Below are 62,980 nucleotides of genomic sequence, written 5' to 3' on the forward strand. Positions count from 1 at the left end.
AGTACAACTTCTCCCCACATGTTGTCTGGCAACCCGGAACTCAAGAGCATAGCATTCATCATCTCCTTCAGAGTCCTGTTTTTCCTCTCTGCGATCCCATTCTGCTGTGGTGTGTACGGAGCTGAGACCTCATGAATAATGCCCTCAGTTTCACACACCCCCTTAAGGAAAGTGAGCCATACTCTCCTCCTCTGTTAGATCGAACCCTTTTAATTTTTTGATCTACTTGTTTTTCAACTTCTGCCTTGTACACAAGAAACTTGGATTCAGCTTCATCCTTTGACCTCAAAAGATAAATCCTGCAGTATCTGGAGTGATCATCAACGAAAGTAACATAGTATCTTTTGCCACCCCTGATTTCCAAGTTCTTAAAATCAGCTAAATCAGAGTGAATTAGCTCTAGTAGTGCAGTTTCTCTTTTTGTGACAGATTTGTAAGGTTTCTTCACAAACTTAGACTCTACACATACTTCACATTTTTCTAGTCCATCTAATGACATATTTGGGAGCAATTTAAACGTTTCATACGTTTTAGTTTGGCTGCACCAATATGACCCAATTTGGCATGCCATAAATCAAAGGACTCAACAATATAAGCAGAAGTAGAACTCTTATTAATAGAAGACTCAGTTACAATTTCAAGGACAAAGAGACCCCCACTAAGGTACCCTTTGCCAACATATTCCCCATTGCGGGTTAGTACAAGTTTATAAGCATCAAAGACTAACTTAACTCCTACTTTGTTAAGCAAAGCACCAGAAATAAGGTTCCTGCGAAGAGAAGGAACATACAATACATTGTGCAGAGCTAGAGTCTTGCCTGAAGTCAGCTTAAGTATCACCTTTCCTCTCCCTAGCACCTCAGAGCTGCTAGAGTTCCCCATGTAGACTTGCTCACCTTCCTTGGCTTCCTCCATAGTAGCGAACAGATCCTTGTTGGCACAAAAGTGTTTGGAGGCTCCTGTGTCAACAATCCATTCTGAGTTATTTTCTACTAAGTTGACCTCAAATACTACCGCAGCAATAACATCATCATCCTCATCCTCATCCTCAGCTAGATAAGCTTGATTCTTAAATTTTCCTTTCTTCCCACCATTAGTTTTCTGATCCATCTTGCCTTTAACCTTGCTGTTCACAGCGAAGTGCCCCAATTTGTCGCAGTTCCAGCATTTGGTCTTGGACTTGTCAATCTTGCTTCTAGGCTTGAGTTTACTATTGTAGTTTCCAGATTTTCCCTTGCCATCACGATTGTCAGGTTTCCTTTCATTGTCATAATTAAGTTCTACCAGATTTGCTTTCACAACAAATTCATTTTTCGGCTTGGGGGTTGAATCCTTAAGGCGATTTGCCTCTTCAATTTTCATATGACTCACCAACTCTTCGAGAGTTAGATCTCTTTTCTTATGCTTGAGGTGATTTCTATAATCAGACCAAGATTCAGGTAATTTCTCAATTAACACATTAGCCTGCAAGATCTCACACGTCTTCATACCCTAAGCAAGAATTTCAGCAACACAATTTTCATACACATGGACTTGCTCCATGATGGTTTTCCTATCAACCAACTTAAAATTCAACCAGTTTCCAGTCACATATTTCTTTTTCCCGGCATCATCAGCCCCATATTTCTTTTCCAAAGACACCCAAATCTCCTTGGCAGATTTGACTTTAATATACAAATCAAAGATGTTATTTTTCATGTGGTTCAGAAGATGACCCCTGACAAACTTGTTATCACGTTCAAATTTCTTGATTTCAGATTCATTAGCAATAACACTGGAAGTAGTTTGAATAGGGACAGATTCTTTATTCCCAGCGATAGGGGTACTAGGAATATCAATCATAGCATTGGTCTGAGTAATAGGTTTTGGGGCATCATCAAACAAGACATAATCAACTTCTACTTGTTCAAAAGCAATTAACATTCTTTGAGACCATCTCTTGTAATTAATTCCATCAAGAGACTCAACCTTAGTCAGATCTAGGTATAGACGAGTTTTAGAATTGCTAGTCATGATATCAACAGATCTAATGGTGGCGTTTTTCGCTTCTAAATTGTTGGAAAAATTACCTGTCGAAATAAAGGACAAAGACAAGAACACGTTACAATTGATCAAGATCCGACCTCCTTCTGTTGTGCCGTGGTTTGGAACCCACTGCCTGAGAAGCGAAAAACGCCACCACCGGTACAGATTTCCTAGTGACGCACGCCCAATTCATTTATTGAATATGAGTCAAACAATTTCATAACAAAATAGTGATGAGATTGAGGTGAAATTCTTTTTACGAAGTGAAATTATTCCAACAAAGGGTGACTCGATTTCTGAAGTGAATGGGGTGAAATGGTGAATTACGGAGTACTTATATGAGGGAAGTGTAGTGACTTGGCAATTCTGACCCGAAAATTGTAATACTTTGTATTTTTATGTATTTTTATAAAGTATTTAAGTATCTATAAAGTACAGTTTTAAGGGCTCAAGTATTTTAATTTATTATTTTAAAGGGTTAAAGTATTTTAACTATAAGGTTTTATAAAAGTAAAATATATTTTGGTCCAAACGATTACTTATTATTGGGAGGCCTTGATTAAAATATTGTATGTAAACTAGATTTACATAATCTTATTGGAATAACTCATTTCATAAGCCCAACCCTTTATTTGAACCCTTGTGGGTCAAATTTTTTATAACTTAAGCCCATATTTTTTTTATTAAGCCCAAACTTAAATCTTACTCTCTACTCTAAAAATACCTCTCAAAACCCCAAAATTTTCCCACACAAGGCTAAAAATCAGATTTGTATAATGTAAGTTTTCTTTTCCTTTTTCTTCTCTTTTTTTCTCTTTTTCTTTCTTTCCCTTATTTTCTTTATTTTTTTACCTTTCATTCATGCGTGGGATTTCACGCATGGTTCTCCATGCACCCACCTCACGCATGAGTCCCCAAACAGCCACCTCACGTCGGCCACCTTCAGCCGCGTCACCGCCGGTAGAGCACCAGCTAGCCGCCGTCCGGCTTTCGACCACCACCCACGGTGGTTCCTTCTCACTCCTCCTTGTTTTAAATTTAATTTTGGTATTATATATATTTTTGGGTATTGATTTTAATTGTCTAAACATGATTAGTATGTTTTATAATTATGTTTTGATGATTAAAGATTGTAAATTTTTAGATTATAAAGTATTTTATTTTCAGATTTTATAAAGTATTAAAAGGGTTTTAATTATTAAAGTGTTGAAATCTAGGGTTCTAACTTGCAATTGATTTGGGGGTTTTATATACCCATTGATTGTAAGTGATAATAAAGCTTAAAGATTGTATCTTTATGGAGTTTTAATGAGTTTTTGTCAATTCTATATTGCTGGAATTTTATCTTAAGTACTACCATTGTGTTTTTATAAAAAGGGTTTAATTACCAATAAGTAGAGAGGATTTTAATTGATTTTAATGAAAAATTTAGATTTATTTGAAGGGTTTAAACCTTAACAAAGTATGCTGGAATTTTTATATAAGCACTATAATTATGCTTTTACTTTAGGGTTTTAATTACGCACTTAAAGAAAGAGTCTTAAAGGTTTTAAACCAAAATTTCAGCTTATAAGAGAGGTTTTAAGATGTTAAAAAGTTGCTGGAAATTTGTGTAATCAAGGGATTAATTGAGTTTATATAATTGGTATTGTAGGAGACTTTAAGTTGAGTACTTTCTAGCACTTTGGCTAGTTGGAAAGACGAATTGAGGTACGTTCGCGTACTTGGTATTTATTTGATGATGTGGGAACATGCTAGGCTTTGAATAATTAATTCCAAATAGTATCATGATAGATTTTGATTGGAATTTGTTATTTGGTTGATGTTGGTGATTGAATTATGAAGCATGGATTATTTGTACTTGGATTAGTGATTGGAAATAATTAAATTGGCATGTTGTATATGAACCCCACTTTTATTATTGGCATGATTATGAGCGTGATTAATTAAACTAAATTTTTAATTTGGTTTGGAATATTGAAAAGGAATTTTATTATGGTTCATATAATTTTTAATGATGCTATAAGCATGAGGAAGGAGCTATTTAAGTGTCTATGTACATGAGGATTAAATTATATCGTGGTGCCTTAGTGCACTTAAGGTGTTTCTAACACCGAGGGATAGGAATTGTGGCGCATTATGCGTTTAAGGTGTCTTTGACACCGAGTTAGATTAAAAAGGATTCAACATTAAATATTATGTGGTCACTAATTATTCAAGAATTAAATAGGTATGTTTGATTGCATGAATAATTATAATGATTGATTGTGTTGTGGTTTGAGGGTCATCATCAAGTCTAATAATATGTAAACAATGTAAAGTGAAAGAGATTACGCACCAAAACTCTTGGAACGTATATACCTTAAGTATATACATATGGGGGGAGTTATGGGGTTTTATATTTAACCATAACTTCTACTACAGTATAGTTATGGGGAGTTATGCGCAGGAATTCCGCCACTTACGAGTGGTTCTTTTATACTGGCACGGTTAGCTCCCATGTTAGTACCCCTATATTAGGGCAGGTTAGGGGAGAAACTCGATCGATGCATAATCAAGCTAAATAAATAAATTAGTTATTTATTTGAGGTTCATGTTGTATGTTGTATGCTTGTAAACAGGTGCAACAAGGTAAGTTGTGTGATGATAGGGTGAAAGCATGTTAGGGTGTTTTACTATTTACGCTTATGTACTCAGCATTGCTAATTGTGTGTTTGTATGTTTGTTTGGCCTTTTCTTTACTTTGGACCTACGATGACCCATTTCCAATGGCGAGTAGTGGGGACAAGTAGAGAAGAGTTTTTCAGGTGATGAAACATATTCATGATGGGCATGAGTGAAGAGCGAATCATGCTTAGTTTCCATAACACTATGATGTGATTTATTGCTTTATTGATTGTATTATTATTATGCTTGTGAGACTAACGCAAAGGATTTAAGTTTTATTTGGTTTCAATAAGGGCCTACAATGGTTCCAAGCTGTAGGTTGTTTTCGTTGATTTAACTTTCGTTTGGTTGACTTTAAGTTAACTTGTTTTGAATGGTTTTAAAGATAGCCTTCCGCTGTGTGTCTTTGATAATTGCCTTAGCCGTTTTCACGATGGCAGTAATGTCTTAGATTTTCCTATTTTGTGTTTTAAAAAGAGAAAAATAGGTATTTTAAAGGAAAGGAATTTCTAGGGTGTTATAAAAGTTGACCCGAATATCATTGACCCAAAAAATGACCCGAACACGAATTCCTAAACCCAACCTGAAATACAGTTGATACAAATGTGATTCTACATTCGAAATGAACCGACTCGAAATTGACCTGAAACTTGAACTTGACCCGACCCGAAGTGACCCAAAATTCAAAGTGACCCGACTCAATTTTAACCTGAATCGACACGACCCGAAGTGACCCAACCCAAAGTGACAACACCCGAAGTGACCCGATTCCTGATGTGAATAGGGTGAAATGGTGAATTACGTAGTTTAGGGCTTCTTTCTTTCCTAAGTAATAGGTTCTCACGATTTTACTCTATTTTTCCAACTTTTTTTAAGTGAATTTATTTTGGTGACCCGACACAAACTTGATCCGACCCGATCTAAATCGACCCGAAATTGACTCGACCCGAAATTAACCCGAAAATTGGTCCTAAAAATTAACCCAACCCGAATTGAGCCGACCCGAACTTGACTCGAAGTGCTGACGTGAAACCCAGATTGTCCTAACCCGAATATTTGCTAACCCGAAATTGACTCGACCCATACCCAACCTAGACGGCCCGTTTGCCAATTCTAAGAGTAACCAAGCTTCCTAAAAGAAAAAGGTCATTTGGTTACACTATACTAAATCCTATGCAAATTTTAGCCTACTAAACATCAAGACATTGGCAACGATTGCAAATTCCACTTGTTAAAACCTTCACCTCACCTCCAACCTAATTTCGAATACGACAAAGGCACTGCTACACTGCATAGAGATTGCAGCAATCCAGTTTAACTTTATCCTCCTTCCAATCGTAATCTTTTTTATATTTCTTTTTTGTTCCCAGATACTAAACACATGTTTATGCCAAAAATCGCCTAAAGAGATAACTTTTGGTTGGAATGCCGATAGCTAGATCAAAAATATTATGAAATGCTAACAATGGAAATAATAAAAAGAAAATAGACACAGTATGGTGACACAGATTACCCCAATGAAGGTGGATAAACAACGTGGGTGGCTACTTGTCCACCAATTCACTACGATACATGCGTTATAGCCATTATTAATAAAAATACAATGATTATTAGGTCGTCTAATGCCATAGATCCCTAAACCTATAAAATAAACCAAGACACAAATTAGAAAAACTCCTTATGAATAGTGTCCTCCCCACATTACCCCTACAATTGCCTTAGGAATTCCTTATGAATAGTGTGTTCCCTGATTTTCCCTCAACATTTTTTGCATGTGCATCACACATGTATAATGAGCTGGGTATGCCTCTTCACCACAACCACAAATTCATCTCCTCTCTTACCTCACTTTCTCTCTCCTTTATTTTCAGATTTCCAATGTTGAATGTTGATAGATCGAGAAGCAAACCAACTACAGCCACAACTTCATCTCCCTCCTTCTCTTTCATCAACACCGTTGAAAATTTGAGTTCTCCGTGTTTTGCTCTTACTCCTTTATTGAAGCCCGCTGTTGAGGTAAGTTTTTTTTTTTCTTTAAAATGTCCAACTTTCACATTTGGGGGTTCAATTTCGACAAATTCAAATTTATCTCTGGGAGAAATGAATTTTGTTTATCTTGGGGCTAAAAATGTCTTTTTGCAACAACTTGGTATTTCACGGATTTAAGTCTAACTAACGGATTTCTAAATAACCGTTAAACCAAACCCTGGGAAGAGAGTGAATTGTTGCACATGTTAGTGAGAGAATTGATGAAGAGAATTCATCACGAGCGAACTTCCGATTAAGGGGCACATGCAGAAGTAGAGGGAAGCCTACTTATTTGACTAATGGTGCGAGCAATTTATGGCTAGCAATGCCGATATAGCTAATGTGGATTTGCGATTGAGCTATTGCGGTTGAGTTGCTGCAATTGAGGTAAAGAAATTAATGATTTACATAAATTCATTAATTTATTCAGATTTTGGTAAAGAAATCGATGTTTTACATAACCCTTTTTGGTGAATGGTTATTACTGAATTGTTGTTACTGAATTGCTGTTTGCAAAATCAATTGGATGTGGTTATTACTGAATTTTTGTTTGCGAAATCAATTGGATATGTGTTTGTGAAAACTTATTGTCAAATATTAATTGTTCTGAATTATGGAGCTGCATATCAAATATCAATTGCTCTGAATTCTGGAACCGCATATCCATCATCAAGTGTTGTCAATTATTAGTTGATATGACCTGTGATCTTGTATAAGTAAATTGAAGCATAATGTCTTTAATTTTTCGAATGGTAATTAGTCTGAACTAACACCTGTATGTTGGTTGTCGTCTCCCTTCTATTTTGTTTTGCATCATTTTTGTAGAATGTATTCATTTGTAATGATTTCAGGTTTGGTAAAATGTTGGATTTTTATTTAGCCAGATTTTGCTTATATTATGTGTCTTGACCTTATGCAGTATGGTGTGCAATTTCTAGGTGGTGGGGAACATCATCAATGGTAAATGAGTTATGTTTATGTTTATTGTCATTTTTTCATTCTTTGGCTTAATTTTGATGGTTAAGTGGGAATTTTGTGTGTTGATTTAAGGGTGTGATGTTGTGATGGTTACAGGCTAAGAAACGAATTTCTAGTTTTGAAAGAAAAGGTCTATCAACTCAACTGTTTTTGGTATGGAATTTCATAGGGTGTATTGCTTTGATGTCTAAAAACATTTTATGTAATGAATATGATACTAAATTGTTGAACTTGGTTTGAGGGATGATAGCGTTAATGTTGGTGGTAGAGTAAAGGCAAAGGGCGAGGTTATCAAGCAACAAGTGGAAGTGTTTGGTCGAGTATGTCATATACTTGATGTTTTTAAAAGTAAATTTATTTGTTGAATTGTGTTTTATTTCTCTTATGTGGGTTCTATAATTTGCAGCCACCAAATATGAAATGTTGTATTGAGACATTTTCCAAAATATGCCACACATTTGATGAGAGGAGAACTCGTTAGGTTAATGAAATGGGTTTTGGTGGGTTGTTGAATATTCCTATGGACATGCACTTACCTCGGCAGTTGGCCTGGGGTATTGGTTAATCAGTCGTATTGATCCGTTGAATAGTGTGTTTATTTCCCTAGATGGAAATCATTTTAGGTTTTCTGCCAATCAGGTGCATTGGGTTTTAGGGATTCCTCATGAGGGCTTAATTGAGTTGCAAGAAAAGGTGTAAACTATTCAGCATAAATATGGTCAACCCTCTATGACAAAGTCGCGTAAGCATGCTGGTCGTGGTATATATCTCTGGCGGCATTCCTGTTAATTCCAAAATTATGGAAAGGGTGGAGGGTCAATGGGTGGCACATGAAGAGGAGGAGTTTAAGATGTTGTTCTTATTGTTGTCACTAGAAATGGTTTTATGTCCTACCCAAGCACCAAGGTTGGCTTCTGATTTGATTCCCGTGCTTACTTGTGCTGTAAATGCTGCCTCGGACAATTAGTGTGCCTTAGTTTTGAATAAGTTGATGGAGAGTGTTAATTGTAATACTCGTGTATTTGGTGATTTTATAAAATATAAAATTATAGTTTTTATAAAATTTGAAAAACATATATATTGGATAATTTTATAAAACCCTATTTTAATTTCTATATACCTTTCACGACAAACGAGTGCAGCCAAAGAAACTTGCTTTTCTTATTTTAATTTCTATAATTTAGAATTGCTTTTGCGCATCATTATCATCATCACTTATTAGCATTATCATATACATGCTTTTGGTTAATCTAAAAACCAACATTTTATGGGATGATATAGCAATTATGCAGATGGTGATATTCTATTATTATTGTTGTTAGAGTGACCGTTTTTGCAAGGTAATCTAATCACATGCATCTTCTATTTGCTGGAGTTGTTTGATTATAAATAATTTTTGTTTTGTTTGTACTTTGTATTGTTATGTGCACAATTTTATAATTTTGTTATTTGTATGATCAAGATTCAATAACTGTATACTAAAAGACACACCAGCAATGACACGTGTCATCTCCTGGTGTGTCCTTAGTGTTTTTATTTTTATTTTTTTTAAAAAAAAAGGCTATTTAAGGAACAATTTCTTTTTTGAAAAAAAAAAATATTTAAGAAACAAAGCTTTTACATATATAAAGTAATAATTACATAAAAAGTATAATAAAAGATTTGAGCTATCTTTCTAAAAATAAAAGTATTATGGACAACTATAAACTTAAGCAAAAATTTTAAAAAAAAAACTATATAATAAAAGACACACTATAACGTACTAATCAAGTTATCTAATTATTCTATGTTTAAACTACATCAAAGTATGAATATTTTGGTTATATTTTAATTTTCAGATTTTATATATTGTGAAATTTGAGTTTTATGTTGTTTATTTGAAGGGTTTTAAGGTTTAAGGTGTAATACACTATTCTAATTATTGAATTATGAATGTAGATCTTCAAAAGTTTGGAATTTATAATTTAATTTATTTTTCAGATTATATATAATCTGATTTTTATTAGTTTTGAGCCAAAAATAAAGTTTTAGAATGCTTCTATATGATTTAAACAACTATTTATGCAAGATGCTAAGTATAAATTATTTGAATTGCAAAAACTATTGATAAAACGAATTTTCAGCATGTATTAGTAAGATAAACTTGCTGTAATTTTATATTATACACTATATTTTCATGATTTTAACACATAAACTTGTAGTTGGGATGTTGTACTACTAATTTTGACTAATGGGAACAATTTAAAGGCTTTATTTTGATGGTTTGAGAGGTTTTAAAGTACTTTAGTATTGCTGTAAATTTAATTGCTTGAGTATTGATTTATTTCTCATTGTTTGGTTTAGGAGAGGACTTTTTAGAAGGCGACTTCTAGTTTCTAAAGTGGCCAATCGAATTGTTTACTCAAGGTACGTACAAGTTACGAAACCTTGCTTTTAGGTGCATGTTTAAGGATGGATCGAGAACTTAGTATCATATATAGGGATGACTGGGTTAAATTGTTTGGTTATACATTGTGAATTTCATATGATGTGCACTATTCTATATTGCAAGTATTGTTTATGCTCTAATTATGCAAGGTGCACTTAGAGGCAAAGGTATGTGATTGGTGAAATGATTTATTTATTACTCATTCATATGATTAATGAAATAGGATGAGTAAAGGAAGAACTCAAGTCTTGTAAGACGAGGTTAAGGTTTTGGGGTGCCTTATGCACTCAAGGTATTTCTACACCGAGGTAGTAAAGGAATAAATAATAATAAATGTTGCTTGTCACTAATAAATCAAGAATTGAAATCGGAAAGTTGTTTTACTTGATTGAGCTGATAATGGATAGATGGATTAATTGTATTGTTTGCATAAGAGTCATCACCAAGTCTAAACCTGTAAATCACGTAAAGTGCAATATGGATGAGCAATAAAACTCTGGATTGGTGCACATCTGGAGTAATGACAATCAGGGGTTGGGGTACATGGGGTATTAGCCGTGTACTTTTCTCGAGGCCGTCTGATCTACGAGTCTCTTATTTCAAATATTTTTCAAAATTAGGAGTTAGATGAGATCTCATACTAACTACGATCACGGAGTCGCGCCCGTGGTCGTTGGATGTTTATTGATGTTTCCGAAAGGAGGCATGAGGTTTTTCTTAATTGATGTTCCAAATGGGACATGGGTTGGACAACCTTGTCTATTGCTTAATCCAATGAGTAAATTGAAATGAGTTAGCTACTATTGAAGTCTTATTAAAGTTGATAATTGAATCGTGTGTTGAATCTATATATTAATGATGCATGATAATTGATTATTAGTAGCATGTCATGGATTTTTATTTCATTTCGCAGTTTGTATGTACTCAGCTTTGCTGATTGCGTGCTTTTGTGTGTGTCTTTCTTTGGTCATGGCCTTCGCCTTTCAATGACCCTATGACGATCCAATTTTTACACTTATAATATTGCGGTGCATATTAACCACAGGTTCTTACACATGCAGCATCCGTATCAGGGTTGTGGGATTTTGAGTGGAGAGTTGGTTGTTATTCACAGTTTACCTCTTTCCTTGAGTTTGGATTTATTTTAACTTGCTTTTATTTTACACTAGTTCTTCTAGTTTGAATTTATTTAAACTCTATTTTTGTTGGGTTTTGAATAAGGGTCATGATGGTTCCAACTTGTAATACTTAATTTGGTTTTATCCGTTGATTTTGAAACTTGTTTATTTATAACTGATTTAGTTTTCCTCTGCTAATTTCTGATATAGCCTTAATGTTTGAACACGTGGCGGTAGCACGCCAGTAATTCTCTTGGATTTGTTCAGGTTAAACACAAATTATTCACAGGTTTTAAGAGAGAATTATTGGGGTGTTACACTATTTTCTTAATCAAATTTAATTAAATCATCAATTTGGACAAGTCCTACAAATTGAAGAACTAATACTCTGTACCAAATAAAAGAAACATAACTAACAATCAATGTACTCCCTCCGTCCCAAAAAGAACGACCCGTTTGGGTTGATTACGCGGGTATTAAGGAAGTTAAGTAAAAAGAAGTAAAAGTATATTGAAAAGATAAATTTACATGGGGTTTGTAAAAAAAATAGAGAGAGAAAGTAATAAAATAACATGGAAAATCAAATTTTTATATGGGGAAGCTAATTTTGCACAAATATTGTAGCAAATTGGTGGGTGTTTTAATACAAATGGGTCATTCTTTTTGGGACAAAGTTTTGGCCAAATGGGTCGTTCTTTTTGGGGCGGAGGGAGTATTAGGGATTAAATTAATATCCAATCAATTAAAAATTCTATGCATAGAGGAGAAGGATAACAATACTGACAAAGGAGGAAAAAGGCGTTAGCGTTGACAATCATGATCGCTGGTTTATAGGAAAACAAAACCTAATTATGATGCGATTGCAATGGTGGCACGAAGGCAGTGTAGGGGTGCTAAAGCGCAAACTAAGCTAGTTGCAGCGCCAAGATGATAGGGCGGCCTCTTGAATGGCACAAGCTAAGCTTTTCAATCTCAATATACAAGTATATAGCACGGGAGGAGAAACAAGAAAACCAAAGGGGGTGTTAGGCAAACAAAGTTTTGAGGTTGTTTTAAAGGTTTGATTCACTTTTAAAGTTTTTACCTTGTCAAACCTCTGGATTTGGTGTTTGGTAAACAAAGTTTTATAACAGAGTTTTGGAGCAAAAACTCTCTTTTTCAAAAAGCTCCTCTAAGCAGAGTTTTATTCAAATATGTTTTATTTTAGCAAGTTTATTCAAGCTAATTGTATTTTCAAGCTCCAATGGTTAAGCTCATTGATAGGAATTATTTAATATTGCAAGCAAGTCCCTAGCTACAACCATTGGAGTTACTTTAAGTTCTCCACATTAAATGAACAAAGAGCAGCTTGTCGAACTGTCTAGGATGGCTTGGGCCATATATTCGAACTTTAGGTATAAAGGCTAGTTTTCCATATAGATAACCAACCGATTCCACCTGAAGAGGACCACATAAGTGAATATAGTTGTAGACACCCAATTGTGTCTCCCCAAAATCAAACCCAGTGATGAATATCTTTCGCGTCGAATGATAATCGAATGAAGTGAAAGTGTAAAAAGACTAGTGATGCGGTAGTTTTTATTAAAAGTTCTTCTTTCTGTTTGCGAAAACCTGCTCTATTTATGAAAATAGCATGTCCAATTTAGTTTGGTCCATGATAAGGGTCCAATAATAATGTAGTTGGATTGGGCTCGAAAAGATCTTTTCAACGATACATTATAAGCCCAATTCCGATGAATAATGAGAAGTTATGGCCAAAATACTAAACTGGGCCCGATTTAGTTCTTATATGCGGCCCAATCATCTAGAGGAGGGCCTATTATTAATTACCATTCCTAAAGCAATTAGGATTGATTATAGTCTTCTAGAATTATCTAGAAGATTCTCTTAATTAAATCCTAATGGAATTAGGATTGATAATTATGTTTTAAGAGTTTTACTTGGAATAAAATAAGTGTTTTTACGGAAATACGATTTTAACCTTAAACACGGATTTTACGACTTAATTATATAAAGAAGTGGATTCCGCGTGGAAAACGTGTTATTTTCCAAAACAGTGTCTGGTGCTAGATCTGTGGCCTGGCACTGGTTTCGTCGCCTGGCGACGAGCCTGTCGCTTGGCGACATGATATGTTTTACTTTGTTTAAAAATCAATCTCTTTTCTATTGGTTTCCGGACTATTTTCCTATAAATAGGGTCCATGTACCTCCGATTTCAATCATCAATTCTCATCACAATCACCTAATTATCTCTCTTCTCTCTTGAGCAATATAGCTTTCTTTCTTTCTCTCTTTCTAAACCAACCCTTTTGTAAACACAATTCCGCATTCACGAGATCTAGACACACCTAGCCAAGTTCGAAGTTGCCTTCGCCCTAGACGTGAAAGGTTGATACGTTGTGAGGGTTTGAACCAAAATTCAGTCTAAACTTTTTTACCCTTTCTTTCAATTCTTTAATTTAATTCTTTGATTTATTTTATTGAAGTTTACTAACGCGTGTATTTTGTCATTAGAAAGAGGCACGAGGCTTCAAAGTAAGTAATTAGCTTATTCCTTATTATTTCGATGTAGAAAGCATGCTTAGATTTTATTACTTCCTAATATCATGTTAGGATGTTATTATTACTTCCTAGTATCATGTTTAGGGTGCTTCCTATGCTATCTAATATCATATCAATATCATGTTAGTATCATGCTAGGTTTAAAGCTTTGATTTTAATTATTTAGTGACATGCTAGGATTTGTTATTAATCTTGTTAGTATCATGCCTAGGATCTTGCTATTATTGTAAAGCTTTATTGAGATTATGATTATGATATTGATGTTGATTGTTATTATTATTATGTTACTTGATATGTATTATTGTTATTGCTTGATCACGCCTTTTATGCAGGTTTAAAGGGAATTTGTACTTGAAATCACGCCTAATAAGATAATTAATAATTTGGTTTAGGCTAATGAGATTTTAATTCAAGTGATCGTCAATAATAGTTTTATCTGTGCATTAATATTCAACCAACATAGACTAAACAGGTTTAGGGTTAACCTAATGATTGCATGATAGTCAGAAAGCGCACATGAATATGAGAAGAATAAAGTAGAGGCCTATTTTATAGGGCGGGTTCTTTCTCTTTTAGATTGGATCCGTACCCTCCCCGAACACCAGTCATGGTTCCAGACCAATTGGAGTAGATGATCTCATGGATCGTTAAGGGGTGCAACCTTCACCTTGTGAACGATTTACAAGTTCCTAAAACTTGTTGGCGACTCTTTTGCTCTCGCTTCCTTCCCTTTGGACGCCACCATGATTAAAAGTTTTGGATAATGCTTGAAATATTCCTTAAAATAGTACATTGTTACAACACTGTATACAGACTTTCTGAGGAGTCATATAGTCTTAAAGGCTAATCATCAATAGTATCTCTCATTCATTGGCCTCTTTAGTCTTGTCTTTGTTTTTTGAGGTAAGTGGGAGAAAAATATTCTAACAAATACCTGTAAGTTTGGATAACTGCAACCTAGTTCAACTCAACATGAACAAGTTCTGATAGGTTTATACTAATGAATATCGTGTAAATACAATGAAGCCAGAAGCTTTGGTTCTGGTAAGGATTTTTATGGATATAATTTCCATATGAGTAAAAGCATCGACATTGACAAAACATAACCACTAAATAGATTTTGAGATATACACATTATAAGGGAATGATAGCAATGAGAAAAATGTTACTATAATGTGGAATATGCCTATGACATATACTTGGAAAGTTGGAAGTCTATATTCGTGACATTTCTTTGACAATTATAAATAATTACTACAAGATTGAAAATTGAAATTATTACTTTCAACTCAATTATAATGTTGGAAAGTTCAATCAAATAGTGGATGATTCAAAGTTTACAATGTCCATATACATGGAAAAGAGATGTCATTCCAACCATGGGCGGACCCACGAAGGAACAAGGGGGGCTACTGTCCCCCCACTTTCGAAAAAAAAAAAGAGGAAAAAAAATTTCAGGAAAAAAAAAATTGGGAAAATAGTTATATACAATTGAGTGTAAAATATTAATAAGAAGTTTGCCTTAGCTAAGTTGGTAGTGGGCTAGAAACAATATGACAAGGGGCCTAATATGAGATCCCTACATCAGGGGTTTGAATCCCCCTTGTAACATTATTCTTTTTTTTAAAAAAAAAAAAAATTCCATATTTTTAAAACCCTATTTTACAAAGTTTAAGTAATGTTTTTGTGAATTCGTCAATTATCAATGTTTAATGGTTGTGAATTAGAGAGTTATTTGGTTAATTAGTTTGTGAAATGAATTGTTAGTGGATTGATTTGTGAATTGAGAATTATTAGGGTGAATTAGTTTCTAAATTGAAATATTGACTTGTTCTTCAATTAGGTTATTGAATATTGAATTGTTATTCAATCAAGTTATTAAATATTGATGCATATAATTTTTTAAATTAATAGGATATGGCATGCTCTTCAAAAAAGTCTAAAACAATGGAAAAACAATCCGATGACAAATATTTGCTAAGAAATTAAAATCACAAGATTATGTTGATGAACTAGTTGTTGATGAAGATAATATGATGGAACCACCAATTACTTGTGATGAACCCATTAAGGAAGAGGAAGAAGAAGAGGAAGAATTGGCTTATGATGTTGAACTTCTTCCTAATGATCCGGGATTAAGAATGGACTTTTAGTAGTATGTACCCGAATTGTATTTATAATATGGTCTTTTGGATTAAATATGTACTCAACTTTTTAAAATTGTGTACCTAAACTTTTTTTAATAAATTTAATTATCTAAATTGTCCCCCCACCGTCAAATTCCTAGGTCTGCCACTGATTCCAATTGAAACAGAAGTGTGGTTTAAAAAGAAAAAACCTTTAGTTATAATCGGAAATTCTAACTGAAAAGGATTAAAATGTAGTGGCTTGAACCCTATCAACAACAACAACAACAACAACAACAACAACAAATAATAAATAAAGAAGAAGAAGAAGAAAAAAAAAAATAGTGGCTTGAACACTTAAAAAAATCTGCTTAATAAATTGCGTCCTAACTATTTATTTCCTTTGTAACAAAAAACACAATTAATGAGGGCATTATTTGTGAGGTATATAATATTCATTCGTTGTATTTTTTTGGTCGAGAAAGTACAATAACAATTGAATTGTCTGGATGAGTTGCTCTCCTCAATCATTCTCTTATACTGTCCCTGTCTTGTAATTAGCCTTCTTTATAAGGTCCATCTTATATACTGGTATTATGGATTTTCCCAACTTTCCAAGGCGCCATGTGTTATCAATTAACATAACATAAGCATCATTAATGGTAGAATATTAAGGAAGGGGGAGGTCATTGTGCTAATAAAATGCAAACTACAGGAATTTGATTGATCTTTCCACTTTCGAGACGTAAATTTCCACCCAAGTATGAGCTTTTCATAGGCTCACTCTGTCCCACTAAACAACTGTAACTCTCTTCAACATTCAACATGAGCCTTTTCTTCTACTCTATATATACAAAAACTAACTTGCTTGCTTACTTAAACCACTACTAACCAACATATTATAGCAATCCTAAATTAACCCTTACTACTTGGCTATTTTATAACAACCTTCCCCATAAGGAAGGTTCATGACATACATTTCTACAAAGTTTTACTCAATTATTAGTAATAATGTCTCAACAATAGTAGATGTTCAATTTTTCAAAATCCATACACAAGAATAAGGGAAATGCTATTTCCAATCGGATGAAGACATAATCATTACTTGTTCAACTAACAATGATATTACACTAAGTTATTGGAAATTTTGTTGAAAAACGATAGTTGTTTCAAAACTTTAAAGTCCATATGCATGGAAAAGGGAAATGATATTCCCAATTTGGATCAAGACATAACTTATGTTAGTCCAAATGACAATGAATTTACATAAATCTTTGAAGCAACAATTAAAGCTTTATAACAAATATTCAAGAATTATTCGTTGAAATTTGAATATGGCAATGTACGGACAATGAACACTGAAACAAACCTCATAATCATGTATCTTTTGCATGCCAATTCCTGATAGATAATCTATAGCTGCTCCTAAGCCAATGGCTTCTCCCATTATTGGTGTTCCAGCCTCAAACTTGACTCATACAATGAGAAACTTAAAACAAGCACATTAATACATAACCAACCATCGAGCAAACATATAAGGAAACCTAAGAGGAATATGTCAAGAAAGTGCTCAAGCGGTTCAACATGGTGGATACTAAGCCTCAGCTCTTTCCTCTTTCATCGGATGTGAAATTGACAAAAGAGGATTTCCCTAATACAAGGTAGAAAAGGAAAGAATGGACATGTAAAAATGTCTCCCCAAAACCAAGTTGGATGATGAACAACTTTTCACCGCCATTATTGGTCGGGTTGAGTATATAATCTTTAGAGTGCTTAAATCCATGTACAACCCAATACATTTCATTAACCAACCAAATTCTTAGTCGATTTTGCCCAAACCATAACTTATTATCCACTTTTAGTGTCCACGTCACAAAACTGAGCTAAACTGATTTTGAGTCCCTATAATTTTGATCAAAATATTATTTGGTTGGATAGGCCTTTCAATAAGCTTTCTAACGATATATCATAACCCCAATTTCGATTTAAAACGAAAAAAAATATAAGCAAAATACTAAAACTCGGCCCAAACCGACACCCTTGCACTAAAACAGCCATATCTTAAAATCTACACAAGATTTTGATCAGATTATGATTGAGTTGGAAAGTAGACTTGATAAGATTTCCGACGATATATTATATGATTGACTTATTCCGAGTTACGGATCAAAAGTTATCAAATTTTTAAAAACGCATAATACTAGAATTTGCCACGCCATGGCAATTTCTGCCGTGACACGACAAATGCCAGCGCAACATGGCAAATTTGCCGTGACATGTTATTTTTCTAGGATTTTTTTTCGCGGCACTTTTCACTTCTAGGGTTTCGTGCTTCACCCTACTCTTTTTCTCTATAAATAGGAGGCTGATTTCCTCTAAGGCATCATTCAATAATTATTCTCTCTTCTCTCTCTTGCTTTAATGTAAACATTAGCCTACCTTATTCTTCCATAATACATCCCTTAAGCACTCCCCAAAGTCCGTACTTTACCCATAGCTCTACGCTTCCAATATTGATGTTTATTCTATCAATATTTATTGATCACCATATTGCATATTTAAAGGGAATATGTAATTGAATATAACGCCTAATAAGATAATTTGGACGACCGGTTTAGGTTACTTTTTAATCTTGTTATTTAATCAAGTGGTCACAAATATATTAGAATTATGTGTTGTATTAATATTCAACCAATTTAGCCTAATAATAGTTTGGAGCAAATTGAATCATTGTTTGCATGCCTTAGAGATCACAGAAAATACTTTTCACTATGAGTATCGAGTAGAGGCCAATACAGGCGAATGTGACTCCATGACTCACTTCATACCATCATCCCCGATCCTCCTTTTGTGGTTCCGAACCATATGGAGTTAATTAACAATCTCATGGATTATAACTAGGGTGTAACCTTCATGGGTCAATCGTTGTTGCCTATCTCTATTTCTTAATCGTAGTTGCTTTAAATGATCCGTGAACGGTTTACAAGTTCCTTAAAAACTTGTTGGCGGCTCCCTACTTTGCTTTGTCCCTAATCGTATGTCAATTTCCACTTCCTATGAGTGTCAAGCATATTCACAACATTTTCCATAGATAATAAAAAAATTATTGCCAACCTGACCCGATCCAACCCGAATATTTGCTAACCCTAAATTAACTCGACCCAAACCCGACCCAGACGACCCGTTTGCCAAGTCTAAGTGTAACCAAGCTTCCTAAAAGAAAAAGGTCATTTGGTTACACTATACTAAATCCTATGCAAATTTTAACCTACTAAACATCAAGACATTGGCAATGATTGCAACATTCCACTTGTTAAAACCTTCACCTCACCTAAAACCTACTATGATACGTGCGTTATAGTGGGTGACTACTTGTCCAACAATTCACTATATATGATATGTGAGTTATAGTCATTATTGATACAAATACAGTTATTCGTGCGTCTAATGCCATAGATAGTAAAAAAATACATACTCATAATAACAAGAGATTAAGTATACATCATAGGCTTATAGTCATTGAGTGGATATATAATCATCATATCAAGTTGATCATTGCAGCTTGTGGAACCATAAAAAAAAGATATGTCGTCGTTTTAGATTGTCGAATAGAGCCTTGTGATGGGTCTTTTGATGATGTATTTTGTATTGTATTATTTTTGGGTGTTTTATGCTTGGAATAAGTTGTGTATAATTTCCCTTTATGGATAGGCATTGCCCCCCTTTTATAGATCTATAGGTGGTAGATTTTGGTTGAGAGAGATGAAGTTGACTTCCCTTGATGTTATGAAGTAGTTGGTTGACTTTAAGACTTGGTCCCTGGATGAATGTAGATTGATTTAGGCTTCATATTCATGATAACAGCCTCCTTGATTGATTAAAGGATGATATATATAGAAATGTTCTCCTTATTTTTAAGAACCACTAATAACAATCTTGACTCTTTCTAGCGTCGCACTACGAGACGCGTCATGTGACGTAGGGCGTCACCATCGCATGTCATCTCCTGATGTCATCTGACGATGTTGCGCCAAACATCACTATAGTTGTCGGGTGTCGAGTATTGAGATGCGTCACTAAGATGCGTCGTCACTAAGATGCGTCATTGACGTTAGTTGTTGCTTGGACATGGACATTAGGCTCCTTGGTATTCTTTACTTATTTTAACCTTGAACATCAAGACTTTTCTAACACGTGACTGTTTGGTAATAGCATAATAGGACAACCCTTCGAACTTCACTGTGTGTTTGGAATTGACGCTCATAACAATAATAGCCCCCATTTTATAGTTGAAGCATGCCGTAAACTAAGTAAATTATCTTTTCACTAGATGTTATATTTATCTTGGCACTAGCATTGCTTATTAGGACATTCTCTTGGTACCCTACCATCGTGTCGTTGTCATGCATGTACATTGGCATTGAGCGAGAGACTTGTGTGACCTCATCATTTCTCGAGAAATAGTGACTTTGAAATTGATTCCAAACTTTTGGCAGGTCGATGGTAAATTGAGCATTGATTTGAAGCTAGAGCAACCTATTTACAACAATTACTAGCGAAAAAGCCACTTAAAGAAAATTATTTAAATAACCATTGATTATCACTATCGTCATAACCATATAAAAAGATAAAATTTATATGATAAAATTTGGCGGCACGAACATGTATAGCGTCTTCTACTTAAAAAAATATTGTCAACACCTAAATTTAAATCAAAAGTTTTCCTTCGACATAGCTAGATATGGCACGCATCCCCAAGCGTTAACCTCGGTAAATTAATTTACGCGACTTGACAATTCTCACCCAACCCGTGACCCGAAATTGATCCGAAAATATCAACCCAAAATTGACCCAAACACAAAACTGACTCGACCTGACCCATACTCGACCCGAAGTGGAGTTGACCCGATACTTGAATTGACCTGATCCGAAGTTGACCCGTTACCCAAAGCGACCTCGATCCAAAGTGACTCAAAACATGAAGTGACCTGACCCGATCTTAACCCAAATTAATTGACCCGAATGGACCCGAAACCCAAAGCGACTCGAACTATACCCGAAATATCCTGACCCAAAATTAACTGATACTCAAAATGGCCTAATTGATTGAGGGCTTAATTACTTTACCCAAATAAGCACTTATCGAAAATAACCTAAACAATACACTTTTGTGTGTATAGTAGTATAGTAGGGCCTGTTCTGAATTACTGAACTAAACTAAACAAAATATTTTATGAGAGGAGAAAATTAGGAACTGAACTGAACTGAAAATAAGTTGAAGAGAACATACACTTAATACTTATAATTCATAAAGAGTTTCACTTGATTAGGAAAAGGGAACACTAGTTATTGTTATTATTATCATCAATCTTCTTTTTTAAATTAAGGGTCTGTTCTCATACGCTGAAATTCAGTTCACTTCAGCTCAGTTCAGTTTAGTTCAACTTCTAATTTCCTTCTTTTATAAAATATTCATTTCAGTTCAGTTCAATCAGTTCAGTTCAGTTCAGCTGAGTTCAGTCAATGAGAACATGCCCTAACAATAAAACCAGATTGTGAAATTAATATTCAATAATTAAGGCCTTGTTTGACATCATTTTTGGTTTTTAGTTTACCGTTTTTTTAAAAACCAAAAACAGGAAACAAAAAAAAGGTGTTTCCACTTTTTTGTTGTCAGTTTTCAAAATTATCATGATTTTAATAAGTCTAAATATTTTTTGATTCATTATGTGACATACATAATATACTTTTAATGGTAAACGAACTCTATAAAATTTAAAAAGTTTTACCACCAAAAACTTCTTCGATGGAAAAGTGAAAGCTCTTTAAACATGAATTTGATAATTTGAATTCAAGTTTTATAGGCGTGTTTCTTTTTTTTTTTTTTTTTTTTGGTTTGAGGGTCATCACTATTCCTCATTTCCTCCTAGATCTATATTTCTTTCTCACGTTTGCGCTGCACCTCTTCTCTCTCCTCCATTGAAGCGTACTGTCAATTCTCCATTAAAGCGCCTTCTGAGCTCTATCTCCTCCATTAAAGCGACTTCTGAGCTCTATCTCCTCCATTGAAGCAGCTTGTGAGCTCTATCTCCTCCATTGAAGCAGCTTGTGAGCTCTATCTCCTCCATTGAAGCAGCTCCCGAGGTAAAATATTTTTTTTTTTATCGTTTAATTTAATAGTCACTAACTCAAATTAGGGTTCTTCAAATGCTGATTATTGAGCAATTGGTTACCAAAACTCAAGTTATGAATGATTCTAACGAGCGATCTTGTTGCTGAAATTTTGCTATTTATATACTTAAATTAAGAGGAGTTCAACTTAATTTTTGATAAATTGAGTCAACTTTGATTGATAATGTGTTGCAGGCTTTGGTTTATATAACCCTTTAATGTCAGGATGAAACCATGAAAATGAACCCTTTCTCCAAGCAATATATTATTAATATTATTATGATAATATTATGCTGATTGATTGAAGTATAATGTTTAATTTTAAGGGGAAAAGAGGACATACATTGCTGCTTAATTGGGGGAGATCTAAATGGGTAGGTCTGTAAGATGAACAGCAACCGTCTTGTCCGCCCACGACGGAGCTTCTTCAAGGTTTTTATACTGGTGTCGTAGATTAATCTTCACGCCTCGCCTTGATGACGACCAAACGTGCTTATAAGCTACGTATCCTTTCGTTCTTATGCAATTGTTACTTAATTCTTTGTATTATTGTGTTAATTTTCTGAGTTATGAGACATTTTTTTGTCAATGCTTGGAAACTGTGGCCCTAATTGCTTGATCAGTGTCCTAAACCGTTTAGTTTTCCCTGTTTCTGTACTACATTGTCCAAAGATGGTTCTTTTATTTTTATGTATCGTGTCTTTGGATTTGTTTCCTTAACGGATTGTTACAGAGGAGTTTGTAGCGCATACTTCTGCTGTCAATTGCCTGAAAATCGGAAGGAAGTCGTCAAGGGTTTTAGTCACTGGAGGAGAAGACCACAAAGTCAATCTTTGGGCCATTGGAAAACCCAATGCCATATTGGTTAGTTCATTCAGCTTCAACATGTATATGTACTTTTACTTCAACAGTCTTGTTCAAAACAAATGGGTTAATATTGGGGGTTGGAGTATTAAGATTACACAAAAGGATTTTTGCCTTTAATGGTATAACAGAGGAAAATAAGGGGAAAAGAACATGATGTAGTTTGGTTTAAGTGCCAGCCACGCTTCATAGAGTTACAGGGTGGAGTTGTGATGTTACCGGAATTGGTAAACTTGTTTAAGACTAACAATACAAACTTATTTTAAGTATCAAGAAGCATATGACTTGGCCGGAATCAATTTAATTCTTGTCTTTATGTCGTTTTGTGAAGGGAAAGTAAATGAAAACTTTGAAGTGTTCTACATATTGTTTGGAGAAGTGGCATAGAAGATATCCACTTAGGCGTTTAAGTTTTCTCAAATTTTTTAGTTCTTGATCTTTATTGATCATATTAAGTGCCTCCTTTGTGGTATTGAACATTTTTCTTGCTTATAAAAAACTTCATGTAAAGATGAAAACATGGGGATGCTACGTAGTATATGGTACTTTTTTTTAGTGTTATTCCTGTCTCTTTAATTTGTAAAAAAGATGGGGCCAATTGGTGGTTATGGTTCTTCCAGAGAGTTGGCTCAAGTGTAGTTTTGCTGTAAGTATCACTACAATCTTACAAATAAGAACAGGCTTCTGAAACGTATATTGAATGTACTTGTTTTCTCAAATAACTGTGGTTCATAATTTGTTGAAATTTGTCTTCCTTTTTAACTATGACTTCTCATGCAGAGTTTGTCAGGTCACTCAAGTGGGATTGACTCAGTAGGTTTTGATTCTTCAGAAGTTCTTGTTGCTGCTGGAGCAGCAAGTGGAACAATCAAGCTTTGGGATCTAGAAGAAGCAAAGAGTATGTATACCAGCTGTAATTAGGCACATCGCATTTGCTATGTCTCTGTATTTGTTTTTGAGGCTCCCATCTATATGAAATTAATATATATTTCTTTTAGTTGTTCGAACACTCACGGGCCATAGATCCAACTGTATATCTGTGGACTTCCATCCATTTGGGGAGTTCTTTGCATCTGGATCTCTGGATACAAATTTAAAGATATGGGATATTAGAAGGAAAGGTTGCATTCACACTTACAAAGGCCACACTCGAGGGGTCAATGCCATTAGATTTACACCGGATGGGCGCTGGGTTGTATCTGGTGGTGAGGACAACACTGTCAAGGTTAGATTTGTCTTTCTGAAATATATAGTGTAGTTGCAGTATAGTTAGATTGCCCCTTTTACTTCATACTAGCTTCTAGTGAGTAGTGAGACTAGTGACTATCTAAGTGTTTTTTTTTTTATTTATTTTGCTGCTTCTAGAGTAAATTATGATCATTTTACCTTATTTATTTGTTTTGTTTTTCATTGTCGCACACATTGGAAGATGCAGGAATTTTAAGATGGGATACTAAATAATGTCAATCTGACAATTTTTACACTTTTATCATTCTTTCTTTCGTTGTTGCAACTTGCAATATTGAATTAAATTAACAATTTTCTTGCTGTACTGAATTTAGCTATTTCTTGTAAATTTAAGGATGCTGTTACCATGTTTAGGCATGTCGGTCCATCAATGGTCTTCATCTGACACATTGATAGAACTTAATCGCAAGCTAATCTAGCAACAGATATTACAAAAACTTAGATAGTACTGATTAGATAAGATACTGATTGGCACCAACCATGATATTGTACTTTATTCACATTTCGCGATTATTGTCTACCTCTGCATATATTCCAAAACTTTGAGAACTTCCTCTTTTGTGTGTAAACCTCAACAATAAAACAATGCTCTTAAATGCTATTTGATGATATATATCCTTAACTTGCTTTTGAAGTCTTGATTTCAAAAGCTGAATATTTAGGCTGTCGTTTCTTTGAAGTGCTAAAGTTCTAGTCATAGTGCAATATGGAATGCAGCACCCAGATTCCCAAAATTATGATAAATGTTTTACAACTTTAAAGGGCTAAGTGGCTACCATATTTTGATTGTTACCAAACAACAATGTGGAGTTATATCACCAACAAAATCAATGCTAACTTCAAAGATTTTGAAAATGATAGCACTAATCAAGTAATTGGGGAGTTAGAACTACATGGCAAGAGAAAAAGACTATAACTAATGCTTCTCTCTAACCCCTTATAGCGTTATGCATCCCGCTTTGCACTTCAATTGAAAAACAGTAAACTGTACTCACTACCTTATTATTTTTATCCACTTATACTAAACAAAACCCCACAACCAACATCCTCTTAAAATTATGTTCCCAAGAGAGATTAGAAGTTATTTGTGGTACGAAGGGAGTAAACATCTCTTAGTTTGACCCAAAACATTAAAGGGATAAACAAGCAAACCTGCTATTGTAGCTGTACGTATAGCTTTAGTTGGCCCTAGATAAGATAGATTGGGGGTGGGGGGTTTACTCTTGTTTTGTTTTCAGATTAGAAAGTTGCACAAGCCTTATCAACTACTGTCAGGTTGCAAAGCCTTAACCTGTGAAAAAGTTATGAGTTGCTGATGATGGAAGCTCTGGAGGTGCTATATTGGTAACTGTTGGTTTACTTAAGTTTTCTATTACTTAAGCCATAGCTTTACTATATTGTTTGACTTGATATAGTACCAATATTCAATATGCCTATGGTTTTTCTGTCCCATTTGCTCGGTTGATTTCATGAAGAGGAAGAATTAATCATCTTTGCTCTTACGTATTTGTGTCCTTTGTTTGATATTTATCCTCAGTTTTGTTTGGGATGAAATGGGTATGTTTGCCAATTATATTTCTGTGGTGTGTAAAATAAAAAGGAAGAAAGGTTGGGTTGCTGAAATATGGGGATGGTTTTGTTGGCAATGTGGTGGTGCTCTTGAGAAAAAGAAAGCCTTAGATTTTAAGAATGGAGTTTGCATGCATCAAGAGTTCAAGTTCTTACTTTTGAGGCTATTTAACTGGTTCCTTTGTGGTGGGACCCTTCCCCGGACCCTCGCCTAGCGGGGACACCAATTTGCACCGGGCTGCCCCCCCTTTTTTGTTTTGTTTTGTTTTGTTTTTTTTTTTTTTAATTGGTTAAATCAAAATCGTTGGGGAGCTTAATGTTTCTTTACTTTGTAGACAAATTGTTATCGTAATTGCTTGAGGGCACACTTTTAACCTTAAGGTGACCCTTGCTTGGCTTTTTTATTTTTTATTTTTTATTTTTTATTTTTTTTATCTTTTTTTTATTTTTTTTAATTTTTATAAATTTCTTACACCTATCTAAAAGATTAAAACTTGTTTTTCTAAATGCCACATCGCATAGGGAAAGAAAGATCCTTTGTGTAATTGTAGTATGACAAAAGCTAATTTCATATATATGTCATTTTAAAACATGGAAATTAATTGGTATTCCTTACCCATGTAAAAGAAAAATAGTACTACCTCCGGTTCGTAATATATGCAACTTTGGAGATTTTTATGTCTCACAAACAATACACCAAAGTTGCATATAATACGAACCGGAGCCCCGGAGGTAGTAGTTATTTTGGGTGGAGACAGTATAACTGTTTACCTCTATTTGCTTCTTTTTCTGCAGTTGTTATTGTGTAAACAATCCAATTAGGGTGCATTTATCTCAAAGATTTACTTGCCTATTTATTATGTGAAATTGTTTAAGAAGCAGAGTACACGGTCCTTATTATGATGCTGTTCTTTGACAGCTGTGGGACCTGACAGCCGGCAAACTAATGCATGAGTTTAAGTCTCATGAGGGGCAGGTTCAATGCATAGATTTTCATCCGCACGAGTTTCTTTTGGCTACAGGTTCATCACGCTTCCTTTTAGCTGAATATCATTTTTGTTTTTTTTTGCATTAAATCTGTTGATTTTTGTTAGAGTAGCTTTGAAAGAAATATTGATATTGGATTAGCTTCATCTTTTCTTCAACAAAGTTTTAGATTAAGAGCTAAAACAATAGATGAAAGTGGATTGGGTGTCTGTGATAGAGTTCACATGAAACTTTGGATTTATGGCACAAAGTTTCTTATATATAAAGAGGCGTATCATAAATCTGTATTGGAATTGGAGTTTATAGAGATCCATTTTTTTTTTGTATTATTGCTTCATGTTAGAGGGTTATGATGAAATAATGAAATATAACAGGGAGTGGGTTTTTATGAATTAGTTGTCCTTGAACATACATACTTCCTCCGTTCCACATATATTTTTATCATTTGGGCTTTTTAGCTGTTCACATACTCCCATATAATCATATATTATGATTTATACAAAGGGGAAAGGAATCATGTGGGATCTTGTTACATTCGTCTTGATAGATACTACTTCCTCTGTTTTTTTGTTTAGTTGACACCGTATGACTTTTACACTATTCATACAACACGCTTTGACTCGCTTTTTTGGTTTATAGATACGATAAAACATATTCATGTGGGATCTTGTTTGAATCGTTTCAATGTATATTTTATTAATATCCACTTTTTGTAATTTTACAATGTTGATAATTGGAGATATTAATCGTTAAAAACATACGTTGGCAAGCGTGATAATAGAAAGGTGTCAACTAAAAAAAACAGAGGAAGTATTAAAATATCAATTTTTTTATTATATTACTTAGAATATAATTGAAGATAAAAGTGAATAAATCTGTATGTTAGGAAGTGTAAATTCCTATATGTTGCAATATCTATGTAAAGGGGAAGTGAAATTCAGTATTTGTAATGAGCTACTCAACACATCAGTATATGGCTTTGAGATAAAAAGTTGACATAGGTTGTATGACTTGTATTTACCCATTTGGTTTGTTTCATTTTTTTTTCCATAAAGAGTCATGTTAATATATATTTCTGATGTTCGTATTGTATACACATGAACTTAACTGAATATTACTCTCCCTTTTGTGTTATCTGTGTGCTGATCTTTGTATCAACTTTGCTTATGTCTTGCATAGGTTCTTCTGACAAAACAGTCAAATTCTGGGACCTTGAGACTTTTGAGCTAATTGGTTCAGCAGGACCTGAGGTAAAAATTCCAAATAATGCTTAATCAGGCTTTGACTTCTTCCATCTTTTATTTTGTAGATGTATCTCATGTTACTCAGTTTCTGGTGCAAGTCACTCATTAGTTGATTTATCTTGTGCCCATAAGACATCAGGAGTGCGTTGTATGGCCTTTAATCCTGATGGGAGGACCCTGCTCTGTGGATTACACGAAAGCCTAAAGGTACTTATCTATCCCTATTTCTGTTGGCAATAACAAAGCTTGGGGATTTTTGTTTCTAATAATTACATGCCAAATTGATTCATCTTTTAATCCCACAATGTAGGTTTTTTCTTGGGAACCGATTCGTTGCCACGATACCGTGGATGTTGGATGGTCTAGGTTGTCAGATCTGAATGTGCATGAGGGAAAGCTTCTTGGCTGCTCTTATAATCAGAGCTGTGTTGGAGTTTGGGTAGTTGACATCTCGGTAAGTGAATTTGTAATCAAATCAATATATCTAGAGGACTATGTATGCGTTTTTATTTTTTATTTTTTTTTGGTGTGTGTGTGTGTGTGTGGAGGTTGGTTAACTAATTTTGATTTACAGTTAATTGATTTGTACATTGTTGTTACTTTGTCTTCAGCGGATAGAGCCATATTCAGTTCGTACGCGCTCCAATGGACATTCTGAATTGAAGTCTACTTCATCTGGTAATTTGTCATTGCAAAACGAAAACCCTGCTAAGGTTGGATCAGGCCGGCTATCAACATCACATAATTCAGATTTGGCAGAAAAAGAAACAAAACCTTCAGGAAGGCATTTGGTAAACTCAAACCAATCAAATAAAGATTCCAGAGTCTCTCCTAGTATGTCAACAGATTCACTTGACTATCCTGTTTATTTACCGCTGTTCCTCTTTTAGCTATATTGTTCTCTCAAATGCTGTTGTTCAGAGATACGATGCTGACTTGTTTTCCTATTGGTTATGATTGTTGTTAGATCCCGGTGGTATACCTAGCACCCCTCAGCGAGTCAATATAAGCACTAGTCCAAGAAACACATTGCAACCTACAGCGGTAGTTCAGAAAAGGAATACCTCAAAAGCACAATCAACACCAAATGCTTCTATAAACAGTAAACCTGATGTTGCGCCCATAATTGTCCCAAGAGATGATGCAAGACTAGAGCAAGCAGAATTCAAGAGGGAAGTATTTTCCAGGAGAACTGTTCCTCATCCTTCACAGTCTAAGTCTTCTGAGTCGAGAAGGTTTTCAAGCGCAACTGAAGAATTTGATGGGCTAACTATTACTGCCCAACCTGAAAACACAGCTGTTAAGGCACCAGAAATGAGCGGAGTTGCAAACAAGAGTATGTTACTTGCTGCCAGAAACCTGAATACTAGTCTTCCTGTTACAGAGAGGAACCTGAAAGAGGATAGGTGTGTCGGCTCAATGAAGGTTGAATCTAATTCCTCATTGCAGCCTCTTACCAGCTCTCCGCTTGACAATTGTATGTCCTCTGATAGCTTCCTGTAATATTTTTATTTTAATGCACTGATTTACCACATCAAGTACAAGTTTGATAACTTTGGCTTGAATTGACCTAGTAAGGCATTAATTTACATCACGTTCTTATCAGGGCATCTGTTGCCCATGGAAACTTGTCACATAACATATCATTTGGGGATCTAGTGCTAGACACTTAAATTCCATCTCCGAATCTTTTCCATGAGTCATTGTAAACAGTAAAAAACCGTGAAGCAAGGTGGTGCTATGCAACTGGTTGGGTAACTAAGATATGAAAGTTATGATGAGAGTATTGAATTTGTACTTTAGCAAGTAGCAAGTTGCATTGGTCCTTCTGTCCTGATACAATCATTCTTGTGTCTCTGCTGTGGTCCTTCTGTGTGGTGAAACTGACTGCAAATGTGTAGAAAACCATTTTGTAGAGCTAAGTGGCTTAGCTTTCCCGCTTAGTGTTACTGTGGTTGAAGCTCACTTGACACCATTTTAAAACACTTATGAAAATCATATCATTTTTCGTCAAGGTTTCTTTTCTCCATCCTTCATCAGATTCCTGAAAATATAGTAGTCTATTATATGATATATACTGACTTCCTTAGATACCCATGAAAAGACACATTGGGCCCAGTGAGAAATTTGCTTATGAGCTTTTTATGCTCTTTGCTTGCTGATCTGATCTGGTCTGGAGCTTAGTGTTATTCGAGATTTCCCAAGTATATTATACCTTTTGGGTATAAATATAGGATTGTTTGCTCAGTGTTCCCATCATTGATTAGGAATGTGCTATTTTACGTGCAATCATCCAAGCTTTTCATGTTTCGGATAAGGAATCTAGCCTCCCAATTACTAAGCAGAATCTTAATTGTTACATGTGTAGTTATAAGTATCGTTCACATGTCAGGGTTGAGGATGGCAAATTAATGAGAGATTTGGGAGTAACAGGAATTGTTCATATATGGTGTTAATTTTTTAAGGCATAGAGGCCTTGAAAGGGGACTTCAAGGTTTTGAAGCAGTATAAAATATCATGTATTAGAAAATGTTGTAGGGTCTTAAGATTGACTCTTAAATTGTAGAAACTATGGAAGTAACAAATTTCAAGCTTATGATTGGAAAATCAAATTCTGATTCCTCAGCTATGACAATATAAGTGATGGTTTATTGTATATTTTCTTTACAGATGAAATTCGAGTACCTAAAACAAGTAAAGATGCCGGTTCCACAGAACGTGCTGGTATTGCCTTGATCCCTGATAATTTCTTCTTTTTTGATGTTCTGGGTTGCCTCATATATGGTATCTGTATATCTGAATTTTGTGTTCATTTCTACATGAACTAGGAAGAACCCGCTCATTGGTTGCAAACTGGGAGAATAGAGAAAGATCCCCCTCTTCTGAAGATCTTACTACTACCAGCAGTACCTCTATTGCAAGCAGTGTTGTTGACTCACGCCCTATAAAGATGGTATGCTCTCCATGATCCCTTGTGCTGTCAGCCTTTTCTTTCATATGCTTTTTTATGGCTACTGCTTGGTATTCTTAACATTGTGACATTAGCTCTGATACTTAATTGGATAGTTTCGACCATCTCTTTCCTATTGTAATTGTTTAGGTGCTGAGACTTTAGCATTCCTTCTGTCCCTGCTCAAACTGAACAGTAATTTGGGGTACAATGATCAAATCGAGAGAAAAAAGTGGGTGGGTTGGCAGTGTTTCCTAAGCAGAGAACGAACATACCAAAAGGAAAATGCCTTGCTTTTAATCTGCCTTTATGGTGATTTTTAATTTCAAACTAAGACTCAGGGAATATTATTTCATTATGAACAGCTTTACCACTTAAAATATACTGATTTCAGAGCCATGATATTCCTGTTATCAAGTGTAATTAAAGTTAGTTATCCAATTGTTAAGGTTGGTTCAAACATTAGGGAGCAGTAACATCCCAAGGTAGACTTCCATGAGTTTAGAATCTTACTATGTTATGATTATATGTGATTGTATTCCACGCAAAATGGTTTCTTATGTTTGTTTTCCAGCCAATTAAAATGCACACTTTAATGGCTATCCACAACTAGGATTTTTCTTTATTCTTAAATGTCAACATTATCCAAGCTAGAACCAGTGAATTTCAGACAGTGATAACTTAATAGTCATTTGGTGACCATCTGTATAATTTGAAAACTGATAAATGTACAATGATGTCACTGTGTTGATAGATTCTCTCTCTTGGCAGGAGTATGTAGGTATATTTAAGCTTTATCTGTTTCTATCTATTCTTTTTTTATTTTATTATTATGGAAGGGGAGGTACAAACGTACAAGTTCTTGTTTGATAACACTGAAAAGGAGATATCTTAGTAAAGTTTTGTTTGTGAAATTGGTTTAGGCGTTTAGCAGATTGCATACTGTATTTTGAGATTGAGTACTACATTGGATTGTTTAGAGTTGGGTCTGGAATACATCTGTTTCTCTTCACTCAAAAGGATGTAAATATTCCTGTGCTTGACATCCTATTGAGTCTTATTCTCTTGCAGATTTTCATTGCTTCTTTTAAGTGGGTTTATTTATTTATTTATATTTTTTTCCATTTTCTTTTTCTTTATTTGGCGGATAAATTAACTTTCTTTTTGAAACAAAGGGAGTCTGACAATGTGAATTTCATTTTCGCCTATGTTATTAAATATTCGTCGTTGCTTTCTGCAAATGTAGTAATCTCTATATTTTTTGTGATAATCCACAGAAATCTAAGCCGCGGGGCAATTCTCATTCGACTGAAAAAGACATGCCTTCAGTGAGTTCAGTCACAGACGATGATATTATTGCCCAGATTATTGGAAGGCACGATCATTTTCTTTGTTCTATGCAATCACGTCTGGGTAAATTACAGGTATCTGCCAGAACCTTATGTTTCCTTTTTTTTTGTTTTTTTTTTTAAAAAAATTATTTTTTTTGAATTATATTGTTTTTTTCTAAAATTTATTTATTTTTATAAAATTGGCAAGTTGGTTCTAATTCTTCCCCCATTATTTGAACACATCTAATTTTATGGGTGTCTAGGATAAACTGGAAGCTAAGAAAAACTTTGCTGATAACACCTTAACCCTTAGCATAGGCTGAAACATAGCGGCAAAGTCTTTATTATCATTATTTTTTCATGGGTCTTGTTGGGAACCTGGAATATGGGGGTGGGTGGGAAAGAAGTTTCAAGAATATGTAGTGCACTGTAACCTGCATGTGTTTTCTAATGTAAGTCTTAAATTGCTAAAGTTACCTCAACCAGCATGTAAGTCTCTGTTGAGTGACAAGTGAGAGGATAGGTATTGTAAATGATGGAGGGGAGTTGTTTGATGCACATCCTTTTTATCCTCTTGGAATGGGAGTTCAAAGCTGGGGGCTGTATCTCAATTTCCAACATTTATAATAGCATTTTATGCATCAGTACTATACTACTTTGTACCTAGATGCTAGAGCCTAAATCTAACTTACGGACTGATCGGTAAACCGTGGCTTAGTCATCACAATATCTTTCACCAGAAAGTAATTTCTGCTGTTTGTGATGTAGAATAGAAAAGCATGAACAGTTGGGAACTTGGAATAATTTTAGAACCTAATATAGTATTGGGCATTTACGCGTACATTCCTTTATGCCTTCTTTTTTCTGGGTGGAGAGATAATTAACTTAGTTATCTTTCAAGTGCAACAACTTTTATTTGTATAATTGTATTTTTGCTGTTTCTTTGTGAATTTCTGTTTTTGCAATCGCAGCAGTGCATATCTAGTGTCCCAAGACCTCTCTACTGGTCAAAAGGTCCAACCTATTATGAGTCCGTTTCTCCTATGAATTTTTGTTTAGTTTTAAAAAAATACTTTCCAATCTGCTTGATTAAGGAGTTTTCTGTTTCATCTGACCTATATTTCTTTCTTTGGTCTTCGTGACTTCATCCTAAATAACTCTTTTGATTCTTTACCCTTTCCCTTAACCTCTTTTTATGTCTTGACACGAGGGCCTTAGGGCAAAGCCAATAGTACTTGATTTTGTCCAATCTTACTTAGGTAGTTATTTCTTCTGCTTGTTTATATTTAGTAATGTTTATGAAGCTTATTCGAAGGTAATCTTGTCTGTTCTGGTTTTCTTCCTTTGATTTGAGCGTCAACTAGTGTTTTGCTAATTTTATGTCCATAACTTGTGCCTCATCTCACCTTCTCCCACTCTTTAAATGGCAAAAGTAACTTGATTTCTGAAGCAAACCTCTAAGAACTACTATTAAGCTACCTCAATGTTTGGCCTCTTATGTTGCTCTCTATTGAACTGAAATAGTAGAATACTTTGTTTTAATGAGCTCACACCTCTAGTCTTTGAAAACAAAAGGAGACTAAGTCTGGTCTATGTATTAGCAGTTCCTGATAAGATTTCACAAAAAATCACTATATGCTTGTCTGCCTTACAAATCTTTTGTCATAAAGGCAGTATAGTCTCGAGAGTTTTTGATGATTTGGAAGCAGAAAATTTGTCAATTTGTAGTTTTAAGATCAGTTATATTATTGGTACTGAACAAGAACGAGATGTCCGCCAGCATTTTTTTACTTGGTCAGCTTAACTGTAATGGACTGAGTTCGGTCACCCAGTGGAAATCAATATAACAACGCACATTTCTGATTTTAACTAGCAAATTAATAAAGGTGAAAGCTTTAAATTGATTGATAATGATGGAAGGGTAACAAACAATAATTTAATAGCTTAAGGCTATCAATCTTCGATAGTGAGTTTAGCTCACAACTTTCCAATAATGGCTTTAGGCCATAACTCTCCAAAAGGTTCTCACCATATTTCTGCCTACCTATTTCCTTCCCTTCCCTTCCCTCTCTATATATACTAAGGATTATTAACCCTAACAAACTAATATTACTAAAATACCTATACTACCCCTCCAAGCTACTCTATTACAATACCGGCCCCCTAAACTTCCACCTTGTCCTCAAGGTGGTTTATAATCGGCACTTGAAACTCGGGCTGGGCAATAGTGATCTCCAATCCAACTCTTGAAATGGCCAAAACCGAGAGCGAGCTGCAGCGAGAATTTCTGTTCATAGCTGAAAGTTACTATGGCAGAAAAATCAGAATAATGTACCAGCTTGTCGTGATAGTTAATTGAATTTTGGGTAGAGTTGGTATTTGTTGACTTGGGATTGTAAGGCTGTAAATTGAAATGAATATTTTGGTTTAACCCTTGGCCAAAGAAATGAGAGTATGTGTTAGGAGGATGACTACAGGCTGATGGTTTTGGGGGCTCAAGGTTATAAGAATGATAGTGGAAAATTTGGGTTATGAACCTGGAAATTAGAACCAATGTTGGGTGAATGGCCCTGAAGTTAACAAGCCCAAAACATGAAGGATAAGGCAAATCTAATACATAAGCAACTTGAACAATCCTTGAGTCACCACAAAATGTGATAGATTGGGCTTTAAAAGAGTGAGCCCACTTACTTGGGAATGGTTTAACCCATGTTGTATTACACCAAATACCATCAGGTTGCCATCTAAGCCATTCTTTTGTTCCTTTGACAATATTACCCTTACTATCCCCTTCTAGGTTTTCCTTATTCTCCAAGCTAAGGACAATTTCTACGAAGCTTCTCATACACCCCGCTTCTGAAATTTCACCCTTTTTGACCAACAGACCCCCCAACAACAAAAGACATCAGTCCACCTCCGACAAGATCACCACCACCTGTAAAACCACCAGCGAAATCACCACGCCTCTGCTGCGTGAATCCACCACGACCAACACCACCTCTGCCATGGACGTTCCTGCCCAATCCCCCCCCCCCCATTTTCTCCGGCGACCCAACATCGCAGACCACTTGTAGCCCTTTATTCCTGCACCCCACACACACAACCCGGTCCCCCCCGACCCACATGCACCAGATCTGCCCTTCACGAAGACGCCTCCTTTTATACTTAGGCCACCAATAGTGGTGGTCTTACTACTATCCTCACCCTTTCCGAACCAACCAGGTCCTTCTCCGGACCCACTAGCTGTTGACCCGCCTCTCACGAAGCCAACTCCATCCCTGTTGAGGCCGCTTCTAGTGGTGGCCTTACCACCAAACTCACCTTTTTTGGCTAAGGATCCAAGACCACCACCGGACCCTCCTCTTCCAGTACCTCCCTTCTCAAATTGTCTGCTGGTGAACCACCTAAGACACCAACTAGCTTCTTTCTCGAACTACTTTCCTCAAATTGTTTTTGATGTCCACCACCAAATTCGCCATCGGCTCCACCTTGATCTCCACTAGGGGTGAGCAAGACCGGGTACCCAGTCAGTTTCAATGGACCCGGATCTGGAACCGTTTATAACCGAAATCGAGATTTTGGAACCGGAACTAGAACTGGTTGTAACCGGGTCCCATAGTGGTGGAACTGGTCCCGGAATTGGTGGGAACTGGTTCCAAGACCGGGTACCCAGTTCCTTTATCATTTATTTCCCAAAGTTAAAACTAAAGTGCCATTTTAACTGCAAAATTAATTTCTGAATACTTCGATGAGATAATAATGCATTGTCCAAATTCACTAAACAATTACTCCCTCTGTCCCGGTTTACTTGCAACATTTTGACTGGACACGCTTGTCGATGCTTATGTTTGACCGTCGATATCTTTTATTATATATTTATAAAAGCTATAAAAAGTTTATATTGAGAAACTATTTATTATAATAGAGCTAACAATATCTTACATGATTACATTGACTTTTATATAATAGCTAAAAAAGATGGTCAAAGTGAGATGTGTGAATAGTACAAAAAGTCAAAATGTTGCAAGTAATTTGGGACGGAGGGAGTACAAGTTAACTATGTAATAAAAAAAAAACACCCAATTGTGATACTCCATTGCTTCATTCTTTGCTATTCGAATCATGTTGCACAAAAAACAATCTCTTAAATTATCCAAAACCTTCCTGCTTTATCAAAAGAATCACGTTGATTCATTCTTAAAGTTTTTTTAAGAGGTAGGAAATTGAAGATTGAAGAGAGAGAAAGAAGTATTGTAAAAGAGTAAAAGAGCGTTTGAGTGAAAATGAGGGGGCGTGAGAATGAAATACGGAGGGAGGCTAAGAGTTTTAGGGTTTTGTTTGATAGGGGATTGAGAGCTTTATAGGCAATTGGGCTTAGAAATTAAAATGGGCCAAAGAGAACTCTGTAGTTTCCTAAAAACACAAACAATCCACATACTAACCTACGAGGTATCATATCTAACCAGGTACCCAGTGGGTACCGAGTCCAAAATATTAGGACTTGGAACCGGAACTGGTATGAACCGGGTCCTTGTTTTTGGAATTGGAATTGGTTCCAGTTGAAGTGGTTCCGGGTCTGGACCCACCGGGTCTTAACCAGTTCCGGTTCCAAAACCGGGTACCCAAATTTTTTGCTCGCCCCTAATCTCCTCCAGCGAATCCATCCCCAAAATCGCCAAGCCTACCACTAGATTTGACTCTTCCAAAACCCTTATCTACGTAATTCAACTCACTGCCAAGGTTTTCCGAACTACCAACAGTAACACCCCCTACAAAAATTCCCTTATCATCCTCTAATCTAGGGTGTACCTGCTCCTCCACTTCATTATCTGCATTTTCAATTTCATCTTCCAATTTTGCTTGATACTGTCCTTCCTCATCATTGGAGAATAAGCTTTGTTAGCGATTTTGTCCAAATTTCTTTGAACATTTTTATGATTCTCTTTGTGCTTTCCTCTATCTCCTTTGAGAATATCTGAGGTGACACCTTTGTTTCCACTTCGATTGATTGTGGATTGATTGTGGCAGAACTGGAGTTGGTTGCTCATGCCAAGGCTTTATAGATGACGAGCCGAGATAACTCGCCAACACTCTCTTCAGAACCCACCACTCACGTATCGGTAGCCACCTGTGTTCACATTCAAACCACTCCAACGCTTTCCCGCTAAGCCCAATGATGGCAGCCTTCAATTTCACCTCCTCATTAAACTGGAAAAATTGGAAAGTATCCTCTAGTTAAAGTACCCAGTTATCCAGATTCCTTCCATTAAACTCAGAAAGTTGAAGCTCACATCGGACTCTTCGTTCATCATTTAGATATAGATCATCCACGCTCTCTCTTGCTGGAAATGTATGCATCCCTCCTAGATCCAATTTTGCATAAGCTGTGATGCCTCTCTTCCAGCAATAACAAACACCATTTTTTTTATTTTAATTCGTAGTGGTGGTTTCCGGCACCGGACAGCCAGGAACACCGCTCTGATACCAAGTGTAATGGACTGAGTTCGGTCACCAGTAGAAATCAATATAACAGCACAAATTTCTGATTTTAACTAGCAAATTAATAAAGGTGAAAGCTTTAAATTGATTGATAATGGTGGAAGGGTAACAAACGATAATTTAATAGCTCACAACTCTCCAATAATGGCATGAGGCCATAACTCTCCAAAAGGTTCTCACCAATTTTCTGCCTACCAATTTCCTTCCCTTCCCTCTTTATTTATACTAAGGACTATTAACCCTAATAAACTAATATTACTAAAATACCTATACTACCTCTCCAAGCTAGTCTATTACATTAACCTTTTCTGATGTTTTTACAGGCAGTGCGTAGATTTTGGGATCGTAATGATGTTAAAGGGGCTATTGGTGCTATGGAGAAGATGGCTGATCATAGTGTAAGCTTTCTACTTCTGATGTATTTTCCACTTTTTCCTTTTATTTCCCCAAGACACTTCTTTATCATTTAAAAAAAATAGGAATTCTTTAGCTCAGAGCAGGTTCATTCTCCAATCACTATGTAATGCAGGTCATTGCTGATGTAGTTAGCCTTTTGACAGACAAAACTGACATTGTTACATTGGAGATTTGTACGTGCCTCTTGTCACTACTTGCAAGCCTTCTTGAGAGTGATATAGATAGGTAAAAAGCTTGCTGCAAACTTTTTATGCTTTTAAATTAGTCTTCATAGTATTGATATTATTGTAAAATGGAGAGGCAAACTGGCAGATTGGTGCTATGTTGCCTCACCATGGCACTACCAAAAGGGTCATTCTGATGTAAAATGCTTTGTGTAGAAACCCATTGATTAAACAGCCATATGACTATAACCTGATGCTATAATGATAATTTCTATATAATTATAACTAAATTACAGAAATGAATTTTGCTGCAGTTGAAACTACCAACTTATAATCTTTTTTTTTTTTTTTTTTAAAACCAATTTATAACCTCATTAAAGGTAAATGTAAAGATTTCATTAAAATTTCTTAATGCTATTACAAATTCGGTTCATGGATTTTGAAGGGTGAAAGAGAAGAAGTTGATGTTGCTAAATATGGGGTAACATGATGACCGTCATTTGGACCATTTGGCTGGAACAAAATGGTCATAGCTGTAATGGAGTTGCCTTTTCTCTTGATAATACATGAGACAGTAACTTTGTTAGTGTCCTTATGAGCTAAGGCACCTTAGTGTCATGACTTGTCTCCTAACCCAATGAGCATTGTTCGGTTTACCCCTGTATCCGTGATATGGCCATATGATTGTTTGTGCTTCATACCTCGGTGATGTTGCTTGAGGTCTATTGCTTAGAGAGTGCCATAACCTGAAAAGAAGTACTGTCGAGGTGGCAATGCCATTTTTATGGTGTTAGCCTTATAAAGGAATTTAATTTAAGGTTTTGGTAGTGCATATATCAAAGGTCTCAATGCTTCTGTTTCCTAGTTATTATATTTTTTTTTCAACGTTGGTTTTTATAGCGAATGTACATGATTATATTCTTTTTGAAGGTCTTTTAATTAACAGCTTAATTATACTCAGGCATTTAGGTGTTTCACTTGATATGCTGGTAAAGGTGGTGAGAGTATTCGGTTCAGTCATTTATTCTGCAGTATCAGCATCATCTTCTGTGGGTGTGGATATTGAGGCAGAGCAAAGGTGTGCATTCTTTCCTTGACTTGCAGTTTTGTCTATGTTGCTAGACTTGCTACTTATATTTTGAAGTTTTGCATTAATTCGGTCATTTATCCTGAATTGATTGTGCTAGAAGAGTGAAAGGGTAAATCTGTCATGCTATATTGTTATTTGCTCCTGTAATGTCATGTGTACCTTTCAAGAAAATTCCTTGACACATATATAAACATGTTCAAGCTAATGCTAAAGCTAGCTAAGCGTAAGGAAATTTTGCGAAAAAGGACTTTTTTGTGAATTATATGTGAGAAAGTACCTTATATAAAAAAAAAGGTGCCAGATTGGGGCCTTTTTTGAAAAAATAATTTGTGAGATGGGACCTTTTGATGGGAGTCCGGCCATGACCTAAAATTTCCAGCGTTGTCTGTCACCCTTTCCCCTTCGCCTACCATTTTTTCCATCTCCCACTGCCATCATTCTTTGTCAGCCCTCGTCCTCCCCACCCTGGAATCCTGTTTCGTTTTGGGGTTTTCAGGTGGGAGGGAGAGTTTTTGAGGGTGGGTGGGGTTTGTTTTCGTTGGTGGTGGCCAGTAAGATGGCTAGGGATTGGTAGTTCAGCTTTCGAATGTTAGTGTTTAGGGTTTTGACAGTTGTTGCGATTAGGGTTGCAAACGAGCTGAGCCGAGTTTTAACCTGTTCGAACTAAGCTTGATAAGAATTATTCGTGTTGGAACTAACTCAAGCTTAAACGGAGCTTTTAAAAATATTGTTCGAGTTGGGCTCGTTAAGAATTTAGCTAGTTCGAGTTTGTTCACGAACGTACTCGTTTGCATTTCGAGTTTCAATTCGAGCTTGAACATGTCTAAATCGGGCTTGATTAAATAAACGAGCTCTAATTTATCATCAAAAAAATGGTTTCCTTCAAATTTAAACACATCCATTTAATTTATATAAGATGTTTATATTCAATCTATAGAAAAAGGTAATGACGGAGTTTTCATGCTTTTACATGATGAAATAATTAGTACTTTTTACAAATGAATATGAATAAAAGACATAAATTTTTCAAATTTTAACTGGGCGTGAATAAACTTATAAATGGACTTAAACGAGCCTTAGTTTTAAAAAGCGCGCCTAGGCGCTGTTAAGGCGTAAGGCGACGCGAGGCGCAGGCCAAAACGCCTCAGCCTTCCTAGGCGTCGCGCATTCCAAAAGGTGCGCGCCTCAGACCGCCTCAGCCAACGTGTAAGGCGCATCGCCTGAGCCGCCTTAGGTTTTAAAGCGTGAGAACAGGGGCTTTGGATCAGTTTTTGTATAAAAATTACATTTTTTTTTTCCAAATTGAAGCTTACCCAGTCTTTATAAAGATAATTCGAGCAAAAGCCCCTTGTTAATTGAACAATATCACTGCAATTTGACCCCTAATTTTAAAACCCTAATTTTCGAAAACCCTAATTTACGGGTTGCTTTGCAACTGAAAAATTGGTGAGGTATGCTACGGCAGACATGGCTGGAGATCTATCCCCGGTGTTTTCCGGCAGCAAATATACCGGTGGCCGCCACCGGTGAAGCAAACCAGGTAGGCTTCTTTTTTCCCTTTTATTCTCTCTCTTCGATCTCTACTCTTCTCCATGCTTTTCTTTTTCTGCTTCTTTTTTCTCTCTCCTCTACCCACCTAAAATAACGTAAAACTTTTTCAGTTTATTTTTATTTTACTTCTTTTTCCCTTTTATTTTCAATATACAAAAGCCTTTTCCTTTAGTCCTTCTGATAGTTAGTCACGTGACCAGTCTGACCACCTTTTTTTTTTTTTTTTTTTTTTTTTTTTTTTTTTAACTAGAAAAAGAAGTAAAATAAAAATATATTTATATAAAAAAACTTGCGCCTCATATCCAAGAGGCGTGCGCTTTCGCTCCACGCTTTGCGCCTAGGCTCCAAGGACCCTTTGCGCCTCGGTGCGCCTCACGCTTTTTAAAGCTTTTCATGAACATTACCGAGTCGAACATGATGTTGTTCGAGCTTTGTTCATCTATTTGACGAGCTTAAAATTTTTGTTCAAGCTTGTTTGTTAGCTAAACAAACGAAGTTTTGACCATGCTTTGATCGAGCTTGTTCGCGAGTAGTTCATGAACATGTCGGCTCATTTACACCCCTAATTGCGATGGCTGGTTGGGGTGGAGGAGGTAATGGGGTGCGGGGGAGGGGAGGGAGGAGAGAGAACGGTGGTGCTATAATGGAGGGGAAGGAGGAAAGAGAAGAGGGTTTTTTTTTTTTTTTTTAAATGTCACGTGCGTGGCACGTGATAGTCAATGCCAGAAGTTTTGGGTCAATGGCCGTATTCCGTCACAAGATCCCATCTCAAAAAAAAAAAAAAAAAAAAAAAAAAAAAAAGAATTAAGGTCCCAATATGCCATCTTTCTCACAAATAAGTTACTAAAAAAGGTCCTTTCTCACAAAATTTTCTAAGAATATCTCAAATTTGGCTTGAGCTCACCATAGCTTTTTGACTGCTTATTTGAGTTAGCTTGTTAATACCTAAGGGCCTGTTCTCATTGACTGAACTCAACTGAACTGAACTGAACTTAACTTAGCTCAACTGAACTGAACTGAACTGAACTGAACTGAACTCAGCTGAACTGAACTGAAATGAATATTTTATAAGAGAAGGAAATTAGGAGCCGAGCCGAGCCGAGCCGAGCTGAATTTCAACGTAAGAGAACATGCCCTAAGGTTGTTTGAGTTCAATTTAAGTCAAACTATAGGCAAGAATATTTTAAAATGAGCTTTATATATGCTAACTGCTTTATCAAAAGAGGCTGTTATAAGTCTTATAACTCATGGGACATGTGGGTATAGTATAATGGATTTGTGTAATACTGGAATGGGATTTTTGTTCTTTCCTTTATAGATTTTTTGTGCTAGTTTTAATCCTGTGCAATGCATGGGTGTTAAATTTATAAATAAAAAAAACATTTATAGAACATAATGAATTTACTCACCCAAGTGTTAAAAAGTATGCAATATATTAAAACAATTAAAACACACGAGATAAAATAATTACCCAAGTGCTATGATGGGCAGTTTGATATTTTAGGAAGTTCACTTTAGATTTTGTATAAGATTTTTTTATAATGCGTTGCCAAGTATCCCTCTTAGTATTGCCTTCAGTAGTATGTAAATACATGTCTTATAAGCTACTCAGAATTTTTGTTTTTTTAAAACCATAATACGAAGTATTGCTTTACCAAACCTTGAAACTCTCACTGAGTTTAGCCAAGTTATTAATGCTTATGAAAAATTTTTTTAACCCATAAAAATGAGTTGTTCATGAGCCTAAATGAGCTAAACGCCATATTATGCGAGCTGGTTTGTTAACTAAATGAGCCTGACTTTTTTTCCTGTTTGTTTATTAATGGGTTTTGACTGATCTTGGTGTGTTGCTCATGATGTTATCGACTCATTAACATCCCTAAGAGAGGATGTGGAAAAAAACACAACTATGATGAACATATATATATATTTGGGTTGACAATTGAGGAACTGACAAAGGTCATCTGACATAAGACAATATTGCCTCTGTTAAAATCTGTAGGTTGGAGCGGTGCAACCTTTGTTACATTGAACTTGAAAGGGTTAAGCTATGTCTGCCAGCGCTTATGAGGTTAGCGTTTCTTCTGGGTGTGTTTTAATCTTCTTTTAAATTAGACTTTTGAATAATCAGCTCCTTTTGCTTTGTATAGAAGAGGGGGCTCAGTTGCGAAGTCTGCACAGGAGCTAAATCTAGCGCTAAGTGCTGCTTCTGAATGATGACAGATTCCATTTCTTGATGGAACATAACATCCAAACCACCTGACTGTATTTAATCGATGAGACTGCTGCACCTGATCTTTCCCAGTACAAGTCAAACACCATAATGCAGCATGCAAGTTCATGCGGTCTGGGCTTGTGTGTTTAATCACATGCTAACTGAAATCATTAACCAATACTGTTTATACTTCATGGTTACTGAAGGCGGAAGCTTACTTGTGTAGCCCCACCTGCTAAAGTCAATGCAGGCGGCCACTGATCCATTGCGTCTCGTGGAGCGAAAGCTATTGGTGCTTTTACTCCTCTAACCCAATATTCTGTAACCACTGGTTTCTTGAGTGAAGAGGTGTATAAAATTTCTTTTGTTCCCATTTGTATTTGTGTACCGAGAAATTTGATTCACTCAAAGATGCTTGTATGTTCAATTTTTGTGCGTGTCGTGTAGATAGCTTTACCTGTGTTGCTGCTGCTTAGTTATCTTCAGTAGTACTAACAAATTATGTTGGGAAATCTTTGAGGCTTCTATTATTGGTAGTAGATTTAGTCATTCCAAAGTAGGGTTTGAGAGTGTAAAGCCTTGGTATGGGCCTATGGGGTAATGAAGATATATGGTGCTACTTCAAGTTTTTATTGAAAACATAACTTATGGCAGTCTATGCATTGTTTATATACTTCACCAGCTTCTTGAAGATATATAATTATTGCACGATGTTAATGAATTAACCTTAGCTCGTAGAGGCTGTTTGATCAAAATATAATGCAAATCTCGATTATAATTTCAATTGGCATATTGTAGAATTGATATTATTGTACATTCACATATTGCAGAAATGAAGTAACGCCCCTTTTTAATTTGATCACATATTGAGGACTGTTGTAGCCGATTGACAGAATTTAGAATCAGATACATGCATGCACTTGAAAACACATTTGATCACACTCTAGAATCCAACATGTTGATTTCGAATGAAAATATCTTAAAATCTAGAGATGATGTTAAGAGGATACATTTGATCACACCCTAGAATCCAACATGTTAACTTACGTGCGTGATACGGGTTCTAAACTAGTTTAAGTATTAAAATCAACCCAATTAATTTAAATTTCTTGATTACCATGACTTGTTCTCTCTTCCTGACGACCACTTCCCTTGACAATTCAACAACACCACAATTTCGAATAGGAGTCGAGATGGTAGTGTGTCGAACTCGTCTTTGTAGAATGGGAATGGGGATGGGAGTGTGGGTTTAGTACCGGTGATGCTGAAGATGGGAATGACAGGGATGGGAAATTATAATGGGTTTGAGCAGAATTAGAATAATCATAACAAATGTAATAATCATTATTATTATATTCAGCTTAGTAATGGTGGGAATGGAATGATGATGCAGTCAGGGAATAAGTATGCTTCAGTCATGGTCCTGGTAATAATTGAAGATGGAGCTGATTTTGGATCATCTATGTAACAAAAGTACAGAGAAGTATATTTTCTGATTTATCATCATGCTTCAGTCATGGTCCTGGTAATAATCAGAAAAGTATATTTTTATGAGAAAGGTATATTACTTTTCTGATTTCATTAATTTTGAGTTTTTTTGGATGATTTTTATTATTTGTGAAAGTTTTGATTTTGACTTGAATTGTGATATTTGATTGTTTGATCTAAGACATGTTCACTTCAGCTTAATTTCAGTTTAATTCAGTTTAGTTCCTAATTTCCTTCTCTTATAAACAATTCATTTCAGCTCAGTTCGGTTCGGTTCAGTTTAGTTTAGTTCAGCTTTATTAGTTCAGTAAATATGAACAAACCCCTAGTATTGATTTATTGTGCCTAATTCTCTTGAGTAAATTGAATGTCATCCATCCTTTTCATTATCTGTTTGTTGCCAGCTCAATGTCATCTATCCTTAAAATACAGTAATTACTAATTTACTATGATGGCATAAAAGTTTCATCACAATTTTAAACAAAATGTCATTACCATTCTCACTATCTATGACCGCCTAATGTAAGAGTTCTAATCACGGCAATACATGACTAAGAAATCCAATATCTATCTATAAATGAACAGTGAGAGGGAAGATTGCCAACGTCCCAATTAAGAGAGGAGACTATCAATTGGACAACAATGGGAGAGTGACCATAATTAATAATGAGACTTGCACAAGGAAAGAGCCGTGAGATTGGGGGATGGGGTGGGTAAGTTATTGTGAGACGATATTAAGGTTATTGTGTGACTTCTTTTTTGCGTGTCTCACAAAAAATAAGATGAACTTAGATTTAGGCATACCGACTTATTGTGAGACATTAAAAGTTAATCCCGAAATAATGGAAAAAATCAAATGGGGGCGTGCTATGAGTCAGTCACTAGTGTAAAATGTTTTGGACTTGGTCGCTTGGATTGTTCTGGTCCCAATTTGATTCCTTTTCAAGTATTTTCTACCCGCGTGCTACGTACAACGTGACTCTTAAGCAAATAGGAAATAATAAAGCACCTCATCTCACAATATATATTGCAGGGATATGATATGCCACTGAAAATGCTTCAAAGTCCACTGAATTATGCTACTAGGCCCAAGCTGCTCCAACTTCTAGTTAACTGGCCTTACTTACAGTTACACCTAATTCTTTACCCTTTTTTTGAAAACATCTTCATAAACCCATCTCATTAATTCTCACCTAAACATATCCTTCATTTACATCCATACATAACACATTCAAACTCTTTCTAAGGTAACTTACTAGGTTGCAGCTTGATCAACAATTATGTCATCGCGTATTGGTCTAATTGGTAGGATACTGGTATGGATCATGTTGGTGGTAGGAACTGCACATGGAACTCTTATGCATCTTCCTGATAATACATCAGTGCCAAATACGTCTGTGGGTGGCAGGCGGCGTAGTCTCCTAAACAATGGCCTTGGTCTTACTCCACAAATGGGGTACGTGTAACGTGTACTTCTTTCTTGTCATCCTTTAAACGTTGGCTTCTTGAAATTCAGTCAAGACAAATAAATGTCTGTCTATATTATATTCAACTGCATATAGTTCATATATATTTAATCTAAAACAAAGGTCAGCACGATTCTGTTTTAAGGTTACTTAACTACAACCTAAACCTTTTCCCTCTTTGTGTTCGTGCAAGTTTCCTAGTTTTACTCTCCTTTAAATAAACACGAATGTGGTGGCAAAAAAAAAAAAAAAAAAAAAAAAAAAAAAACTCAATCCAAAAAACCAAATCTGTCATGTTTTTCTTTATAGTTGAATCTGTCATGTATTTCTTCGTCTGAGTAGGTGGAACAGCTGGAACCACTTTGGCTGTAAGATTGACGAGCATTTGATTAGAGAAACAGGTAACTACTTTTCTAATCAGTAATATTTGGAGGTTCTTCATATTGTTCCATGATATGAATATATGATGAACGTCTTTGTAAACCATTCCTGCAGCTGATGCTATGGTGTTGAGTGGCCTAGCAGATCTTGGGTATAAATACATAAACATTGGTAAATCTACAAACTTTAAAGTACCAAAATTCTAAAACATTTTAGCCCTTTAAATAAAGGTTCTAAGTCACCAACTGTAACATAACAGATGATTGCTGGGCAGAACTCAACAGAGATTCTCAGGTGCATTCTCACCCTTGAATATCTGATTATTTTACTGTATCCTTGAGAGTGAGGGATAGCTCAAGTGGTTACTTTGGAGCTTCCCTCCCGGTTCCAGTAGATCTGGGATCGATTCTCACCCTCGCCCTTGTGGCTCTCTAAACACCAAAAAAAAAAAAAAAAAAAAAAAACAAAAAAAAATGTATTCTTCACATTTTTGATTTCTCCCACTAATCCTACTCCGTTCAAATATTCTAGGGACACTTGGTTCCTAAAGCTTCAACCTTTCCTTCAGGAATTAAAGCACTAGCAAATTATGTTCATAGCAAAGGGCTGAAGCTTGGAATTTACTCAGATGCAGGGTATTCACTCTATCTCAAAATTTTATAGGTTATCTCAGAAAAAAAAAGTAGTGATATGAAGTCAATCATGTTACAACTGTATGCATGTTTAAGTGGCTTAAATCTGATATCAAGATTGCTGGTTCAGAATTCAGACTTGTAGCAAGACCATGCCAGGCTCGCTTGGCCATGAAATGCAGGATGCGAAAACCTTTGCCTCTTGGGTGAGTAATTCATATCTAGATATGATACAAGGTCACTCAACATGGAATGGTAAAACATCTGTCAGTTGAAGGTTTCTAGCTCATCAGCGGTTTTTTTGACTTTTTTTTCCTACGAAAAATGTCTGAAATAGGGTGTTGATTACTTGAAATATGACAACTGTGAGAACAACGAGATTGATCCAAAGGAAAGGTTTGTAACTACTTACATAGACTACAAGCATACGAAACTCAAAATGGTACTTGTTCACTGGTGTTATTAACAGTCTGAAATTGATCTGCTTCATTACCAGCCCCAAGGTTTCAGGTTGAATATTACCGCCTTTCTAGCACTAACACTATCAATTGTGGATAGGTACCCTAAGATGAGTAAGGCTCTACTAAAAAGTGGCAGACGTATATTTTTTTCTCTATGTGAATGGTAAGTAATTCATCAATGCAAGTTTAACTCGAAGGAGTTGTAATTTCAAATTTAGTTTACTTTGAGGATATTCGACAGAACAATAGCATGATTCTCTCACAATAAAACTTGGTGATGAGCAGGGGACAAGAAGATCCAGCAACTTGGGCCCCGAGTATTGGAAACAGTTGGAGAACAACGGGTGACATTCAAGATACATGGAATAGGTAAAAAGAGTAAAGTTCAATACACATTCTTATATTTGATCTGAACATCTATATTTAGCAGTTAAAATGAGGGACTGTACTAGTTCAAGAACAGAACAAAAGTTTATTTTCTCTAATGCTTTATTGTGATATTAAATCTGAAAACTCCTGTATGTTGTGCATCAGTATGACAGATATAGCAGACAAAAATGACAAATGGGCATCATATGCTCGTCCTGGAGCATGGAATGGTAACAAGAAACATACTTGTTTTCTTTTTCAAGAGATTCAGTGCTGTTTTCGATACGATACATGAAAGAGGAACAACTAACATTGTCTGCAGATCCGGACATGCTTGAAGTTGGTAACGGAGGGATGACTAAAGAGGAGTATCGTTCTCACTTCAGCATATGGGCATTAGTAAAGGTACTATTCTAACTTCCTAATTAGTTTTCTGACTTTTATTATGCAACTCGATCAAGATATGTATAAAAACCTTGGGTTTCTGCAGGCTCCTTTGTTGGTTGGATGTGATGTGCGATCCATGGATCAGGCAACTCTTGAACTGCTAAGCAACAAGGAGGTCATTGCTGTCAATCAAGGTAAGCAAGGATGCGAGGAGGTTGTCAATTACTTCATATATATATATACCCAGTGAACTTACAAGTTTGAGTTTTATAATCAGATAAGCTAGGCGTTCAAGGGAGAAAGGTTAAGAAAAATGGTGATCTTGAGGTAGTATATACTTTGCAACTCAATACTGACCGAGTAGGCCCTATAATACTGACCGAGCAACCCCTACCATACTAATCGAGTGACGAGTGACCCCTGTAACACTGACCGCCTGACCGAGTGACCCTTGTAACACTGACCGAGTAACCCTTGTAACACTGATCAAGTAACCCCTGTAACATTGGCCACACGTATGACTAGCCACACATAAGAATTTGTGTATACTTTGTACACGCTAGTTTTTCAGAGTCCAAATGATCATTTTTGGCATGCAAGCCTCAGACTAATATCTTATGAAATGTTTAGGTATGGGCTGGTCCATTGACTCAGAGGAGGATGGCTGTTATTCTATGGAATAGAGGATCTTCATCATCAAATATTACTGCTTATTGGTCTGATATAGGTCTTAAGCCAACAACTATAGTGGATGCTCGGGACTTATGGAGGGTGAGTAGTTGTTACCTTTTGTTTCTGATAAATCGGATAATTATCTTCTTTTGCTTGATTTTCTAACTCCATGATCCATCTTCATTCAATACACTTGAAAAAGCAGCATTCAACTCAGCGTGGTGTCAAAGCTCAGCTTTCTGCTCAAGTTGATTCACATGCAGTTAAGATGTACATCTTAGCACCCTACTTGTGAGATTTCCAAGCCAATGCAAATAGATCGCGTAAAAGCAAATCTTCTTGTATGATCAACAGGAAGAGGAAGAGATGATTCGATAACTAGGAAAACAGACCTATGCAAAACACATAGACAGTGTTTCACATTTGTATACTACAGTAATACCCAATATATACATCTAATACATGTTATGTTTATGGGCAGTATTTTCAAATAACAAATGTGAGATTCAACTAAGTTACTTCTAATAATCAAGAATTATATTTGTTACTACCTACTGTGCTGTGGCAAACTCATTATATGTTCGCGTAAAATATAATTATAATGTACCTTTTCAAAGCAAAGTATAAAGAATATGATGTATAAGGGAACATCAATAGCAATCTTACATATTCAGGACTGTTGGCATGCTGCATAAAGAAAGCATATTTAAAATGTTGACAGTCATGACTCGAGAATTATCTAGTTTAATGCTATTTGTGACTTTATGATTAAGTTTTTAAGTTCTCTTTGTTGCCTTTTGCTGCAGCTATGGTTTATGTGCTACAATCAGTAGCCGATATCTCAATTTAACCTAATTGAGTCAAATTTTGCTTCAGTTCTTCAGGAATTTGAAGTGATTGCCTTGTCTCATACAGTATGCTTTCACATAATAGTAGCACCACATGATCACATTATGACCTGTGAAGTTAGATTTGGGATGCTTCCTGATTGAAGTGAAATTGAATTTGAAGGTAATTTATTTTTACGCGAATATGAAGGCTTCTTGGTACAAATTGAGAACAAAGCAGAAGATAAACAAACATAAAGGCTTCTTGGTACAAATTTTACATGTTTAATGACTTGGCTTTCCTAACTAAATCTTTAGGTCAAACCAAACCAAGACAGTTATGAGGCCTAATCAAGTTTTGAGATGATGTGAAAGACAAAGTTGATAAAATCTAAATGCTCAAGGAGTAAGCATAACTAATAAAATGATGTTTATGGTATCAGGGCTCAGATGGATTTATGGGTGCAACAGTGTGAGACAGTGAGAGCATTGTTAAATAATTTTTGCTAACATAATGATAAAACTTCAGTATTAAAAACTCCCTTGATTTTTCAATAAAAGGACTAAAAATAATTGTTCGTCCATACAAGAAACAAAACAGATACAGTAGCTACAGTTGGTCGTAAATTCAGAAGCCTTTTAATCAAATTGCTACATTGTATAAATAATTTAGACAAATAACAATCAAGTAGACTTATCTTGAAATAATACAATGTGCTTGTCTACTAAATATATACAAGTACCAAAGTTTGGACCCAATCCAATAAATAAAAGTCTGGCCACAAGCCATCAATGGTTTTAAATATACTACCTCCGTTTCATAGTATTTGCAATGATTTGACATAAATAGAGAAAAAATATCTCTTATTGTTACAAATAATATAAAAAGGAGGTAATAAATGTGTTCTATTATCAATATCTATAGTTTCTATACTATACATTAAGAGAGTGTTTGGTATAAACATTGTGAATGAAACAGAAATGATTCAAAGAAATAGGGGAAAGGGTAATGATAAACGTTACCCTTACTATATGTTTGGTATTCAAGTGGAATAGAAACAAGTTGAGTAGGTATAAGATTGTGATTGAGTAAGGAAACGTGCAGTGTTTTGTTTCCACTAGTTTGTCAAGGGTAACAAATAAGGGGATTTTGTTACCCTTAAGAAGCGGTATTTGTTATTTTTATCCCATACCAAACAACTAGAAATGAAAACATTTGATTGAATCTGTTTCCTACATCTAAAATCATTATACCAAACACCCCCTAAAAGGTATTCCTAAAGATGTTTATGTGCCTCATGTTCCTCTTTTTTTACCCTAGAATCATGCCACATATTCATCAATTTTAATTCTATGTCATTATTAACTAAAAGTGTGCATACAAACAGGTTTGAACACCAAACCGCGAAAACCATACTTATTACCATCTTAGCTAGAAATAGATTCTAAGTATATGATAAGCATGAAACATAGCATTGCAGTAACATCGGTAGGTCAACTCGGATATGTAATTAGATCAAACAATAATCAGAATCAAACTATATACTCCATCTTCATTAGTGTAGCAGCCAAGATAGTGAGGGATAGCTCAAGTGGTTAGAGCATCCCTCCCAATTCCAGGAGATCGATCTTTGGATCAATTCTCACCCTCGCCCTTGTGGCACTCTAATAAACAACCAAAAAAAAAAAAAAAAATCAGTGTAGTACCCAAAACAACAAAAGTGGACCTTTCACACGATTTCGCTGGAATTACTCCATAACATATTCAATTGGATATACTACCTCCATTAACATTTAGTTGCACCTTTAAGGTATTATTTGAGAGACATAAAATATTCCAAAATTGCAAGTAAATGTTAATGGAGGTACTAGATGTCATATGGCTATACATTTACTACCGATATTATTTTCCCCCGTCAAAAAAAAAAAAAAAAAAACCCTATGATAACTTATTTATTTATTTAATTTTTTTATAGAAAATAAACAAAATTACAAGTTGTAAATATGTTGCATGAATAAATGAATTGTCATTGCAAATTGAATCTATACTACTCCCTCCATTTCATAATGTTAGGGCATGTTCTCTTACGTTGAAATTCAGTTCAGTTCAGTTCAGTTCAGCTCAGTTCAGTTCAGCTCAGTTCAGTTTAGTTCAGTTCAGTTTAGTTCAGCTCCTAATTTCCTTCTCTTATAAAATATTCATTTCAGTTCAGCTCAGCTCAGTTCAGTTCAGCTGAGTTCAGTTCAGTTCAGTTCAGCTGAGTTTAGTTCAGTTCAGTTCAGTTCAGCTGAGTTCAGTTAATGAGAACAGGCCTTTAGTCTCATTTACGTATATCGATGCAATCTATCTTTGATCGTAAATGTCTTTAATCTCACACAACAAAAAATTATAAAAATTAGATATTAATAAAGATACTCAACGAGACGAATAAAACTATATCTCACATGACTATATTTGTTATTATATATAGAGAGAAATTTAGAATATTCTCTCTAATTTTTAAGAGTTAAAAGATTCCAAATGGGACTAACAATATGAAATGGAGGGAGTAATATATAATTGTACTAAAGTAATCCCCTAAATAATTCTTAGATTACACATGTCGTCATGTCAACACTACATTTAAAATTTTCTCTCCAAAAACTTTTTTTTTATAAGAAAATAAGTAATAAGGGCCTGTTCACTTCAGCTTAATTTCAGTTCAGCTCTAATCTGTTCAGCTCCAATCAGTTCAATTCAGTTCAGTCCTAATTTCCTTCTCTCATAAAATATTTCAGTTCAGTTCAGTTTCAATCAATTCAGTTCAGTTTAGCTTAGTTCTATAAATTTGAACAGGCCCAATTTTGTCAAAATTAAAGATAAGACAGAAAATTTAAATTTTAACATAGATAATCCTGTTTTCAAATTGATCAACTTTTTTAAAAAAGGGTTTATTACATATTGATAATTTCATTTATTAACGAGTAAGTAAATCATTTTATGTAATGCATAAAAATAATCCAACCATGTATTAATTGAAAAACCCGAGCATAGCTCTGGCATTAACTATTTGGAAATAAGTGACTGAGGGTCTGTTCACATTTACTGAACTGAACTAAACTGATTAGAACTGAACTGAACTGATTGGAGCTGAACTGAATTGAACTGAGCTGAAATGAATAATTTGTGAGAGAGGGAAGTTAGGAGCTGAACTGAAGTGAACTGAACTGAAATTAAGTAAATGTGAACAGACCCTTACTATAAAAGTGAATGTAGAAATCACAATTTGGAAATTTATACATGAATATATTAAATAAAATTTAAATTATGCAGACATTAATGTAATAATACAAGTGCCTATAGGTTAGCCACATATAAAATTTTAATTTATTAAATAATAACAAATTGAATTAAAGAGTTATTTTTGGACATTCACTTTTTAGAAATTTATTCATGTATTTAATTAAAATTTAAGACATGAATATAATAAATAATACAAGAGCCAAATAATAGTGTGTCCACTACAATGAAATTTTGCAATGTAATCAAAGTTGGTTGAATTGTAGAGTTTTCTTAGCTTGAGAAACAAGAAGAGCTGACAAGAGTTCATTCCAAGTATCAGGGATCCCAGGAAGACACCAATGAGAACAATCATTGCCATCCAAACCATATATTGAAGGATGTCCATCTTTTCTTAGTTGTGACATTGTTGTTACGTCTAGTAACGTAACCTTTGTTGACATGTTACTCAATATTTGCTTTACTACTCCGTCTGCAGGTGGTAAGCCTGCCGGATATGTTGATCCTGGTATCGGTTTTGTTTCTCCTTTACAATCTCCAGTACTCGCGTTCCACTCTTGAGACCTAGTACAACATAAATTTCAAAAGAGTCAACTATGAGTACGTGTTAACAATACTAATGGTTAAACTTGTGTATTAGCAAACCAAACGTGTAAAAAAAGGAAAGGGTCAAATATTGTGAAACGGAGGTAGTATTAGACGTAAATGTGCATCTGATACTAACCTGTAGTGAGTGGGAGAGATGCCTTGGAAGAAAACTTGAATGTTGTTGTTGTTAGCATATTTGTCAACCCACTTAGACCAAGTTGTCAATCCATATTTATAAGCAGTCAAACGGTCCATGTCCTTGTATATCTTTTTGCCCTTCTGGATGTAATCCCATCTGGTTTTATGTTGAGATCAAGAATCAGATTACGGCTGATAAGAGTTAATCTAGCATTAATCATATCTAATCAGTGTTTATATCTATTAATTTAATTTAATCCCTGTAAACACATACATAGACATGTAATAATACTATTTTAGTTCTAAAATAATGATTACCATTACTTACTATGGCTATTTCAAAAACATGGTTAATTTCTTCAAAAAAAAAAAAAAAAAAAAAAAAAAAAAAAAAAAAACATGGTTATCCTTAACCTTCTTTCATTTTAAAGAGATGTGGTTAGTATTACTTTAAGAAGTAATTTTTTTTTCTCTTTGTATACATAACAATACTCTTTTAGTCATTATGGACCTGTTCACATTTACTGAACTGAGCTGAGCTGAACTGAACTGAACTAAACTGAATTGATTGGAGCTGAACTGAATAGAACTAAATTAAACTGAGCTGAACTGAATATTTTATGAGAGAGGGAAATTAGAAGCTGAACTGAACTAAACTGAACTGAGCTGAAATGAATATTTTATGAGAGAGGGAAATTAGGAGCTGAACTGAATGAAGCTAAACTGATTGGAACTGAAATGAACTGAAATAAAATTAAGTAAATGTGAGCAGGCCCTATTTTGTCTTATTAATGTTTCATCTCCTCCAAAATATTGACACAATTTGATTAATGATTACAATTGTCAATGCACAAATCTATAATGATACCATATTATAAATATATACATTATATTAATTTAAAATATTTGAGATTTCCTTAAATACAAATTATTTATATGTGATAAAATTTGTATACTCCGTATTATAAATTAGTAAAATAAAAAATATGGTCAAATTAATTATGAATTATGTAAAACTTTCCACCGGAATTTTACCTTCTTTTTTCTCTCTTTTACTTACTCCATCTTTTCATACATGTTTCGTTTTAATTTTTTTTTTAAACTATTCACATACACTAGCTACGTTGACCAATGTTGATACTATATGTACTAGTATATACTTAATAGTTAATAGATAATGTTAAACAATTCATGCATGTAGTTACATGTTAAAATCATCCCTCTCAATTGAATATATATATATATATATATATATATATATATATATATATATATATATATATATATATATACAAAGTTTTGTAACGACATATGTGCTAATCAAATTAGGATGTTAATATTGAAATAAAAGGAGTATAATTTTTCAATCATTTCTATGATTTAGATGAAAAGTAAAGTGTAATTGTTAATTCAAAACTACGAAGGGAGTAGTGTCAAAGAGATGTATTGTATGATACCCTTGACTTTTGCTTCCTTTGTGGACCCACCAATGCCAACTGTTGAAGATGAGAACATCCATGCCTTTCCAAGCATTGCCATTGTTTATAGAATCAAGCTTTAGCACCTTCCCTATCTTGTCACTTACAATATCAACCAAATATGGAGTTCGATATAACATCATTGAAATGTTGTAGTCCTATGTATGATAGACACAAAAGACATATAATCATCATTTTTATACTTTCTTCCTCAAAATAATGATACCATAAATAGACAATTTAAGGACATTCCAAGAAAAAACATGTCACATATTTTCTTATACAAGTAGTAGAAGCAACTTTAGATGTGATGGGCAACAAAACATTATTGTCATAATTTTTTTATTTTTATTTTTTATTGTGATAGGTTAGGATAATATCGAAATTACGCACTCTTAAAGCATATATAATTTTTTTTTTCCATTGTTTCAAAATATAAAATAAAATAAAATAAAATAAAAAGTTTCCATAAATATATTGTATCTACGCATACTCAGAAATATAATAATTAAACAAAATTATGTATGTCCTTAAATATATTTTTTTCCTTTTTTTTTTTTTTTTTTTTTTGTATAGATTTGAGTATTATCAAATATAAATTCATATGGACCGGTCGAAAGAATAAAAGAAATACATTTTATCTCCATAAAAAAGAACAAAGTAGAATAGAGAAATCTTAATTAAAGAGTGGAATTAAACGATTACTGAAACACATATAATAAGAATCGGAGGGAGTATAACATACATGATAACATATAAGAAATTAACCTATCAATACACCTATACTAAAGGCAAAACCAGAAATGACACTTTTCATAACCTGGTTAAAAATTTTCCCTCCAAAAGGTCTTTTTTTTTTTTTTAATTTTTTCAAAGCTTCTTAGAGAAGTATTTAATTTAATACTTACTTTACAATATTACTTCTTTTCTATTTGGCAAGTACATTCATTTTTACACATTCAACAAAGATTTATATATTTATTTATTTTATGACGGGAACAAAGTCATATAATACAATAATGTAATATCATCTACAACTTTGTAATGTAATCCATGGTTATTTTTATTAGTCGTGCATGCATTTTTTCCTCTGTTTTCATTAAAGATTCAAAAAAATGGTAATTACAGAACTTTAATTTCATCCTATTTTGCAATTTGATATTATTTTTTATAGTAAAATAATTGTATTAAATTAATGATAAATATTGAAATTACAGTGCATGGCACGGGATCTGACCTAGTATAAATATTATTGGGTAATTAATTAAATCATAATATGCATGTACCATTATGGTATGTGTAGAGAGGGCTCCTTTTACTGTAAGCTTGTGATTACAATGTGGCAGGGCTGCTTGCAACATGCATGTAAATGATTGCCATTGATCAAGGCTTAAGGAATCTCCCACGAACATTATCTTCTTTCCCGTGAACCTTGTCACAAAATCTTGACCATCGAATCTATATATAATATATTAAGAAAATATAAAAATTAACAAAATATGCATGCAAATTCTTCCATTGGAAATGTATATGCACAAAAATTCTTATACAAACTCTTACATAAAGCCAAATAGGCAAGTATCACTACTATGGATGGACGTAAATATGCCACTCAAGGTGATGTTTATTCATTGATAGATTATAAAACATAATTATATAGCTCAACCATCAACTTAAGCTTTTGGTGAGTTGGTCCACTAACATTCGTATACCTGAGTGGCTCATTATACAATAAACGACGTGGTTAAGGAGTTACCTTGGTAAATCGCAACCACTAGGCTTCCACCTATATTTGAGGTAGAGTTGATCCGGGCGTCCATTGCTTAAGCAATCAAACTCTTTGATGATAGATGAACAAGTAGAGGAGTCATAATATGGAGTATAAGCATCGTCATACACCCAAGTACCTTGGAAAAGATTACAACTACTAGAAGATTTATTCGATTTCGAAACCTCTATTGTTGTTGAATCCTCCACATTAGCTATACATTGATGCAAAAGTAAAACAAATATGGCTAATGCAAATTTGCACTCCATTGCATCAAAAAGTATGAGGAAAAGATAGAATGTGTATGTTTAGGTGAGTAAGAGCTAGAAAGAAAAAATGTGAGCTTTTATAATATGATATGGTTAGTTAGCTTAGATTTTCGTTCACTATTTGTATTTTCATGATTAACTGTGGGCCCTATGATTGATAATGATATAGATATACTATGCTTTTTGATTAATGTATTCAATGTTACATATTATAGATTATTGTTGTGTATAGCTAGCTTGTTCTTGAACCATAAGATACTTTTAAAATAAGTGAAGGTTACAAAGTAAGCAATGCAAAAACATGTCTGTCAATTCTGTACTTTATTATTTTTTTTCCAAAATATTGTATGTATAATTTTAAATTTAGGTTATGTTTGACAACACAAACTGAAATGGAAATGAAACTTGGAAAAATAAGATGTTGAAACTAATAAGAAGGTAGTTTATTAACTTTTGTGTTTGGTAAAGTTTATGGCTTAAAGAGTTGAAATATTTTGAATAATTTTTTAATAATTAAAATAAAAGTAATTGTAAATACGTTAAAATGTCTCCTAGACGAAAATCCAGTGGCAAATAAATTATTCACCGCCATTTGGTCGGATGATTAGTTGCGTACTGGATCTAAGTAACACTTGCATCTTGCTTAGAAACCCAAGTCATTTCCATTTTCTATCATTACTTATGCCATTTAAGCCTTTTCAATAGCCCAAGCTAGTCCAAAATACATAAACCTAGCTCAAATCTATATAATATTATTAAATTTTATGGAAACAACGTGTTGACGACATGTGTCACTCCATATTATAATTAATGAGATTTATTACATGGCACCACATAGATGATGACACGACGCTACATATACATATACATATTTAGGCATTAACGTTATTTTTTTTTGCTAATTCCGAGCTCAATTCGGTCCCCTAAGAACTAAAATGATCCCTAAAACCTTTACCGAGGATTTTTCGACATGTAAACTGATGAAAAAGTTGAATCACGCTGCAATTTACAATTTATACGAACTTTTGGGCTACAATTTGCAATTTTTTTTTTAAATGGTTGCAATTTGCAAAATACGAACTTTAAATGACTGCAGTTTGCAAATTTTCTATTTTTAAATAATACAACCTTTGGATTATTTTGTAATAATACAACCTTTGGGAGTGTCCATTTCAAACAAGACATTACCGGTTGGTAACCTGTAAATATAGGTTACCATGACACGTGTCATTGTTTTATTGGTTTTTGATTATGAATCACAATTATATAGGTTTAATAGGCACTTTTATGCTAGTTTTATAGTTTTTTTAGGTCTTTTTTAAGGTTGCAAATGCATAAGTTGTCCGTTTTGTGTTCTATTAAGCTTACTATTTGGACGCTTTCGGAGTGGTTTTAGATGAATTGGACAATAAAAGTATAAAAAGTCGATGAATCGATATCACTCAATGAAAGATATGTGTTTGTGAAATCTTATGTTGAGATTTATATGCATGAGGAACGATAATAGCAACCATAAGGGTCTCTAAGCACCTTTCGGAATCAAATCGGAGTTAAAAGTGAAGAAAAACGATGGTTTGCAAAGTGTCAAACTGACCCATGCTTATTCGTTTGCTCATAACTCAAGTTATACAGATCGGATTGAATCGATTCAAATTGCGTTGGAAACTAGACTTGAAGAGCTTTCCAATGATAGGTCATAAGACCCAAGATGCTTCCTAAAACGGAAGTTATAGACGTTTGAATCCAAGCAATGCAGTCAGCCACCCGCGGGATATTATATTGCTGCGGGTCTGTCCCGCGCCCACTCAAGGCGCACCTACTACCAGGCCATGGCCACCATCCTGCGCCCGCCGGTTCTGACGAGCAGCCAAAGCAGCTCACGAGTATATCGTGTCCTTCGAACTCGCTTACGGTTTTATGCCACGTCATCATTTTCTATCGTCCAATAATAATTCAACTTGTGTAATTTTTATTTTCTTATTTCTTTTCTTTATTTCTTTAGATTAGAATTTAGGAAGTTTTTATATAATTCAAGGGATTATTACTTTTCCCTTATTTCGCTTTTTGCGTTCCTTTTAGTTTTCTCTTGAACAATAGTTTCTCATGGCATCTCCATGGATTCTTCCATGGATAATTCTTGGGTTTATTATTTCAATACATTGAGGTATTTTATTTCTATTTCTTGTTTTTTGTTATGTTTTATTCCTTATATCTAGGTTTAATTTTTTCTTCCACGTTTGAGTAGTTTTATTTCTAGGGTTTGGGAATCCATGTTTAAATAATAAATCTTGATTGATATTATTGATATTTTGATTATTGATTTCTCTAATTGATAGTGTTTTATTGTTAATCTTGCAACCTGATCAATTGTTTGATTAATTATTGTTAATAAGAGTTTGAATTAAAAGATCTTAGTTTTAGAGGCTTACCTACAATTAGCAATTTTTTATGTTAGCGACCTAACTACATATGTTGAATTTAGAGCGTTAAGACCCGACCGTAGGCTTAGCAATTACTCTAGATAATTGATTGGATTGAATTGTTATTGATGTTTGATAGATTTAGAATTATAAGCATGGTGAACCATAACCCTAGGTCTTTTTATTAATTGTTTTATCCCAACTTTATTTTAGACTATATTCTTATCCCAATTTCATGACATAGTTTAATTTCTCCATACCTTAGAAACTAGATTGAACGGCTATTTCACCAAATATCACTGTGTACTTTAACAATTCACCAAATGCCATCAAGATTTTCAAAATTCACCAAATGCCACTCAATTTTTAAAAAATTCACCAAGTGTCATTAATGACTTTAACGGTCGTTAACTCCGTTAGTCAATAAGGTTTAATCATGACACATGTCATGATATGATTGGTTCATTTTAATTAATCATTTATTTTATGTAATAAAAATAATATTTTTCCTCGATTTACGTGATGAAAATTGTTCGGGTAAAGTTTTGGGGGTTATTTTGACCCCTTACGCCTCAAATTAAGCTCGGAATTGGCAAAAGATAACGAAAATGTCTCGTTTTGTGTGTCGAAATATATCTCGATTAGCGAGTATTTAAATTTTAACCATGATAATTAATCGGATTAGGTTCTGGAGGTCATTTTAACTCTTTATGGATCAAATTAAGCTCGAAATTGGCAACAACAAAATAAAAACGCAAATGCCCCGTTTTGTGTGGCAAGAATTATCTCGATTTGTGTGCCGGTTTTTTTTTTACTATGTAAATTGTCCATGTAAGGTTTTGATGGTCATTTGAGCCCTTTATGAATCCAAAATAAGCTCGAAATTGGGAAATAAATAATGTAAATACGCTTTTTTGCGTGTTAAGGTCATAGTTTTTTTACCATAAAATTTGCAAAATGGGGCATTTATGCTAATTTTTTTGCCAAATATGAGCTTAAATTAGATTCTTAAAGGATCAAAATGACCCCCTAAACCTTAGCCGACCATTTTTTTAGTGCAAACGAGGAACTAGGCCCCTAGAAAAAACAATAAAAAAAAACGCCAAAACGTGGCAAAGCCTCCCCTACTACATCATCATGCAAAGTACGACCTAAAGATAACGGCGAATCAACTCTGAATTGTTGTTCTGAATAACACCTTGATTGGCTAGCCAATCTGCAGCTCGATTTGCCTCCCATTAAATGTGATGAACCTCTACTTTCCATTTAGTGTCTTCTAGCATGCGCTTGCAACTTGAAATAATGTGAACTCCTTCTCCAACGTGAGTGTCATCCTTGCTGTTAAGAGCCCTCACCACTGCCTGGCTGTCAATTTGAACTTGCAACAATGCAACATCCATTCTCCCAACCAATTCTAACCCATATTCAATTGCACGTAATTGAGCCATGAAAGCAGAGTAAACTCCTAGTTTGAGCGAAAAACCCGAAATCATTTTACTAGAAAGTCTCGAATTAAACCTCCCCCTCCAGCTAGTCCAGGTGCCCCCTTTGCCGCTCCATCTGTATTCAAGGCCAACCATCCATATAGGGTGGAGCAAACCACCTAATGTGAGCTTCCTTTCTCGGTCCTACATTCTTATTTATATCTAACACATCCGTGCCTAAAACACACCAAACTTCCTCAAACCTAGCTAATAAGATGGTTTTGACATCTATGGGAATTTGTTGCGTACTATCAAACACAACATTATTCCTCCATTTCCACAACCACCAAAGAACAATAGCAAAGTAGTAGGCCATATTTCAAGTGAAAGTTCATTTCAATGTTGTACCTTTATGTTTCGGATAATCCATTGTTGCAAGCTTCCCTGAAGCTGGACCTCCCACTTGTCTTCAAACTTCTCTAGCAACCTTGCAATTTCTAAAGACATGTAGAGAGGTTTCTTCATGATCTTCACAGTTCGTGCACCAAGGATCATCCTTAGCCGATCATTTTGTTGGTTAAAGAGATATTTCTTAACACACAAAAACGGGGCATTTATTTATTTATTTATTTATTTATTTTTTTGCCAATTCCAAGCTTAATTTGAACCCAAGAAGGGACAAAATGACCTCCGAAATCTTACCCGATCAATTTTCAAGGTTAAAGAATAATAACTCGCTAATCGAGGTATTTTTCAACACACAAAACGGAGCATTAACATAATTTTTTTTGCCGATTCCGAGCTTAATTTGAACCCACAAATGTTCAAAATAACCCCCAAAACTTTACTCAAACAATTTTTGTCACGAAAATGGAGGAAAAAAAATATTATTTTTATTAATTAAAATAAATGTTTAAAAATGAACCAATCATATAATGACATGTCATGATTAAACCCTTATGACTAACGGAGTTAACGGTCGTTAGTCGTTAATGACATGTGGTGAACTTTTTAGAAATTGGGTGGCATTTGGTGAATTTTGAAAACTCTGATGGCATTTGGTGAAATAGCCGTAGATTGAATAAATATCTCTCGGTGGATTCGACCCTACTTACCCTACTACGTTGTTAATTGGTTTTGTTAGGAATTTATCTTTGACAATGTACGACAACCTACCAGTTTTGTTAATTTAATTAATTGTTATTATTGTTAAAGAAATGTAAAAACTAAAAAACATCTAACCACCCAGCTTCCACCAACCAGCCAACTCCTCTTCCTCCCCCACACGCAGCACCCATGAAAGCAACAATACAGCCGGCGACCAACTTCCCCACCGTCGGCCGACCCACTTTCTGAAGGAGTTATGTCTTCGATAAGTGCAATTACTAGATATATCAAGGATCACTATTATGGAGATAATAAGTTCGTTCTTTTGGGGCGTCATCCTCTGTTGCTAGACTATGAGAGATGATCTTTGGACTAGTCAAATAGTCCAAAGCCCTTTAGAATGGATCCTATATTGGTCACACACAAGGGTATTGGGTTAAGCAAGTAAGAGGCCCATTAATGGGCCTCATGGGCAATTAACTAACCATGAATTGGATTGGGCTAGCATAGTTAGATTGGAATTAGGTTTTGGGCTTTTGACATGGGCTCTTATTTAGAGATGAGATCTATAAATAAGATCCATGCCTAGGGTT

The 62,980-nt window shown here is 34.8% G+C and overlaps 3 protein-coding genes across 6 annotated transcripts; 2 read left to right on the top strand and 1 right to left on the bottom strand.

Annotated features, from left to right (window-relative positions):
• The first annotated feature begins 21,843 nt into the window (after positions 1-21,843).
• LOC145604837 (katanin p80 WD40 repeat-containing subunit B1 homolog KTN80.4-like) lies at positions 21,844-43,962 on the top strand. 3 transcript variants are annotated; one of them, XM_081660810.1, is made up of 19 exons: positions 21,844-22,076; positions 22,430-22,607; positions 22,837-22,967; positions 23,748-23,865; positions 23,966-24,192; positions 26,704-26,806; positions 27,951-28,021; positions 28,148-28,222; positions 28,326-28,469; positions 28,627-28,849; positions 28,983-29,492; positions 30,686-30,739; positions 30,844-30,968; positions 32,243-32,389; positions 38,119-38,193; positions 38,325-38,437; positions 39,338-39,454; positions 43,020-43,088; positions 43,171-43,962. In XM_081660810.1, exons 2-19 carry the CDS (start codon positions 22,580-22,582, stop codon positions 43,232-43,234), a joined length of 2,394 nt encoding a protein of 797 aa, XP_081516936.1. In that variant the 5' UTR covers positions 21,844-22,076; positions 22,430-22,579; the 3' UTR covers positions 43,235-43,962. The 3 variants fall into 3 exon arrangements, 2 of the variants coding, with proteins under 2 accessions (XP_081516936.1, XP_081516935.1); XM_081660809.1 differs by having other exon boundaries at positions 43,168-43,960; XR_014104963.1 differs by lacking the exon at positions 43,171-43,962 and having other exon boundaries at positions 38,356-38,437; positions 43,020-43,033.
• Positions 43,963-45,769: 1,807 nt separating this feature from the next.
• Positions 45,770-49,638, top strand: LOC145606067 (alpha-galactosidase-like). 2 transcript variants are annotated; one of them, XM_081662128.1, is made up of 15 exons: positions 45,772-46,176; positions 46,529-46,587; positions 46,682-46,738; positions 46,827-46,861; positions 47,099-47,202; positions 47,330-47,405; positions 47,537-47,595; positions 47,758-47,823; positions 47,946-48,029; positions 48,195-48,259; positions 48,352-48,434; positions 48,520-48,610; positions 48,694-48,743; positions 49,047-49,187; positions 49,294-49,638. In XM_081662128.1, the coding sequence occupies exons 1-15, from the start codon at positions 46,001-46,003 to the stop codon at positions 49,381-49,383; spliced, it is 1,236 nt and encodes a 411-aa protein (XP_081518254.1). In that variant the 5' UTR covers positions 45,772-46,000; the 3' UTR covers positions 49,384-49,638. The 2 variants fall into 2 exon arrangements, 1 of the variants encoding a protein (XP_081518254.1); XR_014105206.1 differs by lacking the exon at positions 48,694-48,743 and having other exon boundaries at positions 45,770-46,176.
• A 3,616-nt stretch (positions 49,639-53,254) lies between these two features.
• LOC145605434 (protein trichome birefringence-like 37) lies at positions 53,255-57,496 on the bottom strand. Its single transcript, XM_081661485.1, has 5 exons — positions 57,156-57,496; positions 56,686-56,857; positions 55,379-55,557; positions 53,920-54,078; positions 53,255-53,759 (listed from the first exon to the last, which is right to left on the bottom strand). The coding sequence occupies exons 1-5, from the start codon at positions 57,434-57,436 to the stop codon at positions 53,441-53,443; spliced, it is 1,110 nt and encodes a 369-aa protein (XP_081517611.1). The 5' UTR covers positions 57,437-57,496; the 3' UTR covers positions 53,255-53,440.
• Between the last annotated feature and the right edge of the window lie 5,484 nt (positions 57,497-62,980).

This window comes from Chenopodium album, chromosome 22, assembly GCF_948465745.1.
Source record: "Chenopodium album chromosome 22, dcCheAlbu1.1, whole genome shotgun sequence".
In the NCBI taxonomy this organism is placed as follows: domain Eukaryota; kingdom Viridiplantae; phylum Streptophyta; class Magnoliopsida; order Caryophyllales; family Amaranthaceae; genus Chenopodium; species Chenopodium album.

What these genes read in the sequence shown, in the direction of transcription:
- LOC145604837 (XM_081660809.1), top strand. Translation starts at nt 22,580, where the DNA reads ATGACGACCAAACGTGCTTATAAGCTAC. An exon ending in TTGGTTCAGCAGGACCTGAG is followed by an intron (nt 28,022 to 28,147) that starts GTAAAAATTCCA and finishes TGTGCCCATAAG; the next exon opens with ACATCAGGAGTGCGTTGTAT. An exon ending in AGAAGATGGCTGATCATAGT is followed by an intron (nt 38,194 to 38,324) that starts GTAAGCTTTCTA and finishes TATGTAATGCAG; the next exon opens with GTCATTGCTGATGTAGTTAG.
- LOC145606067 (XM_081662128.1), top strand. Translation starts at nt 46,001, where the DNA reads ATGTCATCGCGTATTGGTCTAATTGGTAGGATACTGGTATGGATCATG. An exon ending in GTATAAATACATAAACATTG is followed by an intron (nt 46,739 to 46,826) that starts GTAAATCTACAA and finishes GTAACATAACAG; the next exon opens with ATGATTGCTGGGCAGAACTC. An exon ending in AGAAAAATGGTGATCTTGAG is followed by an intron (nt 48,744 to 49,046) that starts GTAGTATATACT and finishes TGAAATGTTTAG; the next exon opens with GTATGGGCTGGTCCATTGAC.
- LOC145605434 (XM_081661485.1), bottom strand. Translation starts at nt 57,436, where the DNA reads ATGGAGTGCAAATTTGCATTAGCCATATTTGTTTTACTTTTGCATCAA. An exon ending in AGTGGTTGCGATTTACCAAG is followed by an intron (nt 56,858 to 57,155) that starts GTAACTCCTTAA and finishes TATTATATATAG; the next exon opens with ATTCGATGGTCAAGATTTTG. An exon ending in ATCTCTCCCACTCACTACAG is followed by an intron (nt 53,760 to 53,919) that starts GTTAGTATCAGA and finishes ATGTTGTACTAG; the next exon opens with GTCTCAAGAGTGGAACGCGA.